The 72,089-nt window shown below is 44.8% G+C and overlaps 2 protein-coding genes across 2 annotated transcripts; one reads left to right on the top strand and one right to left on the bottom strand.

The window, feature by feature from the left end:
* Positions 1-20,229: 20,229 nt before the first annotated feature.
* METTL23 (methyltransferase like 23) lies at positions 20,230-46,323 on the bottom strand. Its single transcript, XM_040330104.1, has 5 exons — positions 46,120-46,323; positions 39,800-39,904; positions 34,006-34,243; positions 30,644-30,728; positions 20,230-20,621 (listed from the first exon to the last, which is right to left on the bottom strand). The coding sequence occupies exons 1-5, from the start codon at positions 46,216-46,218 to the stop codon at positions 20,453-20,455; spliced, it is 696 nt and encodes a 231-aa protein (XP_040186038.1). The 5' UTR covers positions 46,219-46,323; the 3' UTR covers positions 20,230-20,452.
* Positions 46,324-46,540: 217 nt separating this feature from the next.
* Positions 46,541-71,316, top strand: JMJD6 (jumonji domain containing 6, arginine demethylase and lysine hydroxylase). Its single transcript, XM_040330103.1, has 6 exons — positions 46,541-46,771; positions 54,859-55,247; positions 56,309-56,595; positions 57,081-57,216; positions 62,571-62,709; positions 71,167-71,316. The coding sequence occupies exons 1-6, from the start codon at positions 46,643-46,645 to the stop codon at positions 71,296-71,298; spliced, it is 1,212 nt and encodes a 403-aa protein (XP_040186037.1). The 5' UTR covers positions 46,541-46,642; the 3' UTR covers positions 71,299-71,316.
* The last annotated feature ends 773 nt before the right edge of the window (positions 71,317-72,089 follow it).

Genomic DNA, 72,089 nt, shown 5'->3' with positions numbered 1-72,089 from the left:
AGACCAGGGGTTCACACCAGGTGATGGTTTACAGCAAATTCCAGAGATGACACATCAGATATCCCAATGAAAAATAAAAAATTTGAGTGCACATAGCATAATTCCGTATAATAAACAACATTTATTTAAAAAAAAATATTGCAGTGGTAAAACAAGCTCATCAAATCAGGGTAGCAATGACAGCAGTCCTTCCCGACATGTTTCATTACAATAGAACATCTGGGGTCATCACCCCAGATGTTCTATTGTAACGAAACATGTCGTTAAAAAAAAAAACCCTAGGAGGAATGGGGCTGCGCAGAAAGCCAAAGGGAATCCTTTTCCATCCTCCTATGCAAGCCGAGAAATCCGGGGTGCCACAATGACTCAGCTGTGCGTGTAGGCGGAAGGCTACAAAGGTTCCTTCCTCAGTGGTAACATCCAATCAGTACATCCGGACCACTCTTGCCCAGGGTTATGTCATAGAGTTCTCAGAGACCCCTCCAAAGAGGTCTTTTGTTAACAAATGCTCTAAAAGCCCTGGCCATGAAGTCTTCATTGAGAGAGCTGATTCAACGGTGTGGCGGTACAGGTACCTCCAGAAGAACAGCAACTGGGATTCTATTCTCACATCTTCCTGGTAAAGAAGCCTACAGGAAAGTTTCAGAATGATCTTAAACTTGAAGCCTCTAAACAAATCTGTCAGATATTGAAAGTTCAAGATGGATTCAATCTTTTTGGTCAATCTATTGATGCCAGACTGTTTTATGGCGTCAGATTTGAGGGATGCATATCTGCACATCCCGATCTCCCCTCAGTCCCAGAGGTACCTCTGGTTGGCAGTAAGAATGGTGGGAGTGGTTCATCACCTTCAATTCAGGGCCCTCCCATTTGGACTATCATCCCCGCCTCGAATTTTCACCTAAGTGATAGCGGAAGCCCTAGCCCCGCTTCGTCTACAGGGTATGGCACTTACCTAGACGACCTGTTCTTTGCCCCCTTGAAAGAAATGTTGCTGAACAATCTATCCAGGGTGCAAAAGTCACTTGGAATCACTGGGCTGGATTTTGAACCTTCAGAAGTCATCCCTAGTCCCATCTCAGGAGACCCATTTCTTGGGCTACCAGGTAGATTCAGTAAACCAGGAAAATGTTTCTTCCACAGGAGAAAAAGGTCAGGGTTCAGGACACAGTATTGCGGTAAGGCAGGTAATGTCGGCATTAGGAGTTCTGACTTCAACAATGCCGTCCAACACTTATTAGTGAAAAGATCAGGAGGTCCTTTCAAGGGGTCTGGAGTGGTCCTTTCCAGTGGGGAAAAGATTGACTACAGATGCCAGTGCATGGGGAGCCCACCCGGGAAAGAATTTCATCCAGGGGCCTTGGATGAAAGAAGACTCAAAACGATCCTCAAACTGTAGAGAGCTAAAGGCGATTGCATTGGCTCTAATAAAGTTTGCTCCGGATCTTCAAAATCACCATGTTCATGCCACAGCAGTGGCATATCTAAACAGGGGGCGCAAGAAGCAGACCTCTGCAGATTCTTGCGGCAGAAAAGAATTTGCGGTCCCTTTCAGCTATACACCTAAAGGGGTCCATGAACAGGGTGGCGGATTACCTGAGCAGACATCCGGTTTGGGAAGCAGAGTGGTCTCTGAACCCGGAGGTCTTTGTGGGAATTTCCAACAAGTGGGGTCCACCAGAGGTGGACCTGTTTCCCTCAAGGGAAAACTCAGGTTCTGCAATTCGTTTCCCTAAAAAGACTGGACGGGTCCCTAGGAATAGATGCTCTGGTGCATCCTTGGAGCTTTCGCCCCGTTCCAGTTAATCCCCCTAGTGCTGAGGAATATTCAGAGGGAAAGGGTACTGGTTATCTTGATCGCCCTGTACTGGCCCAAGAGAGCTTGGTTCTCGACTGTCCTAGGTATAGCGGCCAGGCCATGTTGGCATTTACCTCTCAGACACGATCTGTTAGTACAGGGCCCCATATGCCATCCAGATGTGTCCAGTCTCTTTCTTGCAGCCTGGTATCTGAAAGACAACTCCTAAAGAAGAAAGGTTTCTCAGACCGTTTTGTTTCTACTCTACTAAAAAGCAGGAAGAAAGTGACGAGGGCTATATACACAAAGGTGTGGAAAGTGTATACAGCCTGGTGTAACTTGTCTAACCAAGACCCTAACGAGCTTAGGTCCATTTTTTAATTCTTGCAGGAGGGAGCAGATAAAGGTCTGGCGGTCAGTATGTTAAAAGTACAAGTACAGTGTTTCTAGAAAGATCTGTAGCCTCAGAACCACTGGTAGCTATTTTTTTTTTCAAAGCCCTTATGAGGTCTAGACCGGCTCAAATCAGGGGTTTCCCGAAATGGAATCTTTCACTAGTATTAAAATCTATGGCAGGAAAAACATATGAACCTTTAAAAGATGCTGGGCCAGATTCTCAAAAGTTTTCCTGCTATAGATTCGAAATTCCCGCCGGCGTATCATTGTTTTGTATTCACAAAACAAGATACGCCGGAATTAGGCTAGGATCTGACTGGTGTAAGTCAGTCTCAATCTGGGGGTCAAATGAGCATTTGCCAAGGGTCCCCAAAACCTGGGCTGTTCCTGAAGCCTGTGAGCTGCCCACTCAGCCTCTTCACAGCCGCCCATTTAGTTCATTGCATAGCTGGGGGGCAGGGACTAGAGGTCAGCTGACTAGTGAGGAATGTGAAGTGGGAGGGCTGGAGAAGACCCTATCTGCTGATTTCAGCATAGGTGTCACTGCTACGAGAAACCACAAAGTTGGAGACAGTGAGTAACACTACCTGTGATTAGAGTTGCCTTTAAAAATCCCCACTGCAGTTCTCAGATCAGCAGATGACCTTGATCAAGTGCTCCTTAGTTGGCTGATCCCAACTCCCCGCCAGCACTGCCACTGAATCCCAACTCCCCGCCAGCACTGCCACTGAATCCCAACTCCCGCCAGCACTGCCACTCAATCCCAACTCCCCGCCAGCACTGCCACTCAATCCCAACTCCCCGCCAGCACTGCCACTCAATCCCAACTCCCCGCCAGCACTGCCACTCATTCCCAACTCCCCGCCAGCACTGCCACTCAATCCCAACTCCCCGCCAGCACAGCCACTCAATCCCAACTCCCCGCCAGCACAGCCACTCAATCCCAACTCCCCGCCAGCACTGCCACTCAATCCCAACTCCCCGCCAGCACTGCCACTCAATCCCAACTCCCCGCCAGCACTGCCACTCAATCCCAACTCCCCGCCAGCACAGCCACTCATCCCAACTCCCCGCCAGCACTGCCACTCAATCCCAACTCCCCGCCAGCACTGCCACTCAATCCCAACTCCCCGCCAGCACTGCCACTCAATCCCAACTCCCCGCCAGCACTGCCACTCAATCCCAACCCCCGCCAGCACTGCCACTGATTCCATACTCCCCACCAGGGAGTAAGAGAAGGAATAAAAATAGAGAATACATGGAAGGGAGAGGAAAAGAGGGGGAGGAACAAAGAAAAAGGGAGAGAAAGAATAAGAGAAAGAACAAGAAAGAAGTCTAGAGAGGGATGGGGATAACAAACAAGAAATTAGGATAGAGAGAGATAAAGGGGAAAGAAAGGAGAACAAAAAGAAAGGGTGGTACATCCTAAAATGTACTATAAGGGGTTCTAATACTGTACGAGTGGAAGGGACTCAGGGAGTGCTAAATGTCCGTGGGTTAGGGGTGCAAATTACTTGTCTTACCTTGGGTGCCGACAACCCACGATAGGAAAATAATTTTACCATTAGGGGTCCCCACAACTTGGGAAATTTTATCAAGGGGTCACGGCACTAGACAGGTTGAGAACCACTGGCGTAGAACCTCTGGTTCGTATTATCAAATACCCACTTAGTTTCCTGATCCAATAATTCCCGTAAGGTTTCTCTCTTCCTAGTCAAATAGGTTCAGGGTTTGCTCCTCCAGACTATCTTTATGCTTCTGTTCCAATGCCTGTATTTCTTCCAGCAGAGTTCTCCTCTGGGCCTGCCTAATTTTACTCCTCTTAGCCTTTTCCGATATAATTTTCCCTCTCATATAGACTTAATGGGTTTCCCATAAAACCGATCTATCGATATTGTTCTTATCATTTTCTTTACAAAATAGACCCATATCCTTCTCCAACTCATCAGCTATCTTAGTATCTCTCAGTAGAGATTCCTCCATTCTCCAGACTCTCTGGCCCGAGGGGCACCCCCCCCCCCCCCATGTCCAGTGACATTTCCACTGGAGCATGGTCAGAGAGTGTTATTGTTTTAATTTCAATCTTTCTCAGGCCTTCCAGCAGCTGATGATCCAGAAGGATATGGTCTATTCTGGAATAGGACCCATGCACCGAGGAAAAAAATTAGAAATCTTTGTCTCTTGGATGAAATATTCTCCACCAAATGCATTTTTTTTTTTTTTTTTTTTCTTTCTTTTTTTTTGCCACTTCAGACTTCACCACAGCGAGAGACTTGCTCATGATTTTATTCATAATTCCGTCTCTACATCTGGTTTAGCATCATTTGTGGTGTATTTCTTATACAAGTTATTATACTTGTTATTATTTTTATTTTAGATTTATTTATTTATTTATATTTATTTATTTATTTATTTTTTCCTCCGTTTGGGAGACTTTCTTTTGTATTAAGTACGGAATTTTAACAGGTTTTATCCGCGTGACAAAGAGATACCCTGCACCCCTTCTCCCCCCTCCCCAACTAATTCCCCCCTCCCACCCTCCCCCCCTTCCCACACCCCACCCTTGACCATCCCACGACTCCACTATAAGAATACATTCCCATTAATTGACAATGTGTTCCTATTCCTCTCTCAGGTTTTCTGCGAACCTCCAGGTCTTTTTAAATTCCAACCAGGGAGCCCATATATCCTTTTCCTCTGCCTCGTGTTTAAAACTTCCGTATTTTAATTTCTCTCTCCTATAAGTGTCCTCTACAGAGTCAATCCACTCCCATATTTGCGGGCTTTTCGCGTCTCTCCATTTAAGGGGGATCAATCTTTTCGCTGCGTTCAACAAATGAGGGGTCAGGGAGCCCTTATACTCCTTCTCTGGAACCTCCCCCCCATGAAAGAGAACTACCCATGGGTTATCTTCCACTTCTTTTTTTGTTATTACCTTTGTCAGGGCCAAGATTTTTTTCCAATAAGCTTTAATTTTCAGGCAGTCCCACCAAAGGTGTGCCATCGTTCCTCTTAACTCACAGCCTCTCCAGCATTTCTCTGACTCACCCCCTCTGATTTTGGCCATTTTATCTGGGGTAGCGTACCACCTCGTCAAACATTTGAAGTTCATCTCGGCAGTTCTTACATCTACTGCCGAGGTGTGAGTCATATTCAAGATTCTTCCTATGGTCGTTTTCCCCCTTGGAACCCCTAAGTCTGTTTCCCAATTTTGGATGTATTTTAGCGTGTCCAACTCTTCCGTTTTCTGCAAGTAATTATAGATTTTAGATATATTTCCTTTTGAGCTTTCGATGCTACACAGTTGTTCCAATATAGTATACTCCTCTTGTGACCTCAAAGGGTGTGGTAGGCGTTTGACGAATGACACTAACTGCAAATATCTCCACTCGTCAAGCGCCCTAATTCCAGTCCTATATTTAATATCGTGAAGTGTCCTAATTTTACCATCTAGTGTTATATCTTTTAGCTGTGTTCTATTTGTGATCCAATTTCCTCCTACTTCTTTTGTCCCTGGGGTGAAATATTCGTTTTCTTTTAAATCTATAAAGGGTGAATTGAATTCTGTTTTTAATTGTTTGTGTAGTCTATCCCAGATCCTCCATGCATTGTGTGTAATTGTGTGTGTTGACGTGTGTAAAGATCTATATTGTGGTGGGTTCCAAATTAATCTCCCTAACTGTGCCCTCGCTAATGTGCATTCAATGTTTATCCATCTTTTGTCCTGGGACTCTTTAGCCCATTCTATAACCCGTGAGAGAACCGAAGCGTTATAATACAATCTGATGTCGGGTACAGCTAATCCTCCCTTTTTCTTGGCCCGTTTTAGGGTTTGAGCAGACACCCTGTGTTTTTTATTATTCCAGATATAGTTCATTATGAGAGAGTTAATTATTTTGATGAATGACGGTGGTAAGTAAATTGGGACCATTTGAAACTTATATAGAATTTTTGGGATGAGAACCATTTTTACCACATTTATCCTCCCGAACCACGAAATTGGTCTATTATATATGTTTTTAATTTCACTTTTTATTTCGTTGAGCAGGGGGATAAAATTTATTCTATATATTTTTTTGATGGTATTTGCCAGTTTTATTCCCAGGTATTTTATTTCTTTTTGCCATTTGAAATTATATTTCTTCCGCAGATATTGTTCTTCTTCTTTAAGAATATTGATATTCAGGATCTCCGTCTTTTCTGTATTCATTTTGAAGTTTGATACCTCACCATATTGTTTTAAGGTAGCTATTAACTTCGGGAGGGTGACTCTTGGGCTACTTATATAGAATAGAATATCGTCTGCGAAGGCGGATAATTTGTGCTCATCTTCTCCAACTTCTATTCCATATATTTCTGAATTTTGTCGAACCATTGCAAGCAGGGGTTCCAATGATAAAACAAAAAGAAGGGGAGACAGGGGACAACCCTGTCTGGTTCCATTTCGCATCTCAAAGGGTGCGGATAAAGATCCGTTGATCTTGATCCTAGCACATGGGTGGAAATAGAGCGTTTTGATCCATTTGATCATCCTTGGGCCTATTCCTATAAATTCAAGTGTTTGTATCATGAATCCCCAGTCTACCCTGTCAAACGCTTTCTCAGCGTCTACTGACAGGAGTAGACCGGGGGTCCCTCTTTCTTTGATCTGCTCGATGAGCAGAAGTGCCCTAACTCCATTGTCCTTTCCCTCCCTACCAGGTATAAAACCAACCTGGTCCGGGTGGACAATGGCTGTCATTACCCCCTTCATTCGTTCGGCAAGAATTTTTGCATACAGTTTAGTATCTGCATTCAGGAGTGAGATAGGTCGGAACCCTGAACAATTCGTATTGTCCTTTCCCTCTTTTTTAATAACAGTGATCGTAGCTGTTAATGCCTCTCTACTCATCTCATAGTCTAGCCCCAACCCATTGAAATATTGACATAGTCTAGGGACTAAGATGGTACTAAACCTTTGTATGTAGGCAGACGTGAAGCCATCTGGTCCAGGACTTTTCCCATTGGGAGCATTCCTTAAGACCTCCCTTATTTCCTGCTCGGTTATACTTTCCTCCATTCTTTCTATCTCATGCTCTTCTATCTTTGGTAGATTGGTTTGCTGTAATACTTCCCTGATCTTATCCTTTTTTTCGACTGGGTCCCTGATCTTCTGTTGGACATCGTATAGTTTTTCATAATAGCTTCTAAAGGATTCTGCTATTTTGTTTGTCGCATACACTAAGTCCCCATTCCCATTCCTAATTTTTTCGATAAAGTTCCTGGTTTTCTTTTTTCTTACCATTCTAGCCAAATTTTTACTAGGTTTATTTCCCCAGACGTATCTTTCTCTCTCTACCCTGTCTATGAAATTCTTGGTTTCTTGCCCGGCAAGGGCTTTGTATTCATCCCTTGTTATAGTTAACTTACGGAGTGTTTCCCTCTTGTGGCCCTGTAATTTATGTTCCTGTTCCAGCCTATATATCTCCTCTTTTAATGTTTTTAGTTTACTCATTCTTGTTTTATTTTTCTTTGCCCCCTCAGCAATAAAAATCCCTCTTATATACGCTTTGTGGGCGTCCCACAGGGTTGCTCCTGTGATTCCCTCCTTGTCATTCTCCTGGAAATACCATTCCAGTTCTTTCTGTACTCTCTCGACCACATCCTCGTCCCTCAACAGACCTTCATCCAATCTCCATTCAGGAGGGCTGCATTTTTGTATGGATGTACTTATTTTCATGGTTATAGGGGCGTGGTCTGATAGCGTTATGATCTCACAACTTGCTTCGACCACCCTCTCCAAAAGTCTATGATCTACGAGGATGTAGTCGATCCTCGAGTACGTCCCATGCACAGGGGAAAAAAACGTATAGTCTCTTGTCTTAGGGTTGAAGATTCGCCAGACATCCACCATTTGGTTTTGTATCATTTGTTTTTTCAGTATCTTAAGATGCTCACCGTTATTCCCCTGAGCATGGGACGTACTGTCGAGGCTCGGACACATGCAAAAGTTAAAGTCCCCCATTAACACCACATGCCCCTTTTCAAAATCTTTTAATTTTCTGAGTATTTTACTAATATATTTAGCCGAGTTGACATTGGGTGCATATTCATTTGCCAGAGTGTAGTCCTCCTCTCCTAGTTTTATTTTCAAGAACAAGAACCTCCCTTCCGGATCGTTCAATCTGTCCACCACTGTGTATCTAACTCCTCTTGCAAATCCTATGGCGACCCCCCGAGATCTCGATGAGACTGTGTCTCCATAATACCAGACGGGATAATCAGATGAATATAGCTTGATATTAGACTCTAAGGTAATATGGGTCTCTTGTAGGTAGACTATGTCTACTTTATACTGCGTAAGTTCGGCAAGAATTTTATATCTCTTAATATGGGAGTTTAATCCTTTTACATTATATGATAAGAACTTAATATCTGCCATTTATCTCTCTTTTTTTTTTTTTTGCGTTTGAGAAGAATTCCTGTGGAGTCGTGCAGATGGTCCCCCTCCCGTTACCCCCCCTTCCCCCCCCTCCCCAACCCCCCCTCCCTCCCCCGCCCTGGCCCACTCTTGGCCTGCCCCCCAAATTCCCCTCCTCCTCTCCCCCCCCCAACCCCCCCACCCCTCATCCCTCCCTCTCCCACCCTGGCCAAAACTTGACCTGGGAGCCGCTGGTAGAAGACTCCTCGCCCTCATCCTTGGCTCCTCATCTATGGTGGTGCTCTGGGCGCTCCCCTGTCTCCCCCCGCCCCCCCCCCCACCCCGACCCACAAACCCGGATCAAGCATAGCCCAACTAATCAAGCCAATCAGGAAGTTCAGGTATTGTTAAGTCCATTTTAGAGCAGAAATCATTCAGGTCCTCCGGGTACCTTAATCGTGCTGTTTTACCCCCCTTAATGCCTACAAGGCACGCCGGGAAGCCCCAATGGTACCTAATATTTTGTGCCCGCATAAGCTCCAAAAGGGGTTTCAAGTGTCTTCTCCTTGCCAGCGTTTCTTTCGACAGGTCGGAGAATATTTGTAACTCAGTATCTCTATATCTCAGGGGGGGTTTTCCCCTAAGACTTCCCCAGATTTCTGCTTTATCGACATAATTCCTGAATCGCACGATCACGTCCCTTGGGCCGTATCTTTCTATCTGATGGGGATTCCCCACTCGGTGCACTCTCTCGATCTTGAGGGGCTTAGGTTCTACGGATCTCTCTAACAGAGGGTTAAAAATTGTGTTCATGGTATCTCTGAGATCTTCATCTTTTTCTTCTACCACCCCTCTAATTCTAAGATTCTGTCGCCGATTACGATTCTCCTGATCCTCAATCCTATATGCCGCCATTCTCTGGTTTTCAGTCAGGGCCTGTACTTGTTTTTTCAAGGAGTTTATCTCCTGGTCCTGCTCCTCTATTCTCCTTTCCGTCTCTACCACTCTGTCACAGAGCCCTCCAAGATCTGATCTCACCTTATTAATTTCTGTCTTAATTATATTTTTTATGACGATTTCCATCCTCAACAACATTGCATTTGATATAATTTATGTTTTATTGCACGTAAGTGCTTGCCCTCTGAGACTTAATGAGACTGGTTGGGTATCCAATGCTGGGTCAAAAACAAAATTGAGGTCTCCTGCCAGAACCAGCCTGCCCTCTCTGAAACCCTCCACTTTGTTCAGAATCTTCCTAAGGTACCTAACTGGACGGGAGTTGGGACAATATACATTCACAAAAGTGTACTTCTTATTGAGAAGGAACCCCCTAATGAAGATATATCTTCCATCCGGGTCAATTTCCATGGCGTCCAGAGTAAACCGTGTGTTTTTGTCAAAACCTATCGCGGTGCCCTTAGATCTATTGTTGGGAGAATAACTATAAAACCACACAGGATAGTCCTTTTGAGTACAGTCTAGATCTTGTTGTCTCCCTAAAATGGGTTTCCTGGAGAAATACAATATTAGCTGACATATTCTTCATCTCCTGCAGGACCTGGTAGCGCTTATTGGGGCTGTTAAGACCCCTTACATTATATGTTATTATATTTAATCTAGACATAATTTTAAATTTTTTCCCCCTTTTTTTTCCTTCCTTTTTTAGTCTTAGTCTTCCAGCCCATACCATAAATTATCCTTACACAGCTCCGGAGGGGAAAAAAAAAAAAAAGTTCCCACTACCTTTACCAATTGAAGTGATGCGCTCTGCCCTTGAGCCCAGAACCTCTTAGTCTACTTTCAGAACCTTTTATATAAAACACATTGAGACAACTCCTCAGGTATCCATCCTCAACCCTCAGTCCTCCGTCCGCCCTCGGACCTCAGCTCCTTCCCGGTCCACTTGCTCCTTCGTAGCCCCCGGCTCTCCTTAGCGGCAGAGCGTCTGCGTGTCAGTATCTCAGTACCTCCGTGGCACAGGTCCTTGCATGCCACCTCTAACCCGGAAGAAACACACGCGCTCCACCACCTTACGTCCCAGAACACTGGGACCCGCCTTCCTCGCTTATTCCCAGGAGGACTATACCTTTAGTATCCACTCAAGGTTAGTCTGCTCTTCCTGAAACCTTATGCTGCCTTCTCATTCGAAACCTCGTTCCCTGGGGAGGTTCATGGAGCCTGGAGCTCGAAGCTGCAGCCTACGCCGCCATGTCTGCTAGCTCCCCCCCCCCCCCCAATTTATTTATTTATTTATTTAGACTTACATGTAACTTGTTTTCCAGAAGTCTTTCAGGACAACAACGACCCGCCCTATTGGTTTAATGTACCATGCCGTGACTAACGTATGTGTTCAAGCCGGGGCCGGAGGTTCGCTGAGATGTGTTAGGGAGGTACCTCCCTTTAAAGATCTGGAGGAAGAAGGGGTTTCCTATGGTTGTGGGTGGAGTCACTATCTCTCAAGGTGCTGTCCTGAAAAAATGACAAATTATAGCTAGAGGATGTGGATAATTTGCTTGGGGCCATTTATGAAACTCTGGAAATTGAACATGAAAAAGAAGAACCTTCCAAACATGACCTAATTTACCAAGGTCTGAGGAAGAAGAATTCCAAGGTGTTCCCAGTTCATCAGGTGATGTCCGATACCGTGAAAAACGAATGGCCAGATCCAGAGAAAAAAACATTTTTTTGCAGCTAGTCACAAAGGGCGATTTCCTTTTAGTGAGGATCCAAAGGAGGTGTGGAACAAAAATCCAAAATTGGATGCACCACTTTCAAAAAATTCTTCATTGCCATTTGAAGACATTGGGCACTTAAAAGACGCCATGGATAAGAAGGGTGATATCATCCTGAAAAGAGCCTGGGAGACAAGTATCGCCAGCCTAAAACCAGCGCTAGCTACCACCTGTGTGGCAAGAAACCTGGAATTCTGGTTAACTCAGTTACAAGTAGGGGTGCAACGGATCAAAAAACTCACGGATCGGATCGATCCTCGGATCAGGAGTCACGGATCGGATCATTTTTCGGATCAGCAATAAAGAAAAAAAAGACTAATCTTGTTACATCCAACAGAGTTTTAGATTCAGTTATTTTCATCACAAAACTGAGCTTATTTGCTTAAATACAGTATATGTAAATCTGACGGATTGTTTACATGTTAAATTTTAAAAGCCGCAGCAAACCTTACATGCTTGCTATTTGCTAATGTGACAGAACACCTCTGATTTTCAGATTTAGTTAAATGTGAATATCAGAGTTGTTCTGTCACATTAGCAAGCGTTAGGTCAGCAGGTTTGCTGCGACTTTTAAAATGTAACATATAAACAGTCCGTCAGATTTACATATACTGTATTTAAGCTCCGTTTTGTGATGAAAATAACTTTAGTCTGCAGACATGCTTGTAGTTTGAATTGGCTGCAAGTGCATTATTCAGCACGCTTGTAGTTCATTCATTCTTCCTCTAATTTTGTAACAGAGAGCCCAATGGGAATACGGCACAAAACCAGAGCCTGACATTGCACCTGCGATCTGCTGAAGGCAAGTGCAATGCTCTGCAGGCTCATAAAAAAATAAAAATTAAATAATAAATGCAAAATCATGTGATTTAATATTTGTTTTAAAGGTGAACATAGCCTTTAAAGCAAACCTATGCTTGCACATTTAGGGCAAAACAACAGCTTTTCTTTAACCTATTCTAGAGGCATGATTGGACTTGTTCTACAACTAGAAGATGTACTGTACATTTGCCTACTTCTGCCATAGAGGGTCATTATGCCTGTAACCAAAAATATTAACACAAGCATGAGTCAGAGTGCATTCTGGGTAACAGAGCAGGTAACAGAGCAAGCTGGAGAGATTCCATACCGATTCCTCCTGGATAGGGGTACAATGGATACAAAAACGGATCAGAGCCCAGTGCACAGAGTGACACGCCTCAGCGCGCTGACTACAAGTCAGCGCGCTGAGGCAGGGAGGCGTGTCGAGCTGTGCACTGGGCTCTGGCAAGAACACTGGGTGGAGCAAGATGGCCGCCGCTCCGGAGCTAGGCCGAAGCCGGGGACTTTCCTAGACCGAGGCTCCGGAGCACTCCGCGGATCGCGGGGTGACCCGTTCGGATCACGGATCGGTGACGATCCGTTGCACCCCTAGGTACAAGAGCATATCAAAAATGGGACACTTAGAGAGGAGATCCTGAAGCGCTTCCAGTGCTCTCCAAAGCAGCAGGTTACATTGCGGATGCTTCCGCAGTCCGTTAACCTGGCAGCAAGGTCAGGTGGACTAGCTGTCGCAGCAAGACTTGCGATTTGGATGAAAACCTGGACAGCTGCTGCTGCATCCAAAACTGTGTAATCTACCATTCACAGGAGATTTGCTTTTTGGTTCAGGCCTAGACTTGGAGAGAACAGCAGATAAGAAGACCTTTCCTTTCCTCCAAGAGGGAAAGAAAGAGTTCCCGAAGAAAAACTGTACGGGTCACAAAGGAAAACAAGAGTAATCCACTCTTTGGTGCTGCTAACCAGGCCACCAAACAGTGACAACCAAGTGCCAGTAGGGGGAAGATTGGCTAGCTTCCTACCGCAGTGGCAGAAGGCGACAACCAATCAGTTTATCCTAGAAATAATCGCAAAGGCCTATTCTCTGGAATTCAATGGCCATCCTCCAGAGAGATTCCTATTGACGAAGCTCCCCAGAGATTCAGAAAAAGCAAAAGCTCTTCCTCTGTTGTTAGGGGAGATGGTGGATCAAAAAGTCCTTATCCCAGTTCCAGAGAAGGAAAAAAGAAAGTGTTTTTACTCTCATGTATTCATCATCAAGAAACCCTCCGGGAAGTTTCGATTAATTCTGAATCTCAAGCCCTTGAATCTAACGATTCACTACAAAAAAAATTTGCATGGAATCCATTTTTTCAGTCAAGAAGATTCTGCAACCAAAAACATGCATGGCGACCATGGATCTCAGGGACGCATATCTTCACATTGCCTTTAGAGAAGAATCCCAGAGATGCCCAAGGTTAGCAGTAGAAATAGAAGGAAAGGAATACCACTTTCAGAGCAGAAGTCTACCGTTCGGGTTGTCCTCATCACCGAGGATATTTACCAAGATGTTGGCAGAGATTTTGGCCCCTCTAAGGTTGAAGATGATGACCGTAATACCATATCTAGACGACTTTCTGTTCGCAGCACCATCAGAAGCGCAGCTGGTAAGGAACCTCAACGAAGCACAACTGTGGCTAAAGTCGCTGGGGTGGATTCTAAATTTAGAAAAATCAAACCTATGTCCCACTCAGAACATTCGGTTCCTGGGGTATCTACTCAGCTCCATAGAGCAGAAAACATCTCTTCCAGAGGAGAAAATCCAAAATCTCATTAAGAGGGTGAGTTCTATACAGAACAACCTACTGATAACTGTCAGAGAGCTGATGTCGGTTCTGGGTCTGATGACGTCATCAATACCAGCAGTCCAGTGGGCAAAATCTAATCTAAGGCTGCTTCAAGTTATTCTCTTAAAAAAATCAAAGAGGAGATCTGGACAACATCGGTAAAGAAGTCACAATGGTCTGGCTTGGTCATTTCCGATCTCCCAGAAATTGACCACAGACGCAAGCAGTTGGGGTTGGGGAGCTCACCTAGCAGGGCAACCTGCTCAGTTGAGGTGGTCCCCGGAGGAAGCCAAAGCATCCTCAAACATGGCAATAGCCATAGAATCTTTTCCAGTGGTACCATTCCAGTCATTAACCACTTAAGCCCCGGACCAAAATGCTGCCTAAAGACCCAAGGGGTTTTTACAGTTCGGGACTGCGTCGCTTTAACAGACAATTGCGCGGTCGTGCGACGTGGCTCCCAAACAAAATTGGCGTCTTTTTTCCCCCACAAATAGAGCTTTCTTTTGGTGGTATTTGATCACCTCTGCGGTTTTTATTTTTTGCGCTATAAACAAAAATAGAGCGAAAATTTTGAAAAAAATGCAATATTTTTTACTTTTTGCTATAATAAATATCCCCCAAAAACATATAAAAAATTTTTTTTTCCTCAGTTTAGGCCGATACGTATTCTTCTACCTATTTTGGTAAAAAAAAAATCGCAATAATCGTTTATCGGTTGGTTTGCGCAAAATTTATAGCGTTTACAAAATAGGGGATTTTTTTTTGCATTTTTATTTATTATTTTTTTTTTACTATTAATGGCGGCGATCAGCGATTTTTTTCGTGACTGTGACATTATGGCGGACACTTCGGACAATTTTGACACATTTTTGGGACAATTGTCATTTTCACAGCAAAAAATGCATTTAAATTGCATTGTTTATTGTGAAAATGACAGTTGCAGTTTGGGAGTTAAACACAGGGGGCACTGTAGGAGTTAGGGATCACTGTGTATGTGTTTACTAGTGTAGGGGTGTGTGGCTGTAGGAATGACGTCATTGATCGTGTCTCCCCTATAAAAGGGATGACGCGATCGATGCGCCGACACAGTGAAGCACGGGGAAGCCGTGTTTACACATGGCTCTCCCCGTTCTTCAGCTCCGGGGAGCGATCGCGACGGAGCGGCTATAAACAAATAGCCGCGCCGTCGTCCCGGATTGCTCCCCGAGCGGACCCGACCTCCGTATGTACCGGGGGGGGATCCCGATCGAACCCCCCACCCACGTCTAGCAGAGGACATACAGGTACGTGATTGTGCCTGTCCGTGCCATTCTGCCGACGTAAATGTACATGAGGAGGTCGGGAAGTGGTTAAGGACCACCGCACGATGATATACGTCGTCAGAATGGCACGGCTGGGCACATGGACGTATATATACGTCCCCTTTAAGACCCAGCCGTGGGTCGCGAGCGCGCCGGTCCAAAGCTCTGTGACCGAGCCCGTGGGACCCGATCGCCGCGGGAGTCCCGAGATCGGGTCACAGGAGCTGAAAAACGGGGAGAGGTGAGTGTAAACAAACCTTCCCCGTTCTTCTCTGTGGCAATGTCAGTGATCGCCTGTTCCCTGATATAGGGAACGACGATCATTGACATCACACGTCCAACCCCTACAGCGCCTAGTGGTTAACCCCTTCACTGCAATTGTCATTTTCACAGTAATCAGTGCATTCTTTTTGCTGTGAAAATGACAATGGTCCCAAAAACGTGTCCGCCATAATGTTGCAGTCACAAAAAAAAATTGCTGATCGCCGCCATCAGTAGTAAAAAAAAAATTTTTTTATAAAAATGCCATAAAACTATCCCCTATTTTGTAAACGCTATAAATTCGCTTATTGCGATTTTTATTTTTACCAAAAATAGGTAGAAGAATATGTGTCGGCCTAAACTGAGAAAAAAAAAGTTTTTTTAATATCTTTTTTGGGGATATTTGTTATCGCAAAAAGTAAAAAATATATATTTTTTCAAAATTGTCGCTCTATTTTTGTTCATAGCGCAAAAAATAAAAACCGCAGAGGTGATCAAATACCACCAAAAGAAAGCTCTATTTGTGGGAAAAAAATGAACGCCAATGTTGTTTGGGAGCCACGTCGCACGACCGCGCAATTGTCAGTTAAATCGACGCAGTGCCGAATCGCAAAAAGGCCAAGGTCCTTAACCTGCATATTGGTCCGGGTCTTAACCAGTTAACGAGTCCCAAAAATTAGATACAATGCCTTTGAAATGACAGAGCTTATTTAATTATTTTAGGATCCGTGGGTGGAAGCCATCTGGTCTGTGTTTTATCCACCTTTAGGGCTCTTTCACATGGGCGGCCCCTTCAGGTCCGCCTGCCAGTTTTTTTGGCGGACCTGAACGGGCGCTCCGTGCTCCTCTATGGAGTTCCGCGGATGTCAACGGTGACATGCCCGCTAACATCCGACCCGCCAAAGTGTGACGGAGGAAAAACCTACTTTTCCATTCGTCTGGCAGATCGGATCGGGTGAACACGGACAGACGGTCCGTGTTCATCCGATCCCCCCATAGGGGAGAGCGGAGAAAAGACAGGGCGGTCCCTGCACAGTGTGCGGGGACCGCCCTGTCATCCGTCGGCTCAGCAGGGATCAACGGAGTGATCCCGCTGAGCATACGGAGATCACGGGGCGGATCATTACTGATCCGCCCCGTGTGAAAGGGGCCTAACTCGGTCTAAATATTTCTGGACCATATCACTTTTGGGTCATTGTGGATCATTTGCGGCTGTGTCAATACCCACCCCCCTATTATGGGCATGAGCTCCCCCATGCTCCTTTGTATACACAGAGCTAATGAAGTAATTAATAAATTAGCCTTCTCTTTGGCCCCAGTCACCCACTCTAGATTTTTTTGTAAAGAGCCTACATGCTCAGACCTGACCTTTTTAATATAGATGTCCGATGTGTCTGCTGCAACATAGCAGTCACAATAAAAATAAACGCAGATCACCGCCGTTACTAGTAAAAACAACTTACTAATAATTACTAAATGCCATAAATCTTTCCCCTATTTTGTAGACGCTATAACTTTTGCGCAAACGATATACGATTATTGCAATTTTTTTTACCAATCATATGTAGAAGAATACATATCGGTCTAAACTGAGGAATTTTTTTTAGTTTTAGATATTTTTGGGGGATATTTATTATAGCAAAAAGTCAAAAATAGCTTTTTTTTTTTAAATGTCCTTTTTTTTTTTTTTTTGTTTAAAGCGCAAAAAAAATCAAAACTGTAGAGGTGATCAAATACCACCAAAAGAAAGCTCTAATTGTGGGCAAAAAAAAAGCGTCAATTTTGTTTGGGTGCAACATCGTAACCTAAGTTAACAAAATGCTAACCTTGGTCAAAACAGCTGCACTAGTATATGCGCCAAAGGGAAGGAATCTATGGTGATGGATCTTAAAAATTATAAAACAATCCCTTTCACAAGGAGCAACAGGAGAGCACTTGCAAAAGTGTACACTAATACAATGTTTCGCAACTCCAGTCCTCAAGTACCCCCAACGGGTCATATTTTAAAACTCTCCATTATTTTGCACAGGCGATTTGATCAGTTTCACTGGCTTAGCAATTACCACAGCAGTTTCATATAAGGAAAATCCTGAATTCCACTAATACACACAGGCACTCCATATCCCCGGAAAGGGGTCCAGAAATGGTGTTCCTTGGGCACAGAGATGGTCCATTTTTTTATTCTTAATTTTTTTGAAGCTTTTTTGCTTCTGTATGTTTTTTCATGAATCAGTTATTGGTTGATGGTGCCCTTCCTATTGTGTTAACATTTCTGTTTTTGGCACATTAGTATGCCATATTTTAAGCAGTTGGTTGAACTTTATATATGAATTGTGTTTGTATTTACTCATTAATTGTTTATTTCTATATCTATTTTTGGTAAAGGAGTGGAAAATTTAACGCTTTAGATCATTTTATATTTTTTGACACGACTGGTATCACGATTGTACAACGCCGGCTTTACTCTTTGTATCTGAAGTAAGTTTATCACCGCACAGATTGTTTTTTAACTTGTTAAAAAAAAAAATAAAAAATCTATACCTGGAGACTCTTGGTAAATGTTGTCTGCAGCATGGTAAGACTAGAGCCAGATGGTGGGCAATGTAAGTCCTGTGTGCTCGTACAGGAGGACCTGGAAGAAATGGTGACAAAAAGGGAGGCAAGGCAGCGACTAGATCCACCATTGCTAGAAGACAGCTTAGTAGGAGGTAGGTGTGCTACAATGTGAAAATGTTGCTGTGTGTACTTGCACATTATGTTAACCACTTCATTACTGGGCACTTAAACCCCCTTCGTGCCCAGACCAATTTTCAGCTTTCAGCGCTGACGCATTTTGAATGACAATTGTGCGGTCATACAATACTGTACCCAAATTATATTTTTATCATTTTTTTCCCCACAAATAGAGCTTTCATTTGGTGGTATTTGATCATCTCTGCGATTTGTTTTTTTTTGCGCTATAAACAAAAAAAGACAGAACATTTTGAAAAAAAAAAAAAACACAATATTTTTAACTTTTTGTTATAATAATATCCCAATTTTTTTTCCTCGGTTTATGCCGATACGTATTCTTCTACATATTTTTGTTTAAAAAAAAAAAACGCAATAAGCGTATATCGGTTGGTTTGAGCAAAAGTTATAGCGCCTACAAAATAGGGGATAGATTTATGATTTTTTATTTATTTTTTACTAGTAATGCGATCTGCCATTTTTTTCGTCAGGCCTGCGATATTGCGGTGGATGAATCGGACACCTTTGACACACTTTTGGGACCATTCACATTTATACAGCGATCAGTGCTATAAAAATGCACTAATTACTGTATAAATGTGACTGACAGGGAAGGGGTTAACACTAGGGAGTGAGGAAGGGATTAAATGTATTCCCTCATTGTGTTCTTACTGTGTGGAGGGGGACTGACTGGGGGAGGTGACCGATCTGTGTCCCTATGTACAAGGGACATGGCATCGGTCTCCTCTCTCCCTGACAGGACGTGGAGCTCTGTGTTTACACACAGAGCTCCACGTCCCTGCTGTCACCGCCGATCGCGGGTGCCTGGCGGACATCGTGGCCGCCAGGCAAGCGCATCGGCTTCCTAGCGAAGCGCCGGGCACAGTGTTTCCCAGCGGCGCGCATGGGGAATGTAAATAGCAGGACGTCCACCCGGCACTTGAGAGCCGCGCTGTGGATGTCTTTCGTCTATAGCGCGGCCCTCCTAGTGGTTAAGCGCACACCCCCACTAATGAATAAACGAAGTCTGGAACAGCAATTTTTCCACTACGGAGAAGTAGTTCAGCCTTTCTACTTAATCCAATGTATCCTATTAATCCATTCAATTAAGACTATTTAGACCTGTATGAGAAATGGAAAAAAAAAAAAAAAAAAAAGGTTTTGCTGTAGGACTTAACTCAAATTATGGCTGCCCTGCATCAGCTTTTTTCTGTCACAACGGTCTTCTGGCTGAATGATCCTGCACATAGGTGTACCACATCATGGTAACCTAGGCCCAGAATATTACTGCATGAAACAGCACTCACATGTAATGATGCGTGAGTGAGTCACATGTCCCCAAAAAGTGTCACTCAGTGTTAGATTTGTTTGCTGCAATGTTGCACTCCCGCTAATATTCGCAGATCGCCACCATTACTAGTAAAAACAATTAAAAAAGTCCCTAAATCTATCCCCTATTGCGCAAACCAATCAATATACGCTAAAAAAGCGCAGAGGCGATGAAATACCACCAAAAGAAAGCTCTATTTATGGGGGGGGGGACATCAATTTGATTTGGATACAGCGTGACCCGACTGGGCAATTGTCAGTTAAAGTGACGCAGTGCCCCATCACAAAAAAATGACTTGGCAGGAAGTGGGTAAAACCTTCCGGAGCTGAAGTGATTAAAGCGGAATGCTAATACCTGCAAAAAGGAATGCCCCTTTTGCAGGTATTACTATGTAAAACATTAAAAATAAGTGTCTATACTGTTTAAAATCCTGTAATACCCTGTCACACCCTGCTCTGCACATGCTCAGTTACAGAGACACAGGAGCCATGCTGGAGCCAATTTACAGCACACACTAATTTTGGCAGCATAATTATTAATGTATGTTCCTAGCTAAAGACCATTATTTTTTATAATTCTTGTTATGGGTAAAGTTCCGCTTTGAGCTTAGGAAAAACAGCATCACAACCAGCACACATTTCAGGTGCAGTTTTAAATAAAAACATGGACATTAAAACATTACTTGACTAAAATTGGAGGAAAAACAAGCCAATAAATGGAAATAAAAAACGTAAAAGTAAAAATAAGTCTCTTAAAATTCACCTTTTAAGGAATTTTGAGCTTTGTAAATGACCCAGTGCATATTTCAGTCCACAATCTACTACATTAGTTCATATATAGTCAGAATTTTAGATGATCAGTCTAAATTATCCACATCTAATGTGATGATCATCATTTGAATACTATGCCGTCCTGGAAGGTTGGATCCAGCCATGCATTCCTTATCAGCATCAAATATCTTGAGTGGAACGTTAGTACACTTGAGATTCCATTTGTGGAGCAGAGCTTCAATCGACCAGTCCTCACTGTAAACAAATATTAATGATTTAATTAAAAAGTTCTAATATATGCTTTAGCTACACAAACAATTAAAAAAATGTACTCCTTATGTCAAGAGATGTATGACTTTTCTTGCTTCAAAAAAAGATTTAAATTTAAATTCAATGTTGAGTATAAACTAAATCCTGACACTTTTTCTTTTTTTTTTATATTGAAACAAAACACTTTTTCTCTTCCGTTCATGGACGGACACAGCAGCAATTGACCTTAGGGTATTATCCTCCCTTTTAGGAGACTAGGCAGAAAAAACAGCATGTTAAGTGTTAAACACTCCACACAGTACAGTACCTCCCAGGGGGCGGTTCCCCCGGGTACATCCCCCACACTCTGCTCTGCAGCCCCAGTTTTTTCTGCCTAGCAAGGAGATGACATGGCTCCTCTGGGTCCATGTGCTCTGAGTTTTTTTATTTTTTTTGCAATTTTCTTGCTTTTCTTTTTTGTTTTTCCTGCATTTTTGGATCCTGAGATCTACAATCAACTGCCGACTGGGTGACAGGCTGGATCTTCGATCCTTGTAGTCCCCCCAAGTTCGGCCACGAGCGCGTGCCAGCCTTTAGCTACGCGCTGGGCCGTCCACGACATGCCCCGTTTGCTCCAGGGGTGGCCAGTGAGCTATACGCTCCAGGGCACACACATGACCGGGCTTTATGTCCATGTCACAGTGTGCCGGGCCAACAGCCATGCCGTAACTGCACGGACGTTGGTTCTGTCCGGGATCCCCTTGCTTTGGCATGGTGGTGTGGCTGGTGCATTCCTGGGGAGGTCGATCGGGGGTCCGCCCTGCTTTCCTCTCTCCCTTCCTCTCCCTCCTTTCCCCACGTTCTGGGTGGCGGGGTCGGCCGTGAGGTGGGGGGTCCGCCCTTGGGGGCTCCATCCAGTGGCTGGGGGCTGTGTCTGCTTAGGGGGTGCCGTTTTGCTGCCGTGTGGGGGGGGGGGGGCCTGCCCGGGGGTCCCGGGTGTTCACTGTATGTGTGTGTTTTTTACTGTGTAATCACGGCCGCCATTTTGGCGTTGCCGGGCGCCTTTATTAGAGTTTGGCGGCCATTTTCTTGTAGCCCACATGCTCTTTTTGCATGTCGGCGGCCATTTTGGATTCAGTTTTTGTCTCTAGTGGCTAAAATAACGGGGCGAATGGCTCCAGCACACTTCCTGAGGGACGGCTCAGCACGGAGCAGCGCTCTGGGGCAGACAGCAGCATACAGGCCTGTATGGGTGGTGAGTCCTCTGGGGCGTCCCCTGTTCTCTGCTGCGGCCGGGGGGTGGCCTGTGGGTCTTGCCTTGCAGTCCAAGGGTGGCATTAGGGTGGTTCAGCATGGCGTCCGAACCGGATGCTTCTCCCCCAGACATGCCAGAGTTAACCCTTCGTGCCCCTGTACCTGCGGCCTCTGTGGATGCTATGACGGCAGTCCTAGAGGCGTTTGTTGCCAGGATTAAAGCAGCGCGTGGCCAGAGGAGGGGTAAAATACGCCCCCTCCCCCGCCTTCTTCTGGGGATGCCTCTGACACGGAATCGGCCCAGCTACTGCTCCCGGCCCTGGTTCCAAGGTGTCAGAGGATGCAGGCCTAGTCCACAAGGACAGGGAGGATGACTGCATCAGGGTCAGCGCATGATAGGGCGCTAGTTGGAGCTCTTATCTTTGCGGTGCGGGATACACAAAAAATTGAGGATTCGGCGGAGGTCCCTTTTGGGTTCCGCAAGCCGGCCCGCACTGCGAAAGTGTTTCCTTGTGTTCCTTATCTGGAAAGGTTTTTGTACAAGGAATGGGATCGGCCGCAAAAGTTTTTTTCTGTTCCAAAATGCTTTGCGGTCCGTTATCCTTTTGAGGAGGATTCCCTGAAAAAATTGACCTCTCCTCCATCAGTGGACCCCCCTGTGTTCAGACTGAACTAGGCTACCACGTTACCTGTGGAAGGGGCTCCCGCTTTCAAGGACCCCGCAGATAGGAGAGCTGAGGCTATGGCCCGCTCCATGTTCACGGTGGTGGGGTCGGCGTTGAGACCGGTCTTGGCCGGGGCTCTAGTGTCACAGACACTTACTGAATGGGCAAAGTTGTTGCTTTAGGAGTTGGAGGAGCATCATGCCCCTCCGGACTGTGTGGCGCTGGCCGACCAGTTGGTGCAGGGCCTAAAATTTGTCTGTGAGTCAGCCCTGGATACGCTTTCCTTGCTCTCCAGGGCCTCCGCCTACGCGGTGGTGTTGCGCCGCCTTGTCTGACTGAAGTGTTGGTCTGCGGACCAGTCTTCTAAGAAGGCCTTGGTGGACTTGCCCTTTAAGGGTGAACGGCTTTTTGGGGCCATGGGAGGCAAGAGCACTCTGCTCCCAGAATCTGGTAAGGGTAAGGAGCCTTGCTGTAGGCAGGGGCCCTCCTTTACCGCCCCCAATCGTTTTTTTCGTCCGCCCGGTGCGGCAGGTAAATGTTCCCAGGGCACTAAGGCGCCCGATGAAGGGCAGAAGCGCCCCTGGTTCCGCAAACCCAACAGGCCTGCGGAAAAACCTGCTTCCGCATGAAGGTCTGCCCCCGCCCGTCTCTCGGGTGGGGGCCGGCTTCGCGGCTCGGTGGAGGTCTCTTCTTTCCGACCGGTGGGTTTGCAAAGTACTTTCCTCGGGGTGGAAGATAGAGGTTCTCTCTTGTCCGCCAAACAGATTTTTTCCTTCCAACCTCCAGCTTCCTCCGGGTCGTCGGGAGGCCCTGTTTGGGGCTGTTCAGGATCTGCTGGTCAGGGAGGTGATCGTGCCGGTTCCTTTACTGGAATGGTTTCAGGGGTTTTACTCCAATCTGTTTGTAGTCCCCAAAAAGGAAGGGGTCCGTCCAATCCTGGATCTCAAGGCCTTCAACTGTTTTGTCAAAGTGCAAAAGTTCAGGGTGGAGTCGGTTCGCTCTGTATTGGCGGCACTCCATCAAGGGGATTTCCTGGCGTCCTTGGATATCAAGGACGCGTACTTGCATATCCCCATATGTGCAAAGCACCAGAGATTTCTGCGCTTTGCGGTCGGGGAGGACCACTTTCAATTTGTGGCCCTCCCTTTCGGCCTGGCTTCGGCGACAAGGGTTTTCACCAAGGTGCTCGCTCCGATTCTGGCCCTGCTGAGGCAGCCCGGGATCGCTATTGTAGGATACCTGGATGACCTTCTGAGAGCTGCTCAGAGTTAGAGGTGGATGTGTCTATCACCTGCCAGACCTTCCGGGAATACCTGGGGTTGGTCCTGGATTCCTCCGAGGAGTTTTTCTTCCCACAGAGAAACTACAGATACTGCAAACTGCGGTGAGGCGGTTGGCGACCCAGAAGTGGTCGTCGCTTCGATTTTGCATGCGAGTTCTGGGTCTGATGGTGCCCTCCTTCGAGGCGGTTCCGTATGCTCAATTTCACACTCGAGTGTTACAGAGAGAAATTCTGTTGCGTTGGGACAAGCTCCTCTCGTCTCTGGATTACCAAGTCAGGGTGAGTCGCCTGGCCAGGTCCTCCCTAGTGTGGTGGCTGACATCTCCGGTACTTCAGGCCGGGAAGTCGTTCCTGCCGTACCACTGAACGGTGGTCACAACGGATGGCAGTCTCTCCGGCTGGGGGAGAGTCTGGGGTGTTCAGTCAGCCCAGGGGCGCTGGACTCGGGAAGAGTCCTGCCTGCCAATCAATGTCCTGGAACTCCGGGCGATCAGGCTGTGCCTCTCCAAGTGGTCTCTGAGACTACAGGGTCACCCGGTCAGGATTCAGTCGGCTGTGGCGTATGCCAATCATCAAGAGGGCACACGGAGCTCGGCTGCAGCAGCGGAAGTCGCTTACATCCTCCGGTGGGCCGAAAAGAACTTTTCCGGCTCTTTCGGCCGTTTACATTCCGGGCGTACAGAACTGGCAGGCGGACTACCTAAGTCGCCAATTGCTAGACCAAGGAGAATGGTCGCTACACCCGGATGTGTTTGAGTCTGTGTCTGAAATGGGGCACTCCAGACATGGATCTTCTGACGTCCCGAATCGGAATCGGAAGGTGTCACGGTTCGTGGCCAGGTCTAGAGACCCGTGGGCAGACGCGTCAGATGCGTTGGTGGCTCCCTGGGGTCACTATCGCCTAATCTACGCCTTCCCTCCTCTGAAGCTTCTTCCTCGTCTGCTGCGCAGAGTGGAAGCCGAGGATTGGCCTCGCCGTCCCCAGTCCACGGGTCTGGTGGCAGATGTTCCGTGGCGCCTGCCACTGCGAGAGGATCTTCTGTCGCAGAGTCCTATCTTGCATCCTGCTTTACAGTCGTTGGCTTTAATGGCGTGGCTATTGAGAGCCAGGTGCTGAGGCACCGGGGTCTGTCGGATTCGGTAATCTCGACCATGCTGCGAGCGCGGAATTCTACTTCCCGGAAGATTTACCATCGTACGTGGAAGGCTTACATCTCTATGTGTGAGGAGATAAATTGGCACCCCCGCACATACGTGATGTCCCGGATTCTGCTGTTCTTACAGCGTGGAGTGGATCAGGCTCTCGAGAGCCTTAAGTACGATTAAGGGGCAGATTTCGCCCTTGGCTGTTTTCTTTCAGCGACCCTTGGCGGCACCTTCCATCCTTATGTCCTCGGCCGGCGAACCCAAAAGAGGCTGCGTTGCATTCCTTGGACATGGTTCGAGCCATACAGGTGTACCTGTCTGCTACGACTCCGTTTCAGAGGTCGGATTCACTGTTTGTGTCGGTAACTGGTCCAAAGAAGGGTCTGGCAGTCACGTCGGCCACCATTTCTAGGTGGACCAGGCAGGTCGTGCTTCAGGCCTATGCCTTAAAGGGGTGGGCGCCTCCCTTCCCAGTTACAGCACATTCGACCAGGGCGATTGGTACCTCTTGGACTTTCCGCCATCAAGCGTCTGTTTTACAGGCGTGTAAGGCAGCGACCTGGTCGTCAGTCCACACCTTCTCAAAGTTTTACAAAGTGGATGTGAGTGAATCTTCGGATGCCTCCTTCGGTCGCAAGGTTTTGCAGGCGGCTGTTTAAGGTTGAAGTTCCTCCGTTGAGGAGCTCTGGTTTGTTTGGGGTGAAGTTGGTTTGCTGTGTTTTCCCACCCCTCAATTTTTTTACACTGCTTGGGGACGTCCCTAAGGTCAATTGCTGCTGTCTCCGTCCATAAACGGAAGAGAAAATAGGATTTATGTACTCACCGTAAAATCCATTTCTCTGAGTTCATGGACGGACACAGCACCCACCCCTCCTTTGTTTGTACTGCTTGTTACAAACTGGGGCTGCAGCGCAGAGTGTGGGGGATGTACCCGGGGGAACCGCCCCCTGGGAGGTACTGTGTGGAGTGTTTAACACTTAACATGCTGTTTTTTCTGCCTAGTCAATCTCCTAAAAGGGAGGATAATACCCCAAGGTCAATTGCTGCTATGTCCGTCCATGAACTCAGAAAAATTGATTTTACGGTGAGTCCAAAAATCCAATTTTTTGGTCTCTCATGCCGCGTACACAAGACCGTTTTTCATTTTTTTTATGTCATTAAAAACGACCGTGTATGGGCTCCAGAGCATTTTTCATGACCTGAAAAAATGGCCATTAAAAATTTAGAACATGCTCTATTATTTTGCGTCGTGAAAAACGGTCGTGTGTAGGCTTTAACGATGTGAAAAAAACATGCATGCTCAGAAGTAAGGTATGAGACGGGAGCGCTCGTTCTGGTAAAACTAGCGTTCGTAATGGAGATAGCACATTCGTCACACTGTAACAGACTGAAAAGCACGAAGACTGAAAAGCGCGAATTGTCTCTCAAACTTTTACTAACACGAAATCAGCAAAAGCAGCCCCAAGGGTGGCGGCATCCGAATGATACTTCCCCTTTATAGTGCCATCATACGTGTTGTACGTCACCGCGCTTTGCTCAAGCATTTTTTTTTCACATTTGCGTGTAGGCAAGGCAGGCTTGACAAGAATCTGGTTGAAAAAAAACGTTTTTTCTAGACCATTAAAAATGGTCATGTGTACACGGCATTAGAACTTTGGCAAAGATTTGGAGTCACAAAAAATGGCATGATGGTATTGATGGTTATAGGGTATTTATATGATTGGAAGTATGTCTGCAAAATATATTTAGGGGGGAAAGTGGATGTGGTAGCAGGAATTCCTGTAGCTCATGGTTTGAGACACCTCAGTCATGTGCTAACTAGGTCTTTGTTGTGATAAGTGTCCTGGATGGTTGTCAGGGTCGTAAAGCATGATATGACTGTACACAATGGAATACTGTAGCTGAAGTGAATTTACTTCAAAAGAAACCTGTATAGTTAGCTTCCACTAGATTGAAGATGTGCACAAGTGATTATTTTAAACTTTTCACTGCCACCAATGTAAGAGCCGGTTCACACTGGGGAGACTCGTCAGGCGGCTCAGCCGCCTGACGAGTCGCATCCCATTCAATGCAATGGAACCATTCTAATAGGAGCGACGCAAGTCGCTCCGACTTAGAAAAAGGTTCTTACACGACTTTCGGGGCGGCTCGGGGCGACCTGCATTGACTTCTATACAGAAGTCGTTTTGCAGGTCGCCTCTGAAGTCGTCTTCAGGGTGACTTGCAGAGTCGCCCCCGAAGTCGTGCTGCGGAAGTGTGAACCGGCTCTAAGGATTTCACTTGTTAAGCTGACTGTTGGCTCTGTTGAAAGTGATTCAGGTTGGACCCATGTGTTTAGTGTATCCAGCGTTATGATGACTCCCAATCTCAGGAAGATAGGAGAGGGTTGTTTATTTTCCATAGGTATAAGATATGAGTATAATGTTTTACTTTGGACTTTGTGGATACCTATTGATGTGATGTATATATATTATGTTTATCGGTACACTATTGTTATATCATTATTGTTGGTTTGACATAGAACTGCCTTTTTTTATTGAAAATAAAATAGATATTTGGGGGGAAAAAAAGAAAGTGATTCAGGTGTCTAATACCACCCGATTAATTCCACACATTCCATCAGCTTCAGTGTGGTCCAGAGGTGACATTAGGGGTCTAATAGATAGCAGGGCTTCCCTAAGAAGACATCAGCAGTCAATTATAACTTCAGTTTATTTTTTACTGAAAATGTGGGTTTGCACAAAAATTGCGACATAAATTTTTTTTTAACTACCAGCATTTTATTCCACAGAGTCCCTGCTCTGCAAAAAGACATAGAATGTTAAAAGTTTTTTTTTTTTTTTTTTACTAATCTTCAGGCCTAAAATATGACTTTTAACGTGTGCAAAAAAAAAATCTGAAACTTCTCCAGTGCTAGGGATTGGCAGTAAGGTGTATATGAAGGGAAAGTTATTTTAGCTATATGTTATGGAGATAGGGTATAGAGTAGGGTACATAGGTGCATATAAAAACTGAACATATATGCTGGGAGTGTGGAGTGTCTGTATCTCTGCTAAAAAAATATGAAAAAGAAAACCTAGAATTCTGTCTCTGGGATTATATCTAATAAATGCTACACTCTGGAAAATAACCTAGGCTGCATGGAACTTACCTGAAGGTTATATTCTACACTCCCTTCCCCACTACTGTATACTGTATTTATTATCACAACAGATGGCACTGTGAATAATAAAAGTTTGAGAGCCTTTGGAGAGGCATCGCTACAACTTTTAAATCCTTATGGAACCCCCAGGTGACCTACTGCATGGAGAACTTGGTCATGTTCTGATCCGTGGCCACATTGTGTACTAAAAATACATTTTTCTATAAATGTTTCTTTCTGCTGGCTGCAGCTCCACCCCAGGCAAAGCCCAATTTATGATTATTATTCCTATCGGTGAACTACAGCACAGCACTTTGGCCACTGCCCCATATTTTTATAAAACAATGCTCTAATCAAATCTACTCTTATTCATGCTGGGTGTTGCTAGCTTTCTGGAGATGCCCAGACACCAGGCAGGTAATGCAGACATACTCTATAGAGCCAAGTGCCCCAGAATCCCTGGACACAGTGGCCCATCCATAAGCTGGTCAACCATGCTGCTCAGCAACCATTGCACGGATCAGAATGGGATCCATATACTAGGTTCCCTGATGATTCCATAAGGATTTAACATTTTTAGTGATACTTCACCCTTAATCTAGACACTCAAACACACATGCAGTAAATTGTTAGAAAGACAATTAGGGGTATCTTAGTACACAACTAGGGCTTCCAATCCTGAGCAATTACTCAAACTGCTTAAAGTGTATCTAAAGTTTGTGGGCACAACAGGAAAGAAGAGGAAATGCCCCCTTAGTTGTCACTGGAGCAAGTGTCTCCATTAAATTTTGTTCTACCGGTAGTGTCAACTGAAATTTATTAAAAACCATTTCAAGGGTTCTAAACCCTCCCTTTCTATTTCAATCTAAAAGAAAAAAGAAAAAATGTTTTCCTTTTTAAACAAATAAACTCCCAAATGTTATACTACGTTTAACCTTCCAGAGATGGGTCAAAAGTGAGAGCTATTTCAGGCCGCGGCAAACAGTGCACATTAGTTTTGGTTATGTACTGTGCTCTGTGAACACTACAAACTCCACAGTTCATAGGCCATCTTGGGAATGAACAAGGCAGAATGGCTACTTTCCTACATACAGTGGGATCATGGGGAACGAATGTGGCCACCCTCCAAGATAAATTTGGATAACAGCAGCAATGGTGATTTGGAGGAGCAACAGAAGGTACTTTTTTGAGTGAAGACTACATGCTTGGATAGAATTTTTTTTAAACCAAAGTTCAGTGTCACTTTAAAATCATGGCTGCCTGTTTTCTAAGGCTTCTCAGTGCCTGTAAATCATGGTATTGGATGCTGTCCTGTGAAACCATAGTAACAAATATATAGTTTCGGTATGACCAATTTCAGAATTCACTTTGTCAGGACCTGGATCTTGTCTGTGTCTGGGGGTAACTCTTCTTGCTGAGCCACTCAAGATGCTGTCTGATCTTATAAGACAACCTTGCCTTGTGTCTTGTTTGTCTTGAACCCTTTGCTCCTCCCATGAACTTCCCATTAAAGCCATGCCTTTGCACTTTTTGTATGCCAGATTATTGTGCTCTCTCCAGCTAATATCTTGCTCTTGTCGATTCTGCTGCTGTCCACATATTCGCTACCACTCAATACCGATTTTTGGCTTGTTCCTTGACTACACTTCTGCTTGATGCCAACCTGCAATCACTTCTTACCGACCTTTGGCTTGTTCACTGACTACACTTCTGTTTGATCCCTACTTCCTATATATGCTACTGAACCCCAGCTTACTTCATCACCTGGTGGGGCAATCCTGATGACCGTGTCCTGGTACCAATATGTACCAAAATCCATCTCCACCATCAGAAGCTCTGGTGAATACCAATTAGTACTTAGACCCCGCACCTCAGGTGAGCCTGTCACCTGCTTGTATACCTATTCTGCTGGCCAGTGGGAGTTTCTCCATTGCTATAGCTTCTGGTCTCCAAGCCTGACTGCAGACCATGACACCCTTTATTTCCCCAACATATATACAGAATGTGGGGCACCAGGCTAATATTTCTTTCTATAGATAGAATTTTGATAACTATCATCCCATTTGTGTGTACCCGATTTAAAAAAACAGCATTAAAATAGAATAGAATCTTAAAGGCTAACTTTACCTTTTCTAAGCATGTTTTTCACCCATATTTATGTACTGAATCAGGAGGGTTCTGTTCCCCGCAAGGCCCTGTCAGATTTTAAATTCATGTGGCTGTGCATGGCCCAGCCTGCACAGACCTGTCATTCATTGATTGGAATCTGTAAATGAAGAACTACAAGTCCCATATGTCACTGTGGCAGAGGGGCTCGTATTTCTCAATGGAGCACAAGTGTATTCCATCTTTCCCTGGTCCCACAACTAAAGGTTTGTACAGGAATCAGAGCACTGCACTTTTTGAAGCTGTATTGCTTTCCAGGTTCTTGTGTAATAATATAATTAATGCATGTTGTTATTATTATGGGTGCATTTTTTTTTTTGGCAAAAGGTGGACTTAGCCTTTAACAGACCAAGATCTTAAATTAGCAAAGCACCTTCTAACTTGATAGGTTGTCCAGAACTCAGCCTTGGGATTTCTTTCCATTATAAACTGAACAGTTACTAAGATGTCTTCAAAATCTGCAAATAAATTTAGACTATTAGGATACAGTATAGTTTAACAAACAATTACTTATACAGCAAACAAACTTGTGGCACTGGTTATTTTACATCATTCTAAGTATTACAATAAAAAGTACAATACATAGAACAGTACAATTATCCTACATATGCTCTAGTAGAAAACCCCCTTCTTCAAGTGCATCTTTTGTCATGCTAGTTACTTTTCTGACGATGCGGCCATTGTCTAACTCACAACCAGCATGATAATTTCAGTACGGCACTTGTTCATTATCAGTGCAGCTTGTAAGTCAGACAATGGCAGTTTCCAGCAGCCTGGCAAATTAGACAGTGGCAACTTTCAGCAGGCAGGGATGTAGAATAAAGGTTTACAGTAATTTTGTACATATTTATTTATTATTCTTGGGACTAAAGGAAAATTATTCTTTGAAAACTTTTTTTTTTTAGTCAGGCAAATATAAAATATTGCACTTGAATCATTTTATTGTTCATTAAAGGGGCTATAAAAGGTGCAATTTTTTTTCTTCTAAATAGCTTTCTTTACCTTAGTGCACTCCTCCTTCACTTACCTCATCCTTCCATTTTGCTTTTAAATGTCCTTATTTCTTCTGAGAAATCCTCACTTCCTGTCTAACTCCACACGTTTCGCAAGCAACGTTGCGTCAACAGGAAGCCCTGACTTCCTGATGAAGCAACATTGCTTGCGAAACGTGTAGAGGCTTCTGGGTAACGCAGGTTAGGCGGAAATACGTTACGCGCCAACCCCCCTGTGATCGAGATGTCGAACGCACGCTGTTAGACGGAATAACACACGGATGAGCGTTGATGGCGCTCGGTACTGCTAGAAAGATTGGTGTCAGTCTGGAGGCACAATACCATGTGAGTGCGTTTCATATGTTTTATATAAATAAAGTGTTTTTTTAAGCATACTACACTATGATAAGCCCCTTGTTTTAAGAAAATTAAGGCATCACCCCCTGCATGAAAGTAGGGAAACGGCGTGCGGGCTGTAAAGACAGGAGACATCCATCCCAATTTCTATACCTGGGAAACAACGTGTTGGCTGTAAAGAGAGGACATATCCACTCCACATTTCAAAGGCGATGATTATATTTGGGTCTGGTGAGTGTGCATTTTGGAAGTTGGTGGCGGTGGCACAACTTGGTGGAAGATTCACTACTTATACATGTACCCTAAGGAGAACTTTTGAGTTTTGGAGTATTGGACTTTTACACATTGAATTATATATGTTTATATATTTTTTGGAACAGTTGTGTTTATATTTAGTCACATTGAATTTTTGGAGCATCTATTTATTCATCCATAGTGGGTTTTTTAATTGGGGGTTTATAATATGCTGTTGGTCCATTTATTATTATAGGTTCACTATAATTAATATTAGGATTGGTGCAGTAATATATTTTGCTTACATTTTTCACACACCCCATATCTTGAGGTTTTCACAGTACTGCAGCAGATCAATAATACTTATATTTCACTATTTTTATACATATATTCACAATATTGTTGAGCGCCGGCGACACAAAATATACATTTCTTTCCACCTTTGCCTCTATTCTCTGCAGTCATATGATTCAGAAGCAGCAGCTTCCCCATGTCAGTGAGCTTCTGCTGACAACAGGGGGCAGTGGAAGCCAGTGGCTGATATCTCAGTTCTGCAAATTTCACCCAAGCTGAAGAAAAGGGTATTCACACTGCTCTCTTTTATAAACTGTTTGCAGCATAGGTGGATGAGGAGGGAGGCAACATTTTTAAGCAGCCTTTTATTAGTCTTTACTTCCACTTTAAGTTTGGCAAGTATTTCTAATTCATAGTTTTCCCTTTCATGCCCTGTCATTCAACCTGCTATAGTATGGTTATGTCATTAATATTAGACTTTAGCGGAATGGACTCCTCTTATGGCTTTTGACCCAGGTACAGTCCTAACTAATCACTTAACGGCCAACTCCACCTTCTACACCATAGATACATGTTATAGCTATATTTAGGGTGCAACATGTAACATGGCTGCAAGCTGACCTCCCCCTAACATTGCGCATGGGTTCTTTTCCCCTGTGGCAGTTGTCACTTTTGAATTTTACATGACTGACCCCTTCTGCTCTCCACTATTAACATAACTCTTACTACAATGCCACATTACATTGTTGTGACAGAACCCACTGTCACTTTGTGTTTTGGAAGGGACTGGGGGCGGGCCTCCTACCGACAGACTATGGGCCAGAAAAGATACTGGGGACCCGGGACATGCTGGAACTGAGACAGGAGGGGTTACCCTGGCAGACAGACCTGGAACCTTAAGACTACTTTTCCAACATCCTCGAGTTGACCCGTTCGGGGTCCCACTGTGGCTGTTGGACTGTTTCCCAGGGGAAGTATTGTCATGGACCTTGGAATGCGGAAGTGTTCCTCCTTGAAATCTGTTACACAGTGGGGGGTCTTCTGCTCTGTCTTAAGGCTCCAGATGGCTCCATTGTTCTGTCTGGCTATTGTGTACATTGATTGCCCCCTGGGGCTTCTGTCTCATTACACATAGCAGTCCTTCTATTCAAGCTATCAGACCAATCCCACTGCTGCCACCAATGTGACGAGACCCTTGCTTGCTTCCGCTCCCCCGACACTCCTCTGCTACTATTGAGTCAGCTTGCAGATCGCAACGTCTGATGGTTCGGTCATCCAAGGCTCTGGGATCCGAACTACAGCTATGTGCCGTTCGGAATCCATTAGAACAAACACCAGGCAGGCTGTATGTAAGTTCAAACAGTAAGACCTTTATTGGAAGCACACAACACACTTTTATACAGAATTTGGAACATCCCGCCCCCAACAACCGCTTTCCTATTGGTCAATTGTAAAGTACATGTAGTTCTCCTTCAGGTCCTCTTAGCCATGCAAATGAGGACTTGAAAATGAGTCAGCAGGGATTGGTCCGATAGCTTGAATAGAAGGACTGCTATGTGTAATGAGACAGAAGCCCCAGGGGGCAATCAATGCACCTACCTCCAAGTCCGATCTGATCCACTAATAAAAAAAAAACTGAAGGGGATCTGTCCTCTTCCATTTAGACAGATAAGAGGGTAGTCAGATGTAAACAAACAACAGAGTCTGTTTACTTCCTGCCGACCATAGAGCAGAGTGGGCTCTGTCCATGCCACTCTGCAGAAACCAAGCAGCTCGTTCGTTCGTTCGTCAGCTGATCTCCTGCTGATTGGAACTGAATAATTCTAATCTGAATAAATTTTTGTCTTTACAACTTTACCCTTTGGTTCATAGAAGACATCAGATCCCAGCACTATATCGATAGGAGGAAGGTCCAAGAGATCAGGTGATATGTCACCCCACGTTAGTCCTATGACCGGTATTCCCGATAGATTATTCTGTCTGCAGCTCCTGGAACAATTCTGTAAGCACTGTGGCATAGCTGCTGAATCCGATAATATAACATTAGCAGCGCACTTTGCAGCCAGTACACCTGGGAGGCTCACACCTGATCCAACCTTCAAAAGCAAGTTAAAAATATATGAGCTGGAAGCAACACTTCACATTTCTTTCTATATCATATTACATATAATATATATCATAGGTTTCAAACTCATGAAACATGTAACCCAAGGACTACTTTTGACAGGTTTAGGGGGTATATATTGGTTGGAAAAAAGAACCTTCACGGCAAAATCACTTCAATACACTGCGATCCTGCAGACTTCACCAAGGCCAAAAGCACACTTCTGCATTGTGGTAACAGTGTTAGCGTGTCGCAGTGAAATTCTTTTTGCAGTGCGATTCCGACCCACATGTGTTGCATTGCACCACAATGCATGGTGGTTTTCTCTACATCAGAAAAACGCAGCATGTATGTTTTTGTCTGTTCTTGTATGTTGGCAGCCCATCCAAAATGAATAGGATGCTTTAAAGGGTTAGTTCACCTTTACCAAATAAACTGGTTATGCAGGTAAGTGGCGCCTCTAGATAAAAACAAAGTTAAAGGTTACAGTGCCTTGAAAAGGTATTCGTACCCCTTAAAATGTTCCACATTTTGTCATGTTACCACCAATTTTTTTACAAATAAATATGTGAAAAGTGTGGCGTGAATTTGTATTCAGCCCCCGAGTCAATACTTTGTAGAACCACCTTTCGCTGCAATTACAGCTGGAAGTTTTTTTTGGGGATGTCTCTACCAGCTTTGCACATATAGAGAGTGACGTTTTTGTCCATTCTTCTTTGCATAATAGCTCAAGCTTCTGTCAGATTGGATGTAGAGTATTTGTAAACAGCAATTTTCAAGTCTTGCCACAGATTCTCAATTGGATTTAGGTCTGGACTTTGACTGGGCCATTCTAACACATGAATATGCTTTAATCTAAACCAGGCATGTCCAAAGTCCGGCCCGCGGGCCAATTGCGGCCCCCCCGGTGATTTAATAGGGCCCTCCTGGGGATTTGGATATATATATATAATGTTTGTGGCCCCCAGGGCACAAAGGTATATACCGTATTAATCAGCGCTGCCTCGGAGGGGACAGGGAGGGGGCGGGACGGGCGACATCAGATTACATGAAGAGAATCTCCTGTTTACTCAGCGGCATCTGTAATAGGAAGTCCAGTCTCCTGGGATGCCATTGGATGAATGTTCTGTCTATCATAGGAGGCGGGACTTTGTATTAAAGAGGTAACCGAGTAAACAAGAAATTCTCCTGTTTGTAATCTGTCGGCACTCACACCCCCCCTCCCTGTCCCCTCCGAGGCTGCAGATGGGCATCAATCAGGCTGCACTGATGTCAATGGTAAGGCTGCATTCATGGCACATGTGAGGTTGCAATGGTAAGGCTGCATTCATGGCAATGGTAAGCCTGTGCATGTTATACACCGATAAATACGGTATATCCAAATAACACACCCAAGCTCATCCTTAGTCCTGAGCAGCACTTGGGGATTCATTGGGGTCACAAAAGAGAGATATACAGTGTATCCAAATAACACGCCCAAGCTCATCTCTTCACCACACACAGCCACAAAGGCTGGAGAATTCTTGTTGGGTAGTGTATTAGTGCTTGGACGAACACACTTAGACCGAATTTTAATGGTTCAAAGAATGTCAGGCAAAATGGTCGGCCCTCACGCATGTTCACTTCATCAAATCTGGCCCTCTTTGAAAAAAGTTTGGACACCCCTGATCTAAACCATTCCATTGTAGCTCTGTCTGTATGTTTAGGGTTTTTGTTGTTCTGCTGGAAGGTGAACCTCCGCCCCAGTTTCAAGTCTTTTGCAGACTCTAATGCCGTGTACACACGGTCATTTTTCGGCATGAAAAAAAACGTTGTTTTTCCAACTTCATCATTAAAAACGATGTTGCCCACACACCATCGTTTTAGAAAAATGATGAACAAAGCGCAGTGACATACAACGCGTATGACGACACTCTGAAGGGGAAGTTCTATTCGCCTTTGGGCTGCTTTTAGTCGATTCCTTGTTAGTAAAAGACAATTTGCGCTTTTTTGTCTGTTACAGCGTGATGAATGTCCTTTCTCTATTATGAATGGTAGTTTTACCTGAATGAGCGCTCCCGTCTCATAACTCGCTTCTGGGCATGCGCGGGTTTAAAACGTTGTTTTAGCCCACACACGATCATTTTTAAAATGTTAAAAAATGCAGCATGTTCGAATTTTTTTATTGTCGTTTTTCAGAAGCCGAAAAACAATGTGAAGCCCACACACGATGATTTTAAATGATGTTTTTAAAAACGTCGTTTTTTTTCATGCCGAAAAACGACCGTGTGTTTGCGGCATTACAGGTTTTCTTTTAAGATTTCCCTGTATTTGGCTCCATCCATTTCCCATCAACTCTGACCAGCTTCTCTTTCCCTGCTGAAGAAAAGCATCCCCACATCATGATGCTGCCACCACCATGTTTCACGGTGGTGATGGTGTGTTCAGGGTGATGTGCAGCGTTAGTTTTCCAGAACACATAGCATTTTGCTTTTAGGCCAAAAAGTTACATTTTGGTCTCATCTGTCCAGAGCACCTTCTTCCACATGATTGCTGTGTCCCCCACATGGCTTCTCGCAAACTGCAAACAGGACTTCTTATTGATTGCTTTCTTTCAACAATGGCTTTCTTCTTGCCAGATTTGTGGAGAGCACGACTAATAGTTGTCCTGTGGACAGATTCTCCCACCTGAGCTGTGGATCTCCTCCAGAGTTACCATGGGCTGCTTCTCTTAATGCTCTCCTTGCCCAGCCTGCTAGTTTAGGTCAGTGATGGCGAACCTTGGAACACCAGATGTTTTGGAACTAGATTTCCGCATGATGCTTATGCACTCTGCTGCAGTGTAGTTGAGCATCATGGAAATGTAGTTCCAAAACATCTGTGGTGCCAAGTTTCGACATCACTGGTTTAGGTGGACGGCCATGTCTTGGTAGGTTTGCAGTTGTGCAATACTCTTTTCATTTTCGGATGATGGATTGAACAGTGCTCCGTGAGATGTTCAAAGCTTAAACTTCTCCACAACTCCCTGACCTGTGTGGTGTGTTTCCTTCATGATGCGGTTTGTTCACCAAGGTTTAACAAACCTCTGAGGGCTTCACAGAAGATTAAATTATACACAGGTGGGGCTCTATTTACCAATTAGGTGACTTCTGAAGGCAATTGATTACACTCCATTTTAGTTTGGGAGAGAGTGAAGGGGGCTGAATACAAATTCACTCCTCACTTTTCAGACATGAAACCCATTTATCATTTTCGTTCTACTTCACAATTATGTGCCAATTTGTGTTGTTCTATCACATAAAATATTAATAAAATACATTTACGTTTTTGGTTGTAACATGACAAAATAAGGAAAATTTCAAGGGGTGTGAATACTTTTTCAAGGAACTGTAAGTACACCTTAAAAAAATTATAAATGCACATATTTTTGCAGGTAAAAAGTGTGCATTTATTGATTTATTTTTTCTTAGGAAAAAAAGAAAGGATGTGCCAATCTAAGTGCAGTAGAATAAGAAGTTTAATAAAATTGTGTAAACATACAGCCAAATGGCTACTAACAAAATGAAGGAAGTGTAAGGCATATATATAGCTGTAGCTGTGGTCCGGTGTCACTTAGGTGTCTGGCAATTCCTGGTCCCCAGCAGAGTTTTCAGCGAACGGGGAGGGGCTGATGGTAATAGCGTTCCAATATCCTGGACAACCACAAGGGAAGTACAAGCCGCCATACGAGACCATGGGTGGATCTGAGGAAACAGCGGAGGCTGTGTAACGTGTCATCCGATTGGTTCGTTCCCCTACTCCACGTCACTTCCGGTGCGACGACTCTGTGCTGCATTCCACCCTGAGACGCACGCCGTCTCGTACGGTGGCTTGTACTTCCCTTGTGGTTGTCCAGGATATTGGAACGCTATTACCATCAGCAGGCCCCCCCCCCTACCCCCACCGTTCGCTGAAGACTCTGCTGGGGACCAGGATTTGCCAGACACCTAAGTGACATCGGACCACAGCTACAGCTATATATATATGCCTTACACTTCCTTCATTTTGTTAGTAGCCATTTGGCTGTAGGTTTACACAATTTTATGAACCACTAGAGGCCCGCGCTGTAGCCGTCATTCGGACCTGAAAATCTAACTGGACGTCAATTGACGTCCGCCCCTTTTGGCGTTCCCCGCGCGCGCTCCCGAGCACGCAGCGGGGAAACTCTGTGTTGGCTGTGTCCCTTGGACACAGCCAATCACAGATCGCGGCGAACGGCCAATCAGAGTGGCCGTTTGCTATGCGATCTGTGCGGCCAATGAGAGATGATCTCAAATGTAAACATTTGAGATCATCTCTCATTGGCGGCTCACACAGAGACAGCGTCCTGTCTCTGGAGAGGAGACCGATCTGTGTCTCTTGTACATAGGGACACAGATCGGTCACCTTCCCCAGTCACCCCCCTTCCCCACAGTTGGAACACCATACAGGGAACATATTTAACCCCTTCCTCACCCCCTAGTGTTAACCCCTTCAATGCCAGTCACATTTATACAGTAATTAGTGCATATTTATAGCACTGATCGCAGTATAAATGTGAATGGCGCCAAAAATGTGTCCGATGTGTCCGCCATAATGTCGCCGCCCCAATAAAAATCGCAGATCGCCGCCGTTACTAGTAAAAAAAAAATAATAAAAAAAAAAAATTCTGTCCCCTATTTTGTAGGCGTTATAACTTTTGCCCAAACCAGTCGCTTGTTGCGATTTTTTTTTTTTTACCTAAAATATGTAGAATACGTATCGGCCTAAACTGAGAATGTTTTTTTTTTTTTAATTGGGCTACTTATTATAGCAACAAGTAAAAAATATTGTATTTTTTTTTCAAAATTGTCGCTCTTTTTTGTTTATAGAGCAAAAAATAAGAACCGCACAGGCGATCAAATACCACCGAAAGAAAGCTCTCCTTGTGGGGGAAAAAAGGACGTCAATTTTGTTTGGGAGCCACGTCACACGACCGCGCAATTGTCAGTTAAAGCGACGCAGTGCCGGAAGCTGAAATTTCACCTGGGCAGAAGGGGGGTATATGTGCCCAGTAAGCAAGTGGTTAAACCTCCTATTCTACTGCACTTAGATTGGCGCATCCTCCTTTCTTTTTTTGTACACATTTTCAGAGCCTGTTTCTGCTTTGGGATTCCTGCCGCTAGTGTTACCTTGGACTATATTGAATTTCTCTGGAATATGGACTATTATTATTAATTCATTTTTATATACCTAAAAATGTATGGGCTATTGTTGTCTACACTCTGATAATCTTGCGCGAACTTCCTGTTCCTCCTCAATAAGTTCTGGCTGACTTACCATCGCTCAGATGATGGTGGAGAAACAGGAAGTGAGAAATTCAGACAAAGAAAAAAAACATTTAGAAGGGAAATCGAAGGAAAAGGTAAGTGAACCAACAATGCACTAGCTTAAAGGAACCTATTTAGAAAATAAAAGACGAACCTTTACAACCCCTTTAACATATCAGGAATAATATCGCCCCTGGCTAGTGTGCTACATAAATATATTTAGAGGGAAATAATAAACATACTTCTAGTACCCTCTTGCCAGTTATGACCGATCGGTGAAACCATATATACTGTGCAAGGACCAGTGCACAGGGCCAGACATACATTCCATATTCTGAATCCAGTACCTGTAAAACATTTTTGTTAAATTGGTGAACAAGGGTAAAAAAAAAAAAAAAAATAACTGTCTTGCTTTGACAGTTAATTCCTATATAAAATAAATATAACAGACCTGTTTTACCTTCCATAGGATTTTTAATTCTGTTAATTTAGTCCAAAAATTTACAACACTCTGCCACACAGCACAGCCCTTTCTGGCAAGTCAGAAGGCTTTATTTTCCTCTGCTGCAATCAAGTGAAAGTTACAGGTCTTGTCTCTTTCCTAGCATGCGAATGGACAGTGAAAAGAGAAGCAGCGGACTTATGAGCTCATCTGTGTCACTCTGCTCTCCCCTCCTATAAGCAATGCTCATTGGTAGCACATGCACACTATAGCACAACTAACTGGCTCATTTGTGCCATCATTCCCTCTCCTAGACTAAGCTCTGCTGTACATTGATGCAAGAGGGTGATACCAGGTCAAATTCTCATACTTTCACTGCTTGCATTAAAAAACATTACTTGTGTACTAATGAATTACTTTGTGTCTCCTTAATCTGTCTAGGGTTCAGCTTTAAAACAGAAGTCCGTTAGGTAGATTCACAAAGAGTTAGGCCGGCTTATCAGTAGATAAGCCGACCTAACTCAGAATCTACGCCGACTTATGTTTAAGTGTATTCTCAAACAGAGATACGCTTAAACATATCTAAGATACGACGGCTTGCGCTGTCCTATCTTAGATTGCAATATTTCGGATGGCCGCTAGGTGGCGCTTCCATTGCGGTCGGCGTAGAATATGTAAATGAGTAGATACGCCGATTCACGAACGTACGCCCGGCCGACGCAGTACTTTTACGCCGTTTACGTAAGAGATAGGCCGCGTAAAGTTAGAGCTAGGCCCTAGTTGGAATAGTAACGTCAAGTAGGTCGTTTACGTTCACGTCGAAATCAAAAGGCCCGCGCGGCGTACTTAGCCGCAATGCACACTGGGAAATGTAGGCGCCCGGCGCATGCGCAGTAAAAATAAAACGTCAAAAACGTAAGGTCAAGCCTTATTAACATAAAACACGCCCCCCTTACACACATTTGAATTTGGCGCCCTTACGCCCGCCCGCTTTAGGCTACGCCGCCGTAACATAGCAGGCAAGTACATTGTGAATCATGTACTTGCCTAGCTAACTTACGGCGGCGTAGCCTAAACACGCTAAGCTACGCCACCGCAAGTTTAGGCATCTGTACGTGAATCTACCTACAGGTTTCTTGTCACTTTACATAGACCATTTGGTCCAAACTTTACCAGTATGATAGTTAAAAGCTGTAATATGTAAGCTACTTTGTAAGCCAAAATACACAAGCCCATTGCCAATATTGCCTGCTGCCGGGATTCCACATCCTGGTGAAGCCTGGCATCTCAAGTGCTGTCCATAGTGCTAATCCTAAAATTACCTGCAGCCGGGATTCCACACCTTGGTAAAGCCTGGCATCTCAAGCGCTGTCCATAGTGCTGATCTTATATTGTTTCAGTGTCAACATTGAGGGCATGCTCACAAAGCAAGAAATTTGAAAAAAAAAAAAATAAACTAAACATGCAACATAACTAAAGCCAAAAAGTTTACTCTCTTTTGAATAAATAATAAAGTAGAAAACGGATATAGTGTCAGTCAAAACACTTTGTGATCCTAAAATATAACGATTTTAGGCTTACACATGGTTTAGGAAAGGTTCTTCTAATAGGGCAACCCCCCACCTATGAAATGGTGACACCCCCCCCCCCTTTATTAAACACTATGAGGTGTATCTATATAAAAAAAATGTGCATAGCTTGTCTAGTGAAACTTCACGCAAATTCGTTTTTTACAAATAGGGCAAAATAGATTGTTTCCAGGCTATATCCGCTGCAGACAATGTTATTTATTGAAGAAAAAAAAAAACATTGCGAACATTACCACATTATGGCCACTAGATGGCGCTGAGTCTCAAAGAAAATAAATACACTCAGCTCAATCTAGTCAAAAAGTCATAACACAGTATTTTCCCTAGACTTTTTATTCCAATTATTAACACTCAATCTACAGACAATATAGTCTGAGAATATTACATTTTGCCACATTCACACAGAATGAATTTACATGCAGTTTTGGAGGAGGAGGAGAGCGCCAAAGCAAAGTATAAGGTAGGAGATAACCTCTGCTCTGAAATCTCCTAGATGTATATAATCAGTGGTGTTCGATCGCTCGATTCTCAGTGCAGAGACGCCAGGGGAAAGAAGCAGCATCCACCTAGGTAAGTATGATTATGGGGGGAAAAAAGCTGAATAGTGCCTGCAAAGAGCCCTGAAAGAGCCTCTTCTCTCACTGGAGCGGTGTGCTGGCAGGACACTCAAAAAAGTCCTGCCAGCCGCATTGTTTTCAAAGGGCCCCTGCATATTGAAATCAATGGACAGCGGCACCGAACCGTTGGCAAAGTGCCGCTGCAGCAGCGGTTTTGTCTCTCTTTCGGACGCTAGCAGGGGTTAAAATTGCCTGCTATTGTCCGAATAGCTCTGCAAAAATGACGGTAAAGCACTGCTAAAAATGGCGGCACTTTACCGCTGCAACGCCCCAGTGTGAAAGTAGTCTTAGGATGCAAGTATGATTTGCGCATGCGCAGTAGGAAACCGCTGCAGTAGGTTTACCGCAGATACCCACTCCCCCAAAAAGGTGGCAGCATGGCAGCAGAAAGGGGGTTAGATAAGTGGAGCTTCCCCTTTTGGGTGGAGCTCCGCCTAAATTAAAGTGACACTAAAAGGTTAGATTTAATAATAAAAAAAAAACAACAAACATGTCATACTTACCTCCACTGTGCAGCTCGTGTTTCACAGAGTGGCCCTGACCGCCATTTTCTGGGGTCCCTCTGCAGCTCTATCGGCTCCTCCCTGCATTAGATAACCCCCTCTTGGAAGCACTCTCCCAAGGGGGTTACCTTGCGGGTGCGATCCCGTGTCCAGCATTGGGCGTGGATAGCCACCAAATGCAAAACTCGGCTCCGCCCCCCATTCATTGGATTTGATTGACAGCAGCAGGAGCCAATGGCTGCGCTGATATCAATCTATTCAATTAAGAGAGAAAGAGTACCACTCCAAGCCCTGCGACCTATGCTGTGCTCCCGCCCTGTAGCACTAACAGGTGCACACTCTGCGCTGATCCGTGGAAAAAAGAAATGATCCTGGACTGCCGCACTCTGATGAGCGATTTATTGTCATGAGCTATGACTAAGCATCTATCCATGATGTGAAACATGTTAGCCTTTTGTCCCCTATGTCCACTTCCTACTATTGATTGCAGTGTTGCATGAATTTTTGGATGTCATACAGCTTTGGATTTTATCCTTTGTTTATTTTGTTTCAATAAATCGCTCATCAGAGTGCGGCAGTCCAGGATCATTTCTTTTATCCACTATTCAATCAAGAGACGAGAACCGCGGGCAAAGATGCAGCGCATCCTCATTGTGGGACATTCCAAGGCTCAGGTAAGTAAAACGGGGGACCAGCAATTGTCAGATGTTTTTTCACCTTAATGCATAGGATGCATTAAGGTGAAAAAACAGGAGGGTTTACGACTTCTTTAACAGCATTTTTTCACACCTGCCTAAAACTTTTGCACAGTGGTGTATGTTAACCACTTGAGGACCAGCAGCTGCAGTTATACTGTGGCAGGTTGGCTCCTCTGGGCGAGCCCTCGTAGCTGTACGTCGGCCGCTTTAAGAGCACTTGGGGGCGCACGCGACGACGGAGCCGATGCATGTGCTCAGCGGTCGTGATGTCTGCTGGGAACTGCTCCTTAGAGAGACAATACGGAGGTCTGTCAATGTAAATAGACATATCTCCATTCTGTCAGGGGGGGATGGGGGGGGGACTGATCTGTTGTTTCTAATGCTTAGAAACAACGATCGATCTCCTCCCCCCGTGAGTCCTATCCTCCCACAGTTAGAATCACTCCCTAGGACACACATTTAACCCCTTGATCAGTAATCAGTGGCTATTTATAGCTCTGATCGCTCAATGGTCCCAAAATAGTGTCAAATCTGTCTGCCGCAATGATGCAGTCCCAATAAAAAAAAAATGCAGATCACCGCCATTACTAATAATAAAAAAAATATATAATAATGCAATAAATCTTTTACCGAATTTGTAGATGCTATAAATTTTGCGCAAAGCAATCAATATACGCTTATTACGTTTTTTTAAAAAAAAAATATGTAGAAGAATACATATTGGCCTAAACTGAGGAAGAAATGTGTTTTTTAAAATTTGGGGATATTTATAAACCGTTTGCCGACCGCCGCACGACTATTTACATCCACAGAATGGCACGGGCAGGCAGATTGATGTACAGGTACATGCCTTTGAATCTGCCGTCCATCGGGCGCGTGCGTGCCTCGCGAGATCGGCCGCGATTGCTGTCGGCAAGGGCAGAACAGGGGAATGCCTTTGTAAACAAGGCATTCCCCAATTCTGCCTAGTGACACTGTCACTGATGACCGTTCCCCTTGATCGGGAACGGTCATCAGTAATGTGTCACGTGTAGCTACGCCCCCTAACAGTAAGAATCACTTCCTAGGGAACCCCTGGAGCGCCACCTAGTGGTTAACCCCTTCACTGCCAGAGTCATTTTTACAGTATTCAGTGCATTTTTATAGCACCGATCGCTGTAAAATGACAATGGTCCCAAAATGGTGTCAAAAGTGTCCGCCATAATGTCGCAGTCCTGATAAAAATCACTGATCGTCGCCATAACTAGTAAAAAAACAATTATTAATAAAAATGCCATAAAACATTATCCTCTATTTTGTAGACGCTATAACTTTTGCGCAAGCTAATCAATAAGCGCTTATTGCGATTTTGTTTACCAAAAATATGTAGAGGAATACGTATCGGCCTAAACTGGCTGAATTTTTTTTTTTTTTTTATATATATATTTTTTGGGGATATTTATTATAGCAAAAAGTAAAAAATATTGTTTTTTTTTTCAAAATTGTCGCTCTTTTTTTGTTTATAGCGCAAAAAATAAAAACCGCAGAGATGATCAAATACCACCAAGAGAAATCTCTATTTGTAGGAAGAAAAAGGACGTCAATTTTGTTTGGGAGCCACAGTGCACGACCACGCAATTGTCAGTTAAAGCGACGCAGTGCCGAATCGCAAAAAGTGGCCCGGTCATTGACCACCAAAATGGCCTGGGGCTGAAGTGCTTAAACCAAAATTTTTAAAATATATTTTTTCAAAATTGGTGCTTTTTTTTTATAGTGCAGAAAATAAAAATCGAAAAGGTGATCATATACCACCAAAAAAAGCTCTATTCGTGGGGGAAAAAAGGATGTAAATTTTGCTTGGGTACAATATTGCACGGCTGCGCAATTGTCAGTTAAAGCGACGCTGAATTGCAAAAAAATGGCCCGGTTATTAAGGGGCAAATCCTTCCGGTCCTTTAGGTCAGGGGTCTCCATACTTTTCAAGCAAAGAGCCAGTTTACGGTCTTTCAGGCTTAAGGGGGGCCGGATTCTGACCAGTGTGGGGTAGAAAATTCCCCAGGGCAGAGCATCAGTGAGAATAAACATGGCCCCAGTGCTGGTGGGCAGTAGGAGGAGGAATAGTGCTCCATCATTGCTATTAGTGGAATAAATAGTGCCCCATTGTTGGTGTCATTGGGAGCAATACTGCCCCAAGGGCCTGGATGAAGGCTAGCAAAAGGCCCCATCTGGCCCTCGGGCCGCAGTTTGGAGACCCCTGCTTTAGGTTAATGTAATACAAATATACACCCCCATCAAATCATTCCCCGCAGCCATTACCTTTTGTACCACCACCCCCTCCCTTTAGAATGTAAGCTCTATGAGCCGGGCCATCCTGTACTGAACTGTACTATAATTGTGCATTGTAAAGCGTTGGGTAAACTGTTGGCGCTATATAGATCATGATTTGTGTATAATAATAAAAATGGAAAAAGTAAATATATATATATATATATTTTTTTATGTAATGAATGATGTATACGTCTAGACTTGATATTAATGTAATACAAATATATATACTGTATGTATGTCATGGTCTGTAGTTGGGCTATCAGCAGCGACAGAGAATAGTGGGTGTGTCTGTGTGGCCAACCTCAGTCAGTGATTGGCCGCCCCAGTAGTGAGCGGGTTAAAGCGTTGCCTGCGGTTCTGCACGTAGCCCATGGCGCCCCACTGTGGACAATAGTACAAGCAGCACCTCGGGGATGGTCAGCCTGAGCTCCCCGTCCTCTTCCCCCTCCTCCTGTCCGTACACATAGTCCCGGAGCACGACTCGAAGCTCCCCTTCTTCCCCCATTTCGGAGACATCACCGGGGGGAACTCCTCCACACGTGCGCCGCCATACTGTCGCGCACTAATGGCGCCATCGGCTGAACCCGGCGGCCATATTGGTAGAGGAAACCGCATAGCTTTAGTGGAAGACTGTATCGCTGCAGACACGTGCGCGCCGTCATTTTGTTAGGGTAACAAAAAATACGCTGAGCGCCGATAGAAGGTGAAAATTAAAAGTATTGGCGTTCCATAGTTTCGTGTGCGCGCGCTGACCCTCCCAACATGGCGGCTCTCTCAGGACACGGCGTGCGGGAAAGGGCGCTCCACTTCCTGATACGTGTGAGCCAATCGGAGATGGGGTAGGTGAAGGTGGGCGGGGCGCTGAGTGTCTGGTAAGCGGCTGGGAGATAGCTGGGGGCCTGGAGCGCGCCTGGTAAGGAATACTCGGGATGAACCATAAGAGTAAGAAGAGGATAAAGGAGGCCAAGCGGAGCGCTCGGCCCGAGCTCAAGGAGTCGCAGGACTGGATCCGCCATAATTATATAGAGGTGTACAGCCTGAGCGCCAACAATGTGCGGGTGAGTGAGCGCTCCCACCTCTACACATTCTAGGGGGAGGGCTCACTGAGGAGCCAGCGCTGCTGGACTGTGGGTGGGTGGACTCCCCTATAATCGGCCTATATTGGAGGGTTCCAGCACACTGGGTTACCTATGTCATAGTGCTGGGGGTACACATGGCACTGGGGGGGGGGGGTCCTGAATACAGCATCCTCCATGTGACATATAGTTCTGTACATCAACTTCTCCAGCCAATCCCGACCCTTCTCTCCTACATATAAACAACCACTTATGTAGAATTATAGTATTATGTATTTTCTAACGGCGGAGGCCCCGTAGAATAAAATGGCAATTGTTTCAACTTTTTTTTGTAGTATTTGTGCATCTGTTTATCAAATGCAAATGTTCAGGAAAACAAATGTTTTAGTGCGCACAAACATAATATTTTTTTTAATCTAAAAGAAGATGTTGCACTGAGTAAATGGATACCAAACATGTAAAAATAAAAAAAAATTGCACGCCTGAGAAACGGCAACACTATGATGGTACCTAAAATTCTACAAAGGCGACACATTAAAGAGGAAGTAAACCCTCTCTTAAAAAAAAAAAAACCTGCAAGACAAAGGCATAATGAGCTAGTATGCATAGCATACTATCACATTATGAATTGCCTGAGAACGAAGCCCCTGCAGCAGTCCTTGGACACCTCCGTCGCCGACATGATACCCGGAGTGACTTCTGGGTATCGCTGATCCAACGCTGTGACTAGCAGCGATGACGTCACTAATGCGCGTGGGAGCCGCCACTAACAGCATGATTCCATTAGTAGCGGCACGCTCAGTGTGCCTGCGTGCCGTTGTCTATGGCGCATGTGCCGTTGTCTATGGCGCATGCGCCGTAGACATCGGTGCCGTCTTTCTTGGAAATATCTCCTTAACCACTTCCATACAGGGCATTTTCACCCCCTTCCTGCCCAGACCAATTTTTAATTTTCAACGCTGTCACACTTTGAATGACAATTGCGCGGTCGTGCGACGTGGCTCCCAAACAAAATTGACGCCTTTTTTCCCCCACAAATAGCTTTCTTTTGGTGGTATTTGATCACCACGTTTTTATTTATTTTTTGCGCTATAAACAAAAGAAGAGCGACAATTTTGGAAAAAAAAAAAACACTATCTTTTACTTTTTGATTTAATAAATATAATTTTTTTTAAAAAAAACTTTTTTTTCCCTCAGTTTAGACCAATACGTATTCTTCTACATATTTTTGGTAAAAAAATTGCAATAAGCGTATTTGATCGGTTTGCGCAAAAGTTCTAGCGTCTACAAAATAGGGAATAAAATTATGGCAGTTTTATTTTAATTTTTTTACTAGTAATGGCGGCAATCTGCGTTTTTTTTTTTTTTTTTTTTTTTTTTTATTGTGACATTGCGGTGGACATATCGGACACTTTTGACACATTTTTGGGACCATTCACATTTACACAGCGATTAGTGCTATAAAACTGCACTGATTACTGTGTAAATGTGACTGGCAGGGAAGGGGTTAGTGTTCTAACTGTAGGGGGAGCGGACTCACAAGGGGTGGAGATCGATCTGTGTTCCTCTGTACTGGGAACACACATCAGTCTCCTCACCGCTGACAGGACATGGATCTGTGTGTTTACACACACAGATCCATGGTCCTGCCATGATTGCGGGCTATCGCGGGTGCGCACCGGGTCCTGAGCAATGCGGCGGGGGCGCGCGCCCCCTAGCGGCCGGAAAAAGCAAGGACGTCATATGACGACCAGTCTGAAAGACGAGAGGTTCCCGCCAACGTCATTTTACTATGACTCGGTTGGGAAGAGGTTAACCGTGGAGGTTAAGGAGATATTTGTTGCACCTACTTTATGGAGAGATCTGGGGGCTATTAGACCCCAGATCTCTCCTCTGCCTTCAAAAGCATTGGTTGGAACAGATGCTTGTCTAGGCCAAAGTGGCTAGTAAACAACCAAAACCGGAAGTGATTTAATCCACATCACGTCTGGCTTCATTCTTCACAGAGGAGTGGAAAGCAAGATGTTGCTTTTTCTCCTCTGTCTGCAGCCATCCTGGGCTCCACGGTGGCACAGGCGAGATGAGAATGATGGGAGGGGGTGGCTCCTTCTGCACTCTGTAAAAGTGATCAGTCGGCTGTAGAGCAACTTGCACCTTTTATAGCAAAGACGATCGCTGGACAAAAAAAAAAAGATACGTTTAACCACTTGCCGCCCGCCATATAGCAGAATGACGGCGGCAAAGTGGTTGTGATATCCTCACCGGACGTGATCAGGCTATCGCAGCCGACGCATGGCGATCCGAGGCGCTGTGTGTCAGTCTGACACAGCAACTCCGATCGTGGTATGAAGCCTCTGACTGACAGAGGCTTCTTACCACGTGATCCGCATTGTCCAATCACAGCTGATCATTGCGTGAACCAGTAAGTGATGGTAAATGGCTCTCTTCGGTTTACGCTGACAGGGAGAGCCGATCGGCACATTGCACTTTGTTTTTTAGATATTTATTGGTAAGAGCCCCAACAACCAATGAATATTAAATGTTATTCCAATAAAACAAGTAAATTCCATTCAGTAGATAGAGTTTCCATGACTTCAACAACAAGATTACGCTACTACCCGGAAGGACGGGCGTATAGTGAGAGCCGGCCGGCTTGAAATTTATCACAACAGTGACGCTTATTTTATTGTACTAAGTGTAAGTGCATGTCTTTGTTTTTATCATTAAATATCTGGAAGTACTACACCATGGTAGTTTTTATTTTTACATGGGGAACAATTATTCGGGAGATCTAGTATGGAGTCCCCATGTGGAGGAAATAGGACATCGGTAACAGTCACCATTGAGAGACCCTGGACAGGGTTAACAGCCACAGGCGATTGCGATCTCCATAATAAAAGATCCATGCCAGTTGGTAAGGAGACCTATAATAAGAAGTGGAGGAATCTATCTAAATCCCTCAGCACTTCTTCCTGGGTGTTAACTTGTTTTGAAGTCATGGAAACTCTATCTTCTGAATGGACTTTACTTGTTTTATTGGAATAACATTTAATATTCATTCAATGAATATTTATTCATAGCACCAAGCGTATAGTGCTATAAATAGGGGTTAGAATTATGAAATTTTTACTAGTAATTGCAGCGATCTGTGATTTTTGTCAGGACTGCAATATTACGGCGGACACTTTTGACACATTTTTAGAACCATTCCCATTTATACAGCGAACAGTGCTATACATATGCACTGTTTACTGTATAAATGTGACTGTCAGGGAAGGGGTTAACACTAGGGGGCGATCAAGGGGTTAAATGTGTTCCCTGCTAGGTGATTCTTTACTGTGGGGGGGGGGGGACTGGCTGGGGGAGGTGACGATGGTTGTCCCTATGTACACGTGACACGCCATCGGTCTCCTCTCCCTGACAGGATGTGGATCTCTGTGTTTACATCGCAGGCACGTGCTTCGGCACCTGAGTGGCGCGGCGGGCGTGCACCCCCCCCCCCCCCAGCGGCGAGAGGCCGTATATTGATGGCCTCCCGGCATTTTAGAGCCACCTTGTGGCCGTCAATAGTCGATGGCTGGATGGGAAGTGGTTATAGTCAGGATTCACCCAGATGCCTGGACCAGCAGCTCGGTCACCCTCTGTGAGCCGTAAGGACCCTGAGCCAGCCGCTCCTGACCCTCCAAAGTCTGAAATTCCAGTGAGCTTGGGGAAGGAGGGGGCAGAGCCAGGGACTGACAGTCGCCACTCTTTGCTCACTGAAGGCTGAGAACTGAGTGATCAGCAGTCTTTGATCGCTCTGTTATTGGTCTTAGAAGCAGCTGGGGATCAATGCTCCATCCACCTAGGTAAGTATAATGGGGGGGAAAAAATCCCTTTCTCCCTCCTAAGAACCCTCCCTCCCCAAGCAAAGATTCCCACTGTAAAATATCTCCCTCCCTCAAATATCCCCCCAAAAATTAAACTCCCCTGTCCTTAACTCCCTCGGTCAGCATACTCTCCCCAGCAGAGATTCCTATTTATGAAGAAAATCTTTCATCCAATCAAACTCCCCCCCCCCCCCCCCAGAAGCAAATCACTGCAAGAAACTCTCCCCTTTCCTTAACCCCCCCCCAAAAGAAACTCCCCTAGACTGGAATTCTCACTTTCTCCTCCCCAATTACCAGACCTCAGATTCAGCACGGCACAGAAATAGGAAAACTTCTGCATCCCCAGTCTCCTTTCAGCTGTCTCGTATGAGGAGTCAGAGTTCCCCCAACCGGGCACTGTCAATTGCTGGCATTTGAGACCTCGCAGTAATTTCATACTTTTCAGGTGGACCCCTTATTAAACTGAGGGGATGAGGTACAACAGAAGAGTGACTGGCTACTGCACACAACTCTGCTACTACTGTGTGGATACTGAGGCTAAGCAGCAGGGACACTGTCTGGGCATTTAGCCAGGATGCTGGGGGGGGGTTTGAACACCCCTGACCCCCCTTGATCTACACCCCTATCACACCCTTCCTTCTTTTGAGCAGTGTTTTTGCTTCCTCCACTATCTTAGGAAGGGAGACCATCCCCCAGGGTTATTGGAACAAGTTGTACCTCCTTGGAAGAAGTGGCCAACCTGCCCTTGCTTGACTTGGCAGCATTGACGTCTGGCAGTACAGCAATGCTGGAATTGAGCAGCAGATCTTTGGTGCATCCAGTAGGCCCATGTGGGTGTCTGCTGATGGCTTTCTTCTTGAACGACAATAAGCACAGGCCACTTCCTTTTCACCCTATGAGCTGTTTGCCCAGGTCAACATCTTTGTTAGGTCTTTCTTATCATGTGCACAAATACAACTATCTGTACAATTCCAGAGCAAACGCCCTATGAATAAACCCACACCACCTGCAGTGTGTTGAGCAGAGGGTGTGGATAGATTTAAACTACAACATGAGAACTGGCCCTGGAAATGTATATATCTAAATGTATTTGTCATTCTACTGTTTACTAAATCTGTTATAAGGAAATTATTTGGTCAATTGATATTGGGAGAACTGTGCCGTCAACACCCTTTTATGAACAGGAGGATTTCTGCTTTAAAAAATTCTAATTTTGTTCATTTCTATCCTGCACATTAAAGCGGAACTTTATCCATAGCAACGTGATGATAAATGTTCCTTCGCAAGGAACATACATTCCACATTAATTGTACTACCAAATGTGTGTGTGCTGTTAATTTCCTCCAGCATTGCTGCGGTTTCCTCCTGCTAAAGGCTGTCATTTTGCTGAAACCCAGAAGCCCTAAGCCCCGCAGTAAATCTTTATGCTGTCAGCCGATTGGCCTCCTACATTTTTGACACAGTGCCAAAAAATAGAGCGCAACTGAGCATGTGCAGAGCAGGGTGAGACGGTGTATTTTTTTTACTTATTTTTTTAACAGTATCAGGGCTGTGGAGTCGGTAGATAAATGTTCCGACTCCGACTCCTCAGTTTTATGTACTCCCGACTCCGACTCCGACTCCTCTGTATTAATATGCGAATGTATTTTATACATTCCTTGAGGGAAAGAAACGCAACCTACCACAGGACTTCTGGCTGGGAAGCCAACAGTCTACTGTATTGCACAGTTTAAGCAAAAGACAAACACAATGAAAACAATCAAGTGGCTGGATAGTAGCAGCAGGCATAAACATCAGGAACAGGATTTTTACCAGTTCAAAAATACAAACCACATTATTTGGTTGTTTTAGAACAAAAACAAAGCTTATCTATAATGAACCAAAAACAAAATCTGCAAAACCTAGAAATGGTTTATATTAATCTTGAAATGTAGTTATAGGCTTAGCAAATGCAAATCAATTCAATATAGAGTTCTAAGGAAGAGAATTGCCTCTTTCATAGAGGCTCTTAAGTCAGACTTTATTATTTTTAGGGCTGAAAATAATCTTTCGACACTGACTTGGGTGGGTGGCATTGCAGTAACTATTCTGGCCACATCACTAACGATCTCTGGATAAACAAGGATGGCTTCTTCAACAGTAAGTTTTGATGAGCGATCATACTTTTCAACTTCTTTTAGTGCTTTATAAAACTCCTGTTGGAATTTTTTTATTTGGACACTTACTGGTTCTCTAACATGCGTTCCCTGTAAAAGCAGAACACAACACTATGGAAAGTATAAGTATTGCAGCTCCTAATTGTGCGTTGCGTGCCATATAGTGAAGCACATGAAAAGCATGCTTCTTCACGGTCACTTAACGTGTTCGTTTTGCGGTTACGTGAGGCACTGCATGCATTGGTCTTTATTCTTACAGTAGAGAAGTCATTAATTATAACTTTTTGTGAATTGGGACATTTAAACTTTATTTTTTTTTTCTAATTCCAATCTAAATTTAGTAGGAGTCGGTGCATTGTTTGCCGACTCCAGGTACCCAAAATTTCCCCCGACTCCGACTCCGACTCCACAGCCCTGAACAGTATAGACACTTATTATTTTTAATGTTTTACATGGCTTTACCTGCAAAAGGGGCCAGCCTGAAGTGATCTAGTATGACTTGACTTGAGGAGGTCGAGCCCCCCACGAAAAATTAAGTTGGCAGCTATGAATACAGCAGCGGCCGACTTTCAATATATGGACACTTACCTCTCCAGGGCTGTGATTTCCACACCCCAGCCGACCAACCAGCAGCCGCCACCATTCCTGGTAAGGGAACCTGGCAGTGAAGCTTCACAGCAGGTTCCCTACTGCTAATTGGTCCGGTGGCGGAGGGAGGAGGGGGCCGAACTTCTGGGAGACCAGGCCATGGCCCAGTCTCCCAGAAGTGGGGAAAGGTAACTGTCAAAAGCGGGTATCTCCCTGAAAGGGGTAGGAGACTGATGAGCAGAAGTTTCACGTTTGAGTTCCACTTTAAGCTGATTTTTGTGAAGAAAATGTATTTAATAACTGAAAAAAAAATCTGCTCTACATTAAAAGTGAGTATTGTAGCAAAAGCGAGTGGACGTCACATGATATCTTGTGGGATCACAGCAGAGCGATTTCTCACCGGCTCTATCCAGTAGACACTGCCGATGACTCATCAGTGTACCGGTTCGTTGCTGGTACCATGTGACCTCTGTGACAAATCACAGCAGGTCACATGACAGTTGTACACAATGGATGTCTTTCTTTCATGCCATCCAGTGTGTACAACTATGTTGCTAGCTGTGATTGATCAGTTTGATCACACGGTACAGATGGGCCAATCACAGCCCATCTGTACCATGTTTTTGGCTTCTGACATTTTAGGACCTCAAGAAATTAGATAGGCCGCCATTACATCGGGACTGATCAATTTTTAGATATATACTATTGGGGTTGCACCGATAAAAGCATTTGCATGAGTATTGGTACTCGTGCAAGCAAATGCTCCAATGCTTAATCTGATACTTGTATCGGGCCAGGAATCCTCAGTGTAGCAGGGGGGCCTGGCAGCTTTACAGGTGATCGGTGCAGGGGCAGTTACAAGCACCGATTTCCCCCCTGTATAGCCTTTCAATAAAGCAACTGACAGGTGCTTATCCCCTTCCACAGCTGTGAGCTGCTTTATTGAAAGGCTATACAGGGGGATCGGTGCTTGTAATTGCACCTGCTATGGCACCGATCATCCCTGACTGTCCCCTGTATGTTCCTCCCCGGGCCTCCCTCTCACCAGTGTCGTCGTCCTGGTCCCCCGTACTCCCCAGGTCCTCCGGTCTCCGCCCTCAGAGATCTGTCATGATGGAGAGCGACCAAAGAAAATGTAGCAGAATAAATTTTGGTCTAAATTTATGAAAAACATTATTTTTTTTTAATAACAAACATGTTGTTCTTGTTTGCACTGTGCAATGGTTTTGCACATGGCAGACCTGAACTTTTTATTTTTGAATCCCATTGCTAAGTGCCCTCAATAGCAAGCCTCTTGCTATGGGGGCACTTGAGCAGGCTAGCTCCTGAGCCGAGCTGTGCCCACCCCTAAAACGGGTTAACTTGTCCTTTTTGATGCATTAGGGTAAAAAAACTTGAGTCTTTAGAACCACTTAAAGTTCAGTTTTAAGACTGTTTGTTTTTTATCCCACAACAGGATAATGTAGAGCGGGCTGACGCTATCCAGCTCAGCCCTGAAGAATTTATTGAGCGCTTTGAGAAGCCTTACAAGCCAGTAGTCCTCACCAATGCTCAGTTTGGTTGGCCAGCTCAAGAGAAATGGACACTGGAAAGGCTGAAACGCAAGTATCGCAATCAGAAGTTCAAATGTGGAGAGGATAACGATGGCTATTCTGTGAAAATGAAAATGAAGTATTACATTGAGTACATGGAGGGGACCCGGGATGACAGTCCGCTCTACATCTTTGACAGCAGTTATGGGGAACATCCCAAGAGACAGAAAATACTGGATGACTATGAAGTGCCAAAATATTTTACGGATGACCTCTTTCAGTACGCGGGCGAGAAGCGCAGACCACCATACAGGTACAGTGAGATTGCGTCTTGTTCAACTTCTGTCATAAATGGGACAAGGCGTCATGAGTTACTAAATCCATTCATACTGCTGCAAGCTTTAACCACTTGCTTACTGGGCACATATACCCCCCTCCTGCCCAGGTGAAATTTCAGCTTCCGGCACTGCTTCGCTTTAACTGACAATTGCGCGGTTGTGCGACGTGGCTCCCAAACAAAATTGACGTCCTTTTTTTCCCCACAAATAAAGCTTTCTTTTGGTGGTATTTGATCACCTCTGCGGTTTTTATTTTTTGCGCTATAAACAAAAAAGAGCGACAATTTTGAAAAAAAATACAATATTTTTTACTTGTTGCTATAATAAATTTTTACCGGCTTCACTGCCCGGTTCCCTACAGCGCATGTGCGAGTTGCGCTGTGCCTCTGATTGGCTCCCGCTATGCTCTGGGAGCCGAGTGTTCCCAGAGCACAACTAGGTGGGGGGGGGGATGTTCTGCCCGCAGACTGTGACCGGAAGTGGGTGCAAATACCTGTCTTTAGATGGGTATCTGCACCCCCCCCTGAAAGGTGTCAAATGTGACACCGAAGGGGGGGGGGGGGGGGATCCGATCAGCGGGAGTTCAACTTTAAGGTGGAGCTCCGCTTTAAATAAGTTTACCAAAAATGTAAGTATTGCAGAATATAAAGCCTCATGCTACATAACTAAGCTCAATTTCATGCTGAATAAACAAAATGATTAATGTATCTTTATATTCAAAACATTTTTTTTTTTAATTGTCACTTTTTATCCACCCTGCCCTTAACCCTGATTAAGTGCCTGATGGACAGTAGTCCAAGAAAGGTGTGCACATATACTGAGGACACTAAAATTTCAGCTGAAAAGTTATATGAAGCAGGCCAATGGCCAAGCAGGAGTAATCCTGAAGGAAAAGGGGAACCTAGCCACATAGTTTTATATTAAACTAGTATGTCATATAGAGCAGCTATATATAGAATGCATGTGGCAAAAAAAAAAAAAAATATCCCTGCAATGTGAAATGACTTATTCTTGTCTATGTCTTATGTTCTATCAGGTGGTTTGTGATGGGTCCTCCTCGCTCTGGAACAGGAATACACATTGATCCTCTAGGAACTAGTGCCTGGAATGCCCTGGTCCATGGCCACAAGCGTTGGTGCCTCTTTCCCACCAATACCCCACGTGAACTAATCAAAGTGACACGGGAAGAAGGTGGAAACCAGCAAGATGAAGCCATCACTTGGTTTAATGTCATATACCCACGCACATTGCTTCCTACCTGGCCTGCTGAATTCAAACCCCTAGAGATCTTACAGAAGCCTGGAGAGACTGTATTTGTGCCAGGTAAATACTTCTACCCACAGAAAGTGCCCAAGTTTGGAATAAATGTGAACACTGTGGGTAAGAATAGGGTAATTATTATTAGTACATTGCCTTGGGTGCACTATTTGGGCGTTTGCCACAGTGCCTACACAGGTTTAAAGGGCTCTCTTCTGCAAATGGCAAAAGGGTAGATGTGTCCACATGATAAGCTGCAATGAACCAAGTGTAGAGGTAAATAAGCCATTTAACCTTGGTGTGCTGTGTGAAGATGAGCTACCTGCCGCTCAATGCTGTGTGTATTTGCCTTTCCAGTAACTTTTTATGGTACCCAACACATCTGTGCTACAGCACTGCACCTTCTCTACACCACGCTTCAGTACAATGTGTGGGTGTGTTTTTTTTATTTGTAACATTTTTGTAAGACCTATATACACTCAGTTTATGGTGAGGTTTTATATTACATATTTTATTATACCTATCGTTTGTTATAATATGGTTTTCTTCAGGTGGTTGGTGGCATGTTGTACTTAACCTGGACACCACTATGGCTGTTACCCAAAACTTTGCCAGCTGCACGAACTTCCCTATTGTTTGGCACAAGACAGTAAGAGGACGCCCCAAACTTTCAAGAAAATGGTACAGGTAAGAGGTGGTTGTTGTTCATTAGGGGCTCATTCACACCATACGTGCATGAAAACTGATGGCGAAAACCACACAAATTTCACTTGTAGAGACATGAGTTTTCATCAGTATTACATCAGTTTTCATGCTCATTTAGTCACACCATCTGCAAAGACCTGTAGGTCTGTGTAAGCCATGCAGAAAACAAGTAATTATGGTTAAGTATTTTGCAGCATGTCTGCATTTTTCCTCACACCTCTGCACTAAAATGCAGACAAAATTGACAGCCCTGCTCTGCATGAACCCGTGGGAGAGAAAGCAGAGCGGTGCTCTGTGTCTATACTGCTCATCTACTTTACATCATGTTCAATACCGGCTGGGATAATGCTGCCACTGTGGTTTGTCTGCTGCAAGGGGGAATGTGTTGCCAGGCAATGATTGGGGGGGGGGGTGGAAGACGGCATATGGGCACAGATGAAAACAATGGTGGGAGACACTGGGGGACAAAATGGCGGGCACAGAGGAGGAAAAAAGGATGGTGGGCACTGATAGAATGAGCACACAAAATGTGATGTCAGTCTGTGCATGAAACTGATTTTAAACTAATGTAAACTCGTGTCTGCAAGTGCATTCTGCATGTTTTTCCCATCAGTTTTTATGCATGTGTGGTGTGAACGAGCCCTTAGTGAGTTTTTATGCATGTTGACATCAGTTTTCATTCGCGTCAGTTATGTGCCCCATTCACACCAATGTTTGTCATGTCAGTTTTTTTCCTTCTGTGCAGATAATTGCATACATGTTGCAGGTTTCTGCGCAGGAAGAAAAAACGTGATCCTAATGTGGTGTGAACAGTGAAACCATAGAGAACGATTGTTTGTTTTTTTGTGTGCCTGTGCAGAGTCCGTGCAGAAAAACTGACGTCTCTGCACCATGGTGTGAACAAGGCCTAAAAGTTGGGGAATATTGATGATATTTACAGCAAACCTATGTGTTGCAAGTGTACAAACTGCCTGCAAGATGAGAAATGGGCACTATTGATGCCTGCAGGTGTTGGTTACCCTACAGAGAGCCATGAGACCAAAAAGCTGGTTTGCTTAATTCTGGAAATGGCAATTTCTGATGGTTGCTCTATGGTCCACTCTTTACTGCACCCATTATTCAATCAGGAATGAAGTGGGTTTTTTTTTTTAATTTATTTTTTAGGTGCCAAATAAGTAAAGTTTAAAACATGTAAATTTGTATTCATAGAGTAAAAATCCACATACAGATACAGGTAAGTAAATAAAGCCACCAATAGTGTTATATTGTTTAACCACTTCCTGTCCAGCCTATAGCAGAATGATGGCTGGGCGGTGGTTGCGTTATCCTGACTGGACGTCATATGACGTCCAGCAGGATTACAGCCGCCGTGCGTCCGTGGGGGTGTGCATCGCGGTGATCGGTGTGTTAGACTGAGACACTTCACCACCGATCTTGGTAAAGCACCTCCGACGGAGGCTCTTTACCACGTAATTAGCTGTGTCCAGTCACGGCTGACCACAATGTAAACAGGAAGAGTTGTTGATCGGCTTTTCCTCACTCGTGTCTGACAGACACGAGTAAAAGAGCCGATCGGCTGCTCTCCTGATGGGGGTGGGGAGTTCTGTGCTGATTGTTTATCAGCACAGCCCCGCTCCACTAGGATGCCCACCCAGGACCACAGGATGCTGGAATGGACCACCAGGAAATGCCAATCTGTGCCCAGGCAGCTGCCAATCGGTGCCCATCCACAATGCTTGTCAGTGCCACAAGGGATGCCCATCGTCAAGGCGGCACCAATATCAGTGAAGGAGAAAACGTCCTTATTTACAAAATGTTATAACTGGAAACAATCCTTCTTCTTCTTTTTTTTTTTTTTTTTTTTTGTCTTTTTTTTTTTTTTTTTTCAAAAAATGTCCTGTCTCTTTTATTTAGCAAAAAATAAAACCGCAGAGGTGATCAAATGCCACCAAAAGAAATCTTTATTTGTGGGAACGAAATGATAAAAATCCTGTTTGGGTACAGTGTAGCATGACCGTGCAATTGTCATTTAAACAAAGACCGCACTAAAAGCTGAAAATTAGCTTGGGCAGGAAGGGTGGTGAGTGCCTGGTACTGAAGTGGTTAAAGGGTGGAAACCTTGCGCCAAATGTTATTTGATACTATAGATCTTAGTAAGCGTATAGCTGCTCCCCTATTTAGCAATGCCGGACACACCGTACAATTAGATAAATAAGTGATAGGGGACGCTGAAAACCTAAATTATGTACCTATTGGTAAATGACCATATTACATGGAATAAAGTGACGTGCAAAAAAAGTGCTTATATATATATATATATATATATATATATATATAAAAATTAGCGCTGGGGAAATTAAAGATTAATTCCTCGATTTAATCTTTAATTTTGATCAATCAAAATTCTTGACGTCACCGGACAGTGAGACTTACCCTGCTGGATGCGAGCAAACTGCACCCATTGGATTGAGGTACCTTTGCATCTGTGGAGCAGGAGGATGCATCAGGCTCCATCAGGGGAAGGGGGCAAAAATAACCATTGTTTTCCTGTCCTAAGCAGTTATGTGCAGACAATTCTTTGTGTATCGGCAACATCTGTTCCATGCGAAAGACTGTTCAGTTCTTCAGGGTATATTGTCAGTAAAATGCGATCATGTCTGGCTAAAGTGATGCCTACTATAAAGTGACTGACAGTCAATATACTAGATAAGTTTTATAATTAAATTTAAACTAACTTTCTAAGTTTTTCTTAAAGTTTAATAAGAAAAAATTACTTGCATCAGTGCTACAGTTTGAATTTAAAACGCATTTGTGTGAACTGTGAAGTTTTAAGTCATGGATTGTGGAAACTAACTAGTGTCAGGTGATTGTATATAGTGTATACCAAATTTACCACTGACTAATGCAGAGTTGCAATGTAAGGAGATCAGCTAAAAGTAGTTGGCTCTGTATGTGCGTTCTAATTTAAATTAGTCGTTTAATCGATTAAAAAAAGAAAAAAGGATTAATTGAATACGAAAATTTTAATCAGTAACAGCACATATATATATATATATATATATAGCAACAAATCGTATAGAAAATGTGACCACAAACTTGTTTAAACAATTTTAGGAAAAACATAAGTTCATATTCGCAAGAATGGGAACTCAAATCTTGACGGCAGAAATGAAAAGGAAATCCTTCACCATGAACTTAACACCCTCAAAACTGCTCTGATATGAAAACTGCTCACCAGATGAATAATGATCTCTTTAATTTAAACGAGGTCTATTGCGCTGTAGGGAAATCCTGATGGGAACCCTTGGTTAATTAGATGAAATCTCTGTATTGTGTCCTTTTTTCCAAATTATCTCACAAGGAAAGGGACAATCCATAGCGCAATACCGTTTAATAAAAACAATTCCTGCTTAAATTTGTAAGTGCCTTAGCTAACATGAATTGCAATATGGGGGCTGCTCACCGCTGGGCTCACGTCCAATCTGGCATGCGTTCCACTCGTGCTGGGAGAAACCAGAAGCTAGGATCCGGAACTAGTGTGACCGTAAGCGCTGACAGTTTGTTAAGCAAAAATTTTAAAATCCCAGAGGTGATCAAATGCCACCAAAATAAAGCTCTCTTTGTGGCAACAAAATTATAAAAATTGTTTGGGTACAGCCTTGCATGACCGCGCAATTGCCATTTAAATTGCAACAGCGCTGCAAGCTGAAAATTGGCTTGGGCAGGAAGGGGAAAAGTGCCCTGTATTGAAGTGGTTAGTCTGATCGGAAGTTGGCACCATTGCCACAATATTACTGTATTGTTAATTGAAGCTGCCCTATGCTGTTGTGCCCGCTCTGCAGTTGACTCCATCTGGTTGTGTGGGGGGAGTGAGTGACCCGTTTTGGACCGTGGGGGGGGAGGGGCCGCTCGCCCTTCTCAGCTCTCTGGCATCTTCCCCTACACATCTCTGGCCTCTTGTTTCATCTGGGTTGAACTTTAAAACCCCCTGAAGAAGCCTACTCTGCAAAACATGTAGAAAACCCAAGTGCATTTGGAATCCAATACAATGTAACACTATTGGTTGCTTATTTACTTGCATGCATCTGTAATTTGTAAATGCATCTTAACTTTTTCTATGAATAAAATGTACATGGTTTAAACTTTACTACTTTGGTTTTACCTAGCACCGGGGGGAAAAAAAAGTCCCACCCTATTCCTGTTTGAAAAATTAGTTGCATTTAAAGGGATTATATATATGTGTAGTAATGTGCAAAAACTGATAGATAAAAGCATAAAATGATAAAAGATCATCTGAAAAACAGTACTGATAAAAACAAAGATTAAAAATGATAATAAAAAAACAAAAAATTATAATGGTAATGTAAACCAAGTCATTAATAGTCCATCATAAAGTGCTTGATAAAAATTTGATGTGCGCCATGTTGTGGGGAAAAAAACGTGGTTGTATTTTTGTGAGTGGTCACAGCAAACATGGCTATCTGTGCTCTTATATGAACTGCACTCGCCAGATATTCCTTGCCCCCTAGGGGTATGAGACATACAGTGTCGGCCACTGTGGGGCACTCTGGCGGTTCGCCTATCCCTGTTGCGCTAGTAGTGGAACTCCAGTGGTAACCTGTATGGAGGGAAAAAAGAGGACGCCCAATAGTGTATTACCGTTTACACAGTTTTGATAATTTAAAAAGTGTGAGGTACTCGCATTTGCAACAAGTAAAAAACACATATAATGCTGACAACCGGAAGTGATGCGAGCTTCTGCTGACTCTGCCCTACCGGTTTTGTCGTACTGACGTCACCTGGCTCCAGATGCAACCACGTTTTTTTCCACAAGGCACGCATCAAATTTTTTTATCAAGCACTTTATGATGGACTATTAATGACTTGGGTCACATTACCATCGCGCCCCCCCCCCCCCCCCCCCCCGCTACATGCGGTGGTCGGATTCCCGCGGGGAGCGATCCGGGACTACGGCGCGGCTATTCGTTTATAGCCGCTCCGTCGCGATCGCTCCCCGGAGCTGATGAACGGGGAGAGCCGTATGTAAACACGGCTTCCCCGTGCTTCACTGTGGCGGCTGCATCGATATAGTCATCCCTTTTATAGGGAGACACAATACATGACGTCAGTCCTACAGCCACACCCTCCTACAGTGCCACACCTGCTTCCCTAACTTTCCCAATCATTTAGTACACTTGGTGCACGCTTCGTTCCCTGCACCGATTGGCTGTGACAGTTCTTGGTCACACCTTCTGTATGTGGACCAGAGGTGAATAAACTGCTGTCCTTTGTGTTTTTCTTTATTACTTACAAATTTTTTCCCTCTGAATTCACAGAATCTTGAAACAGGAACGTCCTGATCTGGCAACTCTTGCAGATACTGTGGATTTGCAGGAATCGACAGGGATTGCATCTGACTCTTCAAGTGATTCATCTAGTTCTTCTTCCTCAAGTTCTTCAGAATCTGGCTCCGAGGTGAGACTTGTGGAAAGATCAATAAGAAATCTGCTCACAGGCAGTTTGTATAGCTCAATAATGCAGGTAGAGCCTGGATCACACTGCGTTTAGCTGCTGTGGGTGTTGGTTAACAAGCTTTTTTTGCACATTTGATGTCAGGAAGCACAATGCTCAATACCTTGTGTGCAAAGCTCCAGTTGGACTATGTAGTCTATAAATCTGGAGCTTGCAGGGATTGTAGCAGTTGCCTTAGCCATTGTATATGCATTCGTATCTGGCTGTGGCTAAATAACACAAGTTGTACACAGCGCCATCGCAGTGTAGTGCTTATACCAAAGTGAGGCTAGGTTTAACCACTTCAACCCTGGAAGAATTTACCCCCTTAATGGCCACTGTGTCGCTTTTAACAGACAATTGTGTGGTCGTGCAACCTTGTACCCAAACAACATTGACATCCACCGGGGCTGCGACATTTCGGCGGACAGATTGGGCACCGTTCCCATTATTTTGAGACATTGACATTTATACAGCGATCCGAGCAAAAAATAGCCACTGATTACTGTATAAATGTCACTGGCAGGAAAGAGGTTAAACACTAGGGGGCGATCAAGGGGTTGTGTGTTCTAAATGTAGGGGGGGATGGGCTACCACTGACATGACAGATCACTGTTTCCGGTGACTGGGTACAGAATATCTGTCATGTTACTAGGTAGAAGAAGGAAATCCCCATTCTGCCTCTCCTCATCGTGATCACGGGCCGCCGGTGGACATCGAATCTACAGGCATGCAGGTACGTCAGTTTGTGCAGGAGTGCCATTCTGCCGACGTATATCGGCATGAGCTGCTGGGCAAGTGGTTAAATGTGAAATTTATACTTGCTTAGCTGAATGCAGCACCGGCTTAATGCTGCATTTGTCCTCCTGCCGGAGAACCGAGGTGATCACATGGTGGCTGATCCCTTGGATCTCAGTCTTCATTAGAGAGCCGGTGACTGTCAGTCTCTGGCTGTCTGCTCTGCCCCTCCAGTGCTTACTAAAATGCTGGGCCGTGGAGGGGGTGGGAGTGTCTGGCTCAGGCTCTGTGGTGCGTGACATTAATGTTGGGATATCTTGGAGCCTGGTCCAGCTCCGTGACGGCAGCCAATAGCAGGTTTAGCCTGCTGTTGGCTGAATATGGATCACAGGCGTGTGACCCACAGGAGAAGTAGGGCAAAGATCTTCCTCTTTTAAAACCATGTTTGTCTATATATAATTTTTTTTTTTTTTTTTTTTTTTAAATAGTTGCCAGGGAACTGTGGCTGTTACAGCTGCCTTATAAAGTAAAATAAGTAATTGGCTAGCTGTTTATCTTTGTCTGATTTTAACTTCTAGCCACTTATTTTTGAGATTATCAATTTTTGTTTTTTGCCAGTGAGCAATGAGAATGTTGGCAAAGGATGCGCCAATCTGAGTGTAGTATAACAAGAAATTTTAATAAAATTGAATGAGCAATCAGCCAAATGGCTACTCGCACATGGTATGAGTAGCCATTTGGCTGATTGCTCATTCAATTTTATAAAAATGTCTTGTTATACTACACTCAGATTGGCGCAGCCTTTGTTTTTTCTTTGTATACATTTTTCAGAGCGTGCTTCTGCTTTGGGATTGCTGCCACTAAGGAATTGTGGACTTTATTGATTTCTCTTTAGGAATATGGACTTTTATCATTTATTAACTAATCCATCTATTATAATATTTTATTCCCATGGGCCATTGTTGTCTATACCCTGCTAAATTGTGACAATTTTTTTCCAATGAGGATGTTGGAAGGTTGTATTAAAATTGCAGGAATTTCCATGTTTTCAATGCACAGTACTTGTTACCAGTGGTGATCAGAGCTACAACCCAGATGTTGTTACTCGCATGAAAACGGGCTGCAAGAGCAGCTTAGCCTTGACATCGGAGGTAATTATGTGTGCTTGTTACACAAATGGCACACGACATATTGTCCTGTCATGCTTTCCTTAAGCAGTTACATTTCACTTGTTAGGACATGATAATAGGCATTACTACAACTGACGTCTTTAGGGAGTCCTTTTCAGGCAATGGTTTAATATATTGTGACAGATCTCTAGTAAGGCCCAATCCCGCGGCTATAAAAGGCACTAAGTGCAAATAATGTGATTAACAACTTCTGTACACATGAGGTGGCCACAATATTTATTATTGCATCTTGTTTACCAAGGGATATATTTATATAAAAAGGTTGTATCCAGGCTAATTCACCTGATTTCATTCAAACATATTTGTAACAGAACCCACTGTCACTGTGTGTTGCGGAGATGCCCATCTGGGGTATCCGAGATCCGTCACAATATTCAAAAGCCATCCTCCACCCCAAGGGAGTTGAAGTGTTTTGTAGTGCAGGATATGAAGGCTAGTGTTTGCATATGAGCATTTTAGGATAAAATTCTCACTTGTAATTCTACAACATTGGAGGTCTTTGTAGGATTCAATAGCGGGAGGGGGGATGTCCCTTCCCGTCGCCTGTAAGAACGATCAAACAGCTGAACTACCACTATGATTGTTACGGTGCACAGAATCGCCGGCTCTAAAAGATGATATCTGAATGATGCCTGCAGGCATCATTCAGATATCCCCACTGAAAGTTAAACATACTGCGGGCGATAAGTGGTTAAAGCCAACCCCCTGACTGTTGAAGCACCCCCCCCCCCCCAATTGCTGGGTTAACCACTTCGATACTGGGCACTTTCACCCCCCCCCCCCCCCTTTCTGCCCAGGCCTGCTTTCAGCACTCACACTTGGTATGACAATTGCACTGTCATGCAGCACTGTACACAAATTACATTTTTATAATTTTTTTGGAGACCAAGCTTTCTTTTGGTGGCATTTTATCAACACTGGGTATTTAATTTTTTTGCTAAACATCCAAAAATGTTGAAGAAAAAATTCATATAAATTTGTGCAAATAAAGATTTTTCTCCGTCACTGATTGGCACTGTTGGGGGGCTACACTGATTATTCAGGACCCTTCTATCATTGTAAATCAGGGTTTGACAAATTTGCTTGGAATCTAGGAGCCAGCTAAAAAAGTTAGCCAGGGTATCGCTGCGATTGGTAGAGTGAGAGCAATAATTCTAGCCCCAGACCTCCTCTGTAACTCAGAACGTGCAACCTGTAGAATTTTTTTTTAAACGTTGCCTATGGAGATTTTAAAGGGTAAAAGTTTGTCGCCATTCTACGAGCGGACGCAATTTTGAAGCGTGACATGTTGGGTATTGATTTACTCGGAGTAACATTATCTTTCACAATATAAAAAAAAATTGGGCTATAACTTTACTGTTTAATTTTTTTTTAATTAAAAAAAGTGCATTTTTTCACAAAAAAATGCGCTTGTGAGTCCGCTGCGCAAATACAGTGTGACAGAAAGCATTGCAACGACCGCCATTTTATTCTCTAGGGTGTTATTAAAAATATATATAATGTTTGGGGGCTTTAATTAAAGGGAAGGAGATGGCAGTGAAAACACTGGGGAAGCTCCATTAGAATTGGTTTACTTGTCATGCCAGCAGCCACCACAAGATGGCGCCAGATCACAGAAAGAAGCATAGGCCTGCAGAAGGCCGCAAAGCCGTAGCCTCAATGGCTGGCGTGGCCTGACGCGATCACGTGGCGGGGGGGGGCGCACGGAAACACAGGATGGGGTATCCTGTGTCTCTACACGTGAGATCGCGTCGGCCAGTAATTGAGGCCGCGGCTTTGTGGCCTTCTGCAGGCCTAAGCTTCCTTCCCCGGGCGCCAGGTCGCTAATTCTGGTCGCAATCGCCCGGATTTTGTCAAACCCTGTTGTAAATGTCCTCTGCCACACTTACCGGCTATCGAATGTCCTTTGATCACAGCTGATCACATGGTAAAGAGCCTCTGTGCCCTTTACCCGATCTGTGATCAGCTATGCGATTAGAGTGCACAGGATGGGCGCCGGGGGGGGGGGGGGGGCGGGGTTGGAGCTTGTTTCAGGGAGTTCACCCTCCTAGAACTGGACCACTGCACTGTAGCCATCTTTTGGTTATAGTCTGGTCGGAAAGTGGTTGTAAAAGATCCTTCCCCTTCTTTTAATTTTTTTTTTTTTTTTTTTTTAAACCAAATATGTTTTATACTTCCTTGCAATGTAAAATGGTATTGCACTGAGCGTCCTGAACCTTCTCTTCTGGGGTTCCCTGCAGAGAAACCTTCTCTTTCTGTGTGTGCCACAATATCAAGCTGCTTGCTTTGGGGTACACTTGTGGGCTCGCTTCTGGGCTGCGTGCGCCCTGCTCAAAGGTTGTGATTGACGGCAGCCAATGACTCCATCTGCTGCCTCTGTGTCCTGAGAGGAGAGAGAGCAGCAGGCACAGCATTGGATTGTAAGATGAAGTATTCAGTGCTTCCAGGTATAGGGAAGCCTATATGAGCCCCCTCCATGGTGCATGCATTGCTTTGGCTTGGTGGCCAGTCACCAGGCCCAAACATTGTTACATTAAAGGTAGATATTAACCCTGCCTAAACTATGGTATACAGCCAGCAGGGTTAGGATTGTAGGGAAGAAAGGAGTTCTGGTGAAGCATAGGGAAGGCAAGTATAAGTGAGTTGGGGTGGGTTTTAAAGTGTATTTCCAGTCCAAAAAAAATATTTCTCTTCTGTTCATGGACTGACACAGCAGCATCTGACCTTAGGGTATTATCCTCCTTTCTAGGAGATTGACTAGGCAGAAAAACGGCATGTTAAGTGTTAAACACTCCACACAGTACAGTGGTTCCCCCGGGTACATCCCCCACTCTCTACTCTGCAGCCCTAGTTTTTTCTGCCTAGCAAAGGAGATGACATGGCTCCTCCTGGGCCCATGTGCTCTGGGGATTTTTTTTTTTAAATTTTCTTGCTTTTCCTGCATTTTTGGATCCTGAGATCTACAATCAACTGCCGACTGGTTGATGGGCTGGATCCTCGATCCTTGTAGTCTCCCCCCCCCCCCCCAAGTTCGGACATCGAGCATGTGCCGGCCTTTAGCTACGCGCTGGGCCATCCACGACATGCCCCGTTGCTCCATGGGTGGCCGGTGAGCTATACGCTCCAGGGCGCACATATGACCGGGTTTTATGTCCGTGTCACAGTGTGCTGGGCCGACAGCCATGCCATGGTCGTTGGTTCTGTCCGGGATGCCTCCAGCTGGTGGTCGCAGGCAGGTAAGTAGCAGTCCCCTTGCTTTGGCAGGGTGGTGCCGCTGGTGTATTCCTGGGAAGGTCAATTGGGGGTCCGCCCTACTTTCCTCTCCCTCCTTTCCCCACGTTCTGGGTGGCGGGGTTCGGCCGTGAGGTGGGGGGTCCGCCTGAGGGGCTCCATCCAGTGGCTGGGGTCTGTGTCTGCTTGGGGGTGCTGCCGTGTGTGCGGGGGGGGGGGCTGTCCGGGGGTCCCGGGTGTTTTCACTATTTGTGTGTGTTTACTTCATTCGCGGCCGCCATTTTGGCGGCGACGGGCGCCTTTATTGTAGATCGTGGCCATTTTCTTGTAGCCCACATGCTCTTTTTGCATGTCGGCATCCATTTTGGAATGGGTTTTTGCCTCTAGTGGCTGAAAAAACTTCGCAAACGGCTCCAGCACACTTGAAGAGAAGAAGCTGGGACAGCCGCACTCCAAAAACTTTCCTTTTTATTAAAACTGGTCACAGAACATCACACGCCACAGCAAACAGGAAAAGGCTAACACGTTTCGCACTGTGCTTCAGTGCTTATTGATAGAGCTATGAATAAGCACTGAAGCACAGTGTGAAACGCGTTAGCCTTTTCCTGATTGTTTGCTGTGGCGTGTGATGTTCTGTGACCAGCTTTAATAAAAAGGAACGTTTTTGGAGTGCGGCTGTCCCAGCTTCTTCTCTTCAATATTGCATTGCCGGCACCCATGGTTTGGATCCAGTGAGTAAAAGTTCCTTGGTTGATCTGAGCGGCTACTTTTCTTCTCATCGGCTCCAGCACACTTTCTGAGGGACAGCACAGCACAGAGCAGCGCTCTGGGGCAGACAGCAGCAGTGCAGGCCTGGTTGGGTGGTGAGTCCTCTGGGGGGTCCCCTGTTCTCTGCTGCGGAGGGTGGCCTATGGGTCTTGCCTTGCATCCCAAGGGTGGCAAAAGGGTGTGTCAGCATGGCGTCCGAACCGGATGCTTCTCCCCCAGACATGCCAGAGTTAACCCTTAGTGCCCCTGTACCTGCGGCCTCTGTGGATGCCATGACGGCAGTCCTAGAGGCGTTTTTTTTTGCCAGGATTGAAGCGGCGCGTGGCCAGAGGGGGGTAAAAAGCGCCTTCTTCTGGGGATGCCTCTGACACGGAATCGGGCCCAGCTACTGCTCCCAGCCCTGGTTCCGAGGTGTCAGAGGATGCAGGCCTAGTCCACACGGACAGGGAGGATGACTCTGCATCAGGGTCAGCGCATGATAGGGCGCTAGTGGGAGCTCTTATCACTGCGGTGCGGGATACTAAGAAAATTGAGCATTCGGTGGAGACATCAGAGATGTCTGTCCCTTTTGAGTTCCGCAAGCCAGGCCGCACTGCAAAAGTGTTTCCTTGTGTTCCTTATCTGGAAAAAATGTTGTTCAAGGAATGGGATCGGCCGCAAAAGGTTTTTTCTGTTCCAAAATGCTTTGCGGTCCGTTATCCTTTTGAGGAGGACTTCCTGAAATAGTGGACCTCTCCTCAGTCAGTGGACCCCCCTGTGTCCAGACTGAACAAAGCTACCACGTTACCTGTGGAGGGGGCTCCCGCTTTCAAGGACCCCGCAGATAGAGCTGAGGCTGTGAGCTGCTACATGTTCACGGTGGTGAGGTCGGCGGTGAGAGCGGTCTTGGCCAGGGCTCTAGTGTCACAAGACACTTACTGAACTGGTACGCAGGTCTGGTGGCAGATGTTCCGTGGCGCCTGCCACTGCGAGAGGATCTTCTGTCGCAGGTTTTTATCTTTCATCCTGCTTTACAGTCGTTTGCTTTAACGGCGTGGCTATTGAGAGCCAGGTGCTGAGGGACCGGGGTCTGTCGGGTGTACCTGTCTGCTACGGCTCTGTTTCGGAGGTCGGGTTCACTGTTCGTGACGGTGACTGGTCCTAAGAAGGGTCTGGCGGTCTCGTCAGCCACCATTTCTAGGTGGATCAGGCAGGTTGTGCTTCAGGCCTATGCCCTAAAGGGGCGGGCGCCCCCCTTTCCGGTTACGGCGCATTCGACCAGGGCAATTGCTGCCTCTTGGGCTTTCCGCCATTAAGCGTCTGTTTTACAGGCGTTTAAGGCAGCGACCTGGTCGTCAGTCCACACCTTCTCAAAGTTTTACAAGGTGGATGTGAGTGCATCTTCCGATGCCTCCTTCGGCCACAAGGTTTTGCAGGCGGCTGTTTAAGGTTGAAGTTCCTCCGTTGAGGAGCTCTGGTTGGTTTGCTGTGTTTTTCCCACCCCTCGATTTTTTTGACACTGCTTGGGGACGTCCCTAAGGTCAGATGCTGCTGTGTCCATCCATGATCGGAAGAGAAAATAGTATTTTTGTACTCACCGTAAAATCCATTTCTCTGAGTTCATGGACAGACACGGCACCCACCCCTCCTTTGTTTGTACTGCTTGTTACGAACTGAGGCTGCAGAGCAGAGAGTGGGGGATGTACCGGGGGGAACCGCACCCTGGGAGGAGCTGTACTGTGTGGAGTGTTTAACACTTAACATGCCGTTTTTCTGCCTAGTCAATCTCCTAGAAAGGAGGATAATACCCTAAGGTCAGATGCTGCTGTGTCCATCCATGAACGGAAGAGAAATGGATTTTACGGTGAGTACAAAAATCCTATTTTTTTTTCTGTGTACAAATTGAGTTATTTTTTGACTCTCCTAGGTCCAGGTGGCTGCTGTGTGATTTTATAATTCTAGTTTCATTCATGCCAGTTACTACTCTCGGCTCATCTCTCATCCTTTCCCCTTGTCCTTTCACACGGACATGTTTATTTGTAAACGGAATACATTCTGTGTATGGATAAAGAGATCATGTGGCCTACCTGTCCCTGCTCTTCCCTTGTATTTTGTGAGCAGGTCTTTTGTGGTCAGATAGATGGGGAGGAAAGGGTGGATAAACGGGATCCCTTCACAAGTTTGACATATTTGATGTTTAAAGTTTGAATATTGCCTTACACAGCAGGCATCTGGAACTGACCTAGGAAAACCATTGTTGGCGGTAAGTCAGAAAAATCCACGTAGTCTAGTGGGGTTTGAAACTAAAAGGAAAACTGCAAGGTAGAAAGTCTTATGCCCATGCCACTGTCCCTCATAAAATTGGGCTTGTAAATGTGTCAGGAACATCAGAAAGTGAGATCCTTTTAGGGGTCGGTGGCTCGTGTTCTACCACTATAACATCTTTTATAATTATGGGATGTAAATGGTAGATTGTTATAATCCTAAAATGGTTTTCATTCTTTTCTTCACCCAGGATGACTCGAGCTCTGGAGCAGAGACTATTGCCCACAGAAAAAAGAAGAGAAGAACATGTGGTGGGATGGGCAATGGAGATATTACTACGCAGGATGACTGTGTGAGCAAAGAACGCAGCTCATCCCGATGATATTGACACCATAAACACTGGGGGAGAGACTGCTGATCTCACGGGGGAGTGCTGTCAAGTCCGACTTACCTTTGCTGCTGCTGGAATCTTGCAGAGAACATACTGTGCCACCATTTTATATGAATGAAGGAGACTTTGGTTCAATTCTGCTTTTTGGCCACTTTTTTCCCCCACATGGTAACGGAGGTTGAAAGGCTAAAGAGTTAGACATATATTTTACAGTGAATATGGAACAGGTTCTTAAACTACAACATAAACCTGCCTAAAGAAAATACAGTGCATGACAGTATGTGTGGCCTTCTCAGAGTGGAAATTTTATATGGTTGATAAAACGGTTAAAGCAGTACATTGAATTCTGTACATCAAATTCTGCTGGCCTCGTCTGTATTGAAGACGGTTGCATTTCTTGGATGGAGAGTTTGACCTTTTAATTTAGAGTTCTTTCACACTCACAGCGCCCGGGCGTCAGCGGATAAAACGGCGCTATTTTTAGCTGCATTTTACTGTCGTTTTTGCAGCGCTTTTCAGGCGCTAGCAGGTCGCTTTTAACCCCCGATAGCAGCCGGAAAGGGTTCAAAGCTACAGCGGTGCTGCCTATTGATTTCAATGGGCAGGGGCGCTTTAGGAGCTGTGTATTCACTGCTTGTAATGCGCTGCAAAGGACCTGCTGGCAGGACTTTTTCTGACGCCTTGCCAGCGCACCCTCTGGCTTTCACACGGGAGTGAATGGAGCGGCTCTTTCAGGGCGCTTTGCAGGCACTATTTTTAGTGCTATAGCGCCTGCAAAGCAC

Source organism: Rana temporaria, chromosome 12, assembly GCF_905171775.1.
Source record: "Rana temporaria chromosome 12, aRanTem1.1, whole genome shotgun sequence".
Classification (NCBI taxonomy): Eukaryota; Metazoa; Chordata; class Amphibia; order Anura; family Ranidae; genus Rana; species Rana temporaria.
This window is presented reverse-complemented; position numbering and strand designations above follow the sequence as displayed.

Coding starts and splice junctions, on each gene's coding strand:
- METTL23 (XM_040330104.1), bottom strand. CDS start 46,218: ATGGGGGAAGAAGGGGAGCTTCGAGTCGTGCTCCGGGACTATGTGTAC. Junction 34,244..39,799: donor CTGGCAAGAGGGTACTAGAA/GTATGTTTATTA, acceptor TTGCTTTTGAAG/GTTGGATCAGGTGTGAGCCT. Junction 30,729..34,005: donor TGTCTTCTATGAACCAAAGG/GTAAAGTTGTAA, acceptor ATTTATTTGCAG/ATTTTGAAGACATCTTAGTA.
- JMJD6 (XM_040330103.1), top strand. CDS start 46,643: ATGAACCATAAGAGTAAGAAGAGGATAAAGGAGGCCAAGCGGAGCGCT. Junction 55,248..56,308: donor AAGCGCAGACCACCATACAG/GTACAGTGAGAT, acceptor ATGTTCTATCAG/GTGGTTTGTGATGGGTCCTC. Junction 62,710..71,166: donor CTTCAGAATCTGGCTCCGAG/GTGAGACTTGTG, acceptor TTCTTCACCCAG/GATGACTCGAGCTCTGGAGC.